Source organism: Capsicum annuum, chromosome 5 (genome assembly GCF_002878395.1).
Source record: "Capsicum annuum cultivar UCD-10X-F1 chromosome 5, UCD10Xv1.1, whole genome shotgun sequence".
NCBI lineage: Eukaryota > Viridiplantae > Streptophyta > Magnoliopsida > Solanales > Solanaceae > Capsicum > Capsicum annuum.
In genome coordinates this window covers 100,267,351-100,339,439 of record NC_061115.1, presented here as the reverse complement: position 1 = coordinate 100,339,439, position 72,089 = coordinate 100,267,351, and the positions used below count along the sequence as shown (strand labels likewise).

Sequence of the window (72,089 nt, the reverse complement as noted above, 5' to 3'; positions counted from 1 at the left end):
AAACACTAGTCATACCCCGCTCAACCTGAGCAGTGACCGTCTGAGCAATAACATGGATAGACTGACAAAACTCTGCATTTGTTATGTTACCCTGAGGGACCTAAGGAGCAGTAGGGGGAATAGAAAGAACTTTAGCACAAACAGGAATAGGACCGTAAGATCGAAGATGTACTCCAGGCATAGGAGGTACCCCTTTAGCATTATCCCCAGATGAGGCAGAAGAATACCATTGTGTTCCAGATCTAGGAGGCATGATCTGGAAGACAAATAACCAAGGATTAGAGAGGATTCCAGGACTGAGAATTTAAAGAAAGTGAAGCATTCCTAAATGTCTTGTATCCTCTCTCTTATGAGTGTGGCACGCTACACACCCCTAAAAGAGAATCTACTCGACATGACTTTGTGGACTTCCCAGTTGACCATGAACCTAAAGCTCTGATACCAACTTATCATGACCCAAACCAGGGCCTAGAAGTAATGGGTATCCCAAGTCCAGCTAGGACTGGAGAACATCCCCTTAACCTAACCCAACCACCTATTATAGCCTCAGATAAGCTGAATTTCAAACATATAATAAGATAGTGTTATTGTTCATATCAAGACTTTGGGATAGGATCACGACCATGACCGAACCAACCCAGTCTAACCGTACCAAACCCAATCATCCATCCCATACCAAAGAGAATATCAAATTATAATATAATAATAATTCCAAACTATAATATGATAGAACAGTAAGAAATTATGTTTGATAATGCTAACCTCCCAGCTTATTCTAATGCTGAGGCCAACACCAATACTGATCCCTCCCATACCAACCCCCAAAAGTACCACAAAGCCTCTATCCAAAAAAATACAATTATTCAATTGGGACATGCCCCCAACCATGGCCAAAACCATTGTCCAAAATAAAAACAAAATGCATAAGAGTATCCATATCATGAAATAGAGCCTTCCGGAAAGATGGAAGTATACCACTTTAATATAAATGCTATCCCCGAGTCAATCACTATGTAGGAGGATTCAAACTGTCGATTCCTGCATAGCGTGGGTATACAGCCACCAGTAGATGGGTTAGTAAGTGACCACTAGCATGTATCTCAAGATAAGGATAAAGTAATGCCATTTAAACAACTAAGTAAAACAATCTATTATGCATACAACTATATATATAAGTACCGGGAAAGGGAATCTGTGTTTAGAATGCACTTAAAACCTTTTACCTGGGTTGTGTAACCTTGCCATATAAACATAACCATAAGGCGTATGGGTTTAGCTCCCCCTGTAGAAAGAGTCCCACTATGTGTAGCCTCATGACTAGGAAATATCCTATGGGATAACTTATACATCCCTCTAATATAAAATGTGACACTCACACGTAGCCATCAAAGACCCCTCATATCAGTAAATATGAGTTTTCAATTTTGGTTTCCCCAAAACCTCTACCTTTCATGGCTCAATTACACATCCCGTCATTAATGCCCAAATTAAAACCATATCCAAACAAATTCAATTACCATTTATTGACCAAGGCCATTTATTAGTGGTATCATCATACCAACCTTACTTACAAGATTTATCCATAGCCAAACTACTTGGGTTAAGGGGACTCTCAAGTGCCCTTTACGTTTACCATATTAACCTCTTAGGAGACTTCCATGTACTCCAAAAGAAAACCCAATAAGTCTTTAACCTTTGTAAACCATTTATAGTTTCAGGCATAAGCTGATAACAAGCAAGAGTTTCATTTAAAGAAATTAATGCAATGAACATATCTTTAGAAGCATTTTACTAAACACTTTGGGGGCATAATATAACTAAAACCAATTCCAAAGACCATTAAACCATTACCATGTAATCCAATTTCCCAAAACCACCATCAATATATATAAAAGAACTATTAAACCATAGGAAACCATAACCAAACCATTTACACCAAAACCCCCAATTATTAGTGGAAAACCATAACCCATGCAATATTAAAAGCATAAAAACAACCATAAAATTTATGCATTTTTAGAAATAGTAAGTAGGGAAGAGACACATGCCTTAAACCAAGAAGGATGATGGAAGAAAATCACCGAAGCAATCCCCAAGTTGAAACCCTAGCTCTCTTGCCCCAAAAGCTCTTAAGAGAATACTTAAATGTTTAGGAATTGTTTTCTATGTGCTAATGAATAGAATAATAGGGTAAATAACCTTCTAAGTGCATTAGAAGTCATGGGTCATAGTTAGGGTAAGTAGGAAAATATCTAGAATACCCTCACTTAAGTCCCTTCAAATTCCATCACAGGGATACGACTGACCCTCTTACGAGTCGTACCCTTCCTTACGATTAGTTCCCACCAGTCGTACTCAGGCCTTAACCTTGGATCAGACACTATCCAGTATACTACTCATCCAAACAAGTCATAACCTCAGCATATGAATTGTACCCATGATTCGTATCCCTGGCAGAATGAGTTACCAAGAGGATCAAATTTTGCCCACTATACTAGTCCTTGATACGACTCGTATCCAAGAATTATACCCTTAAGTCGTGGCCATTCCAGTAATTAAAACCATCCCACCAACTAACACTGGTCAGCTTATAATAGGACCATACCACTCGTATCCCAGCACACGGCTCGTATCCATAAGTTATATTGGGTCCAGAGAATGGTTTTAAAGCAAAAATTTCTAGGGCCAAAACCCAGGATATAACAAACCAATTAATGAAATATCGCATACCTGGAGATGAGAAATCACAAGAATTCCTTATGGTTGGATGCTTGAGGAAGGTGAACACAAATAAGCCTTAGAGAAAGGAAATTTCCTCTTTTTCTCTTTTGAAGTTAAGTGTCAAATAAAATCCTAAGTAATGAGAGATTAGGGTTTTATTAAAACCACTAATGACCCTTAAAATTCCCAAAATGAGAATTTTAATACTAAGAGAGTGGGAAAAGATTGATTCACCCCTTAAAATTTCATAAGCAAAAATCACGAGGAGAAACGTGCAAGACCTTCCCACGATTGTAAGAATAACTAACGATTGTGGGTTGAGCTCGTGGTTGGAGATGGATGTGAAATCTTGGAACATTATCAGATGAGCCTTGGTATAATCTTGGAATTAATCTATAGTCATACCTTGGTTTATATATTTGTTGGCTACATCAAGGGCATCTGTGGGACTCATGATCGAATCTGGGATAGTAGTTTTAAAGCACGGTCATGGTTCCCTCTCATGTCATGAGGTTACACTTTATACACTTTTAGAAGTTGGGGATATCTCAATCAGATGAGACCATTTCATGATCGTACAATGTAACCACGATCATGGTTAGTCTCGTGGTATCTCACTACATAGCAGTGCTTTATTGAAAAGGGCCATAACTTTCTACTCTGATGTCAAATTAAGGAAAAACTAGATTATTTAGAAAGGTAATTAAAATACCTATCACTTTATGGGTGGGTCTGGGACTCAAAAATGCATCTAAATCTAGAAGTTATGGTCGTTTAAAGCTGATCACTTCTTTAGGAATTGATATGTAAGGAAGGTTTTGGCTTGGTTAAGTGCTAGGGGGTCTTTGTGGCCTTGGTAAATGGCCAAATCCACTCTTATTCTATTAAAACATAGTGATTTACCCTATATGGACTTGAAGCATGGTCTAGTCTAGGCTTGGATTTTTTGAGGTGTTATATCAAGCTTGGGAAAGTGCAAAGGAACCTTTTGACACTAAAATAGGGGCGTGAAACACCTGAAATCAAACCCAAATTAAAAGAAATCATTGGAGAAGATGACCCTTCATCTTCTACCCCTCCCACGGCTGAAATCTACTATGAACTATGTTAATCTTATGTCCAGAACATTGTAGGAGCATTAAAAATGTAAGAAAAATTAACATGACAACTATTGTACAAAAAAACACCACCAATAATCAAGTTCATCAAGTTTCACCCAAACTTACTCGAGTATTCCCTATTCTAACGTTATTTTAAAAATTTACAATAAAAAATACGTGGAGTAAGTAGCAAAGATGAAGAAATTATCTTGAATTCATTTTTGGGAAGAAGTTTTGTAAAGAGAGTAGAGTGAGATGGAGGGAAACGAAGTTTCGCCCATAAAAGTATCATGAGTCGCTCTTACAGTAAAATTTCTCTAAAATAAATTTTGTCCCAACTTCATGCGTTGAGGTAATCATAATTGAAAATTATCCTTATAAATTAATTATGTATATCGACTTAGGGAAAAAAATAATTGATGGGCCTAAATCAAACAGTATTATAATGGTCACCTAATAATGGTGCATGGGCATATATTGATGCTAGCATATGTTAAGTAATTCTCCTGATGACTTATCACACTTAAAGTCTATCAGACATTCATGTACTTATCTAGCCCTCACCCTTAGGATCCTTTCAGGATAAATGATGGATAAATTAATATCTAATGTAACGACTTAAACCATCATTATAAGAGAAAATGCACCAAAAATAATTTATAATAAATAATAGGCTCAAAATGGATTAGGAAAGTAATTGAATTGGGGAGAAAATTGAGGACTAAGCCAATTGGTCCAAGAGGCCCCCAAAGGGCTGGGCAGAACTACTGGCGGTCATTGTAGCAGTCGAATAACCTCTATAGTGGTAACAAGTAATGTGTCAGTCGAGGGATTTTTAAAACTCTTTTTCTCTTTATATTCCTAAGTTGCCCCTTCCTCCAAAAATACTCTGAAAAACCAAACCTCTCCAACCATGAGATTTCAAAGGTCAAAATTCATGAGAGTAGTTTTGAGACATATCCAGAGGAAACCAGACATTGAAATATATCTAGCACATAGAACAACTCACTCCACTCAATAGTAATATTGAGAGTATCATGCATTAGGCCTTCGGGCATAGAGTTGGATGGTTGGACATCTTTGAAAATTCTATTAGATTAAATACGATGGTATGACTGTATATTACTATGATATGTTAATTGTGATGGTGGATGAATGAAAAGGTAGAATAAATGTACATAGTTTAATACCTTCCCGAGCTTGAATACAGTGAAGAGTTGAATTTGATAACATGAAATAACAAAAATAGGGAGTTAAATAAACTCGGTTAATTCTAACATCTTAATAATTGAATTTCCACTAAAGAGGAGTAACTAAAATATAAAATTTGATATTTGGGGGGGCTAAAAAGTAGCATAACAAGACCCCGAGATTGGTGAGTGTGCATAAAGAGTAATGTGAAACAGGGATAAAACCCCGATATGAGAAATTAACTAAGAATAGAGGATAACGAGAAAGAAAGAGTATGTTAACATGAACTGAAACTACTACATCCCAAAAAGACGTACATCACATGATGGTTGAGGGGTATGTATATATATATACATATATATATACATATATATATACATGTGGGTTATGGATTTATACTTGTTTGTGATTTGAACATCAATAATTGCCTTCTAGCGTGACTTGTGATTAATGACTGCATTGTATTTTATTTTCACACTATTGATATATTATGATTATGGGTCGGGTACCATGCCGTTACAAATATGATTATTATGATATGGGTCGGGTACCACACCAGTACGAGTGTGATATGGGTTGGGTACCATGCTAGTGTAGATATGATGGCGATCTTAAGAAGGATGAGATATAAAGTTACACGTATTGATTCGTATGTTGAATGCTGTTATATTATAAATATATATATATATATATATATATATATATACTCTCATACATGTTTTATATATGGTAAATAATGAAATAAAGTTCATACTATAATTTCAATATAGTTTTCATAGATAGTCGGTCAAGATTGATGTATTTAGTTTCTATACCTTTTTCATACTATAGTTGTTGTTAAAATTTAACTAGTGATGTATTGAGTAAGTTATCTTATAATCTTGTTTCTGCAAAGTGGTTTTTCTTCAATTTTATATATTTCCATTCAGTTACTCATGAATTGTGTCAATATCAAGGGTTAGCTCAGGGTTACCTTAGTTTTAAGCATTGTATTACATTAGTATGTAGACTTGATATCACATCATAGAGTTCAAGTGTCTTGGGATATTTATAAAGTTGTGTCTAGTGGAGTCTTTAATACAAGCCAAATGGCCTCCGAGTTGCTAGAGAGGATGCTTACCGGTTAAATGATACTTGAAGACTTATTGATAGCTATTGAAAGGTTTCCCTTGGATGATTATGATGACAAAAAGACTCAAGGGACGTTAGAGAGGCCAATAGATGACCAAACGGGGTTAGAAAGCCCCCGGAAGAGGAGATGTTCCCCATCTACTTTGGAGGTGCACCCAACCTGCTCTAGATCCACTAGAGAGGATCAAAATATCCCATTATACCCTTGGGATATGCCCCATGTGTTCCCCATATGCTCAAGCAGGTGCCTAATGGGCTTCTATGTGTTTGTCTTTCCTAAATAGGTCACTTTTGGGCCCATATGATGTAATAACCTAGACTAGACTATAAATAGGATTTCTTTTCACTTTAGTAAGTAGTTTATGTTGAATTATGAATTTGAACACTTGTAAGAGTGTGAGGCAAGCGTGGATTCGCTTGTGTTGATCTTTTGTTTAGAAACGTGGGTTGCTTGGGAATCGATTCCTTTAAGGTCTACGTAAGATTTAGGTGCTTTTTTGGCTTAATTTATTGATGGTTTAGGGTTTGATACACCTTTTATTTGCTTTCAATTCCTTGCATTGTGTCTATCTTATTGCTTCTCTATATATCTTTAGCTTTGGTATGTGCATCGTAGCTTAGTTTTTAATTTCATATTTTTTTGTGTATCATTTGGTATCAAATCCGAGCTTAGAATCATACCCACAATTCTAGTCTTGGATTTTGCTATCTCAAAAATCAACAAAAAAAAAGTCAAAAATTGAAAATCCCCAAAAAAGTACTATTCACATTTTAGTCCTAGGTTTAAATTTTAGTTTTTGATTTTGTGTTTTTCTTGTGTTTATAGTGTTAGATTTGTGTTCTCTAACACTATATGAGTCTAGGTCTAGGGTTCAAATTTGAGCTTAACCGGAGTCCATTTGAGTAAGATCTATTGTTGAGAGCTTTAACTTAAAGAAAGTGAAGAGAAATAAAAATCTGAAAAAATTGGTTGTAAATTTGGACAAAATGACGTGTGGAATGTATTTATAAGGTTGAAAAGAGCCTCGGGTCAAAATTTCATCGCATTTCGATAATTGGTTCAAGAGTTAGAGCATTTTGAAGTTTTGGTGTTCTAGAGTGTTCTTGAGAAAGATTCAAATCTTCATCTTGAATTCTTATCAAAAGGTGGTGTTTGATTCAAAAATAAAGAAGAAAAGTGGGCTATTCATATTTTCTTTGAGTCATTTCAAACAAGGATCTATTCTGACCTCAAACCACAATTGACACCAAGCAATCTCATAGGAGTACAAATGAGCTATTAACACTTGTGATGCCAATTGAGAGATGAACTAAAGGTGGAAAATTTGAGAGATTGTGAGGTTGATTTCTTAACCTTCAACATGTTTTTTGCTTTTGTTTTGATTTAGTATTTCTTTTATATAGGTACCATGGCATCAGGAGAAGGTAGCCCAAGAGCTTCGGGACAGATAAACATGGAAACTTTAATGGTGGTCATAATGAGTGTGAAACAAGATGTGAATCAAAGAATGGAAAGCATGGAAAGTTCACTCTCATGGAAATTTCAATGTATTGTGATCATTGGTTCAAGAGTTAGAGCATTTTGAAGTTTTGGTGCTCTAGAGTATTCTTGAGAAAGATTCAAATCTTCATCTTGAATTCTTATCAAAAGGTGGATAAAATAATAGATCGCCTACACTCCCCTAACTCCATCCTATCCAATCCACAAAATTCCCAAGCTTCATTGAGTGGACATACTCCAAATAAACTTCAAGGTAGTCAAACTAACTCTTGCACTCTAGTAAATGAGGCTAGTAGCCAACTAAGTGTGAGAGATAGTTTATCTTTAAGTGAGCCTAAGGTGTCCTTACTTCATGATGATAATTTACAACTTGAAAGCATGGAAACACTAGTTGATCCTTATGATGACAAAATTGACTCTTCTAGTAAGAGTGATTTGTGTCCACCTAGTGTTGAAGCCATTGAGATAAGTGATAGTACATTGTATTGTGGAAGTCATAAGGACCAACTTTTGTGTGAACCTAGCCCATTACTTGGGAATGTTTGTAATGTGTTTAAAGGACCTCAAGTGAATGGTGATGTTGAGATTATTGGTCGATTGAATGGGAATGGTCCTCTAATTTTCTTTATTGATGAACATGCTAGTATAGAGGGTACAAATAATTTTATTAGTGATAATCTTAGGGGAAAAGTGTTTCCTAAACCTACGTCCATGGATACTCTACCCATTTGATCCCCGTGATCATTTAAAATATGGAGGTTCTTCTCCACACCACTTGGTTCTTGGGCAAGAAGACAATACAACCATGGTTGAGGGTGTTGGAACTCATCCCTATGAAAAAAAAAATTTCTTGGAGATTTTTAATCTACTTGAAAGGCCAAAGCTGTGTAAGGAAAGGGTCTCCAACAAAGATGAGTGTTATAGTGGGGTTATGAGCTTATTGAGACTTGAAATCCATGTGAGCCTTCATGAGTGATTCAATGATTACCATGGTTCCTCTAGGATACCTCTTTGTCTAAATCTCTGGAATGACCAAGTAGTTCTTACTTTGTGGGGTTATACACCCTTTGTTGATCATTTTGATGCTTGGTTATATCTTAAGCATGTGCAACCTTGGCATGATGGTATGATTGAATGTGCTAATTCTAACCCTCATGCTATGAGGATATTGTGTTTTTTTGTCCTTCCTTTGGTGTTGCAAGGTTTGGATTTGAGGTCGAATCATTTTCAAGAAGAGGAGGATGATACAAGCCAAATGGCCTCTGGGTTGCTAGAAAGGATGCTTACAAGTCAAATGACACTTGAAGACTTCTTGAGGTCTATCAAAAGGTGTCCATTGGATGATTATGATGACCAAATAGACTCAAGGGACGTTAGAGAGGCCAATGGAAGACCAAACGAGGCTAGAAAGCCCCTGAAAGAGGAGATGCGCCCCATCTGCTTTGGAGGTGCGCCCAACCCACTCTAGATCCGCTAGAGCTGGTCAAAACAGCCCATTATACTCTTGGGATGTGCCCCATGTGCGCCCCATATACTCAAGCAATTGCCTAATGGGCTTCTATGTGTTTGTCTTTCCTAAATGGGTTATTTTTGGGGCCATATAATGTAATAATCTAGCCTAGACTATAAATAGGATTTCTTTTCATTTTAGTAAGTAGTTCATGTTGAATTATGAACTTGAACACTTATGAGAGTGTGAGGCAAGCGTGGATTTTCTTGTGTTGATCTTTTGTTTAGAAACGTGGGTTGTTTAGGAATCGATTCCTTTGAGACCTACATAAGATTTAGGGGCTTTGTTCGATTTAATTGATTGAGGGTTTAGGGTTTCATACACCCTTTATTTGCTTTCAATTCCTTGCATTGTGTCTATCTTATTGCTTCTTTATCTATCTTTAGCTTTTGTATGTGTATCGTAGTTTAGTTTTTGATTTCGTATTTTATTCATGTATCAGTCTTGCAAAACGGTATACAGAAGTCTATATATTTTTTTGAGAGGTTACATAATCTTTGGAAAATATTTTCATTCTTTCATACTTTAGATCATGCAATAGAGTTATCCTTTATGAAATATATGTAGATCCGAGCATTGCTCCATTTTCACATAGTATGCCTCATTTTTAAGATAGTGGAAATAATCAAACTTAAATTTTACTAATGAAATTTTCTCAAATAGACCCTATAGAGAGTTATATAACTGCACAAAAGCTTGAGAGGAGTCCATCAGTGTGTTTAAGTTTAGTGATTCAAAAGAATCTGCTCTTGTTTATGTGAATCGTTCATCGAGTCCAAAATAAGACGTGCTCCCAGATAGGGTAGTGCACATATCGACTCAATTCAAATATTTGAATCGATTCGAGGCAATTTGGATAACTCGATTAGGATTTAACAATTTGAATCGATTTATCAATTTACTCTTAGAACAATTTAATTTTTTGAATTAAAGATGGTTGGGTGTGTTTATAATTCAAATTGATTCAAAAAATTAACATTTATACACATAAGTATAATACTAATTTAGTATTTACTAATTAATCAAAAATCTAAAACATAAAACAGCCTAGGCCTATAGTTGGAGTATTTAAATTTAAAAACCTAAAAGCTACATCTCTCGTTAATATTTATATATTTATGAAGTACATACCTAATATCTCACCTCATGCCTCTTTTTCACACGTAGTACTTTTGATTTTTGAACTACTATGGTTAGATTTTAACCCCGCTTTACACTTTTCATGCAATGTTACTTAGGTAATTTAAGGCCTAATTTTAAGATTTTGTATTTCTTATTATATTTGCTCTAAAATTTCAAAAAAATAGTTACTTGTTAAAATTTTAAAAGCAAACAAATCAATGAATTAAAATTAAAAATGAACTGAATTGGACCTAGAGTAAATCGAGTTAGGATAAGGATTCGAACAGATTAAAATTTCAAATTTCAATTCAATGATACCTAAAATTGATTCAAATCAATTCATGCATAGGCCTACTCCCAGATTCCTTCTTAAAACCTTATTACAGATAACCCTTAAGAAGGAAGAATTATGCATTTAGAGTAAATTCTTTCAAAGTGGTTGCTGCTAAAGTGATTGTGATTTGGTATATTATAAGTCATAGTAGAAAAATAATTCTAGAGATAAAATTATGAGTCTGGAAGTGTGGTAGCGGTAGAGTGGGAATAGTGTTTGGCTGGAGGTATTAAATAGGGTCATATATACATTAAGTCAATAGTGAGTTTGTATAGACTTTATGATATTATATTGACAAAGAATTACTAGTTAAGATAACTTAGAGTATGCAAATGCTTTAGAAGGATCAAGCCTAGGTAGTAACCATAAAGATACAGTGGTAAAAAGATTGTCGATTTAGACAGTACCTTATGAGTTGAAGAGAGGGCCTATGATTCTTCTTCTTCTTTTTCTCCTTCTCCTCCTCCCCCTCCTTCTTCTCTTTCTCCGCATCTTTCTTTCCCTCCCCATTTCCCTTCTACTACTACTACTACTACTATTATTATTATTATTATTATTATTATTATTATTATTATTATTATTATTATATCCTTTTTATTTTCTTCTTCTTCTCATTTTGCTTCTGATGTTTCTCCTTCTTCTCCACCTTTTCTTTTTCTTCTTCTTCTTCTTTTTTTGTTATCTGTCTTCTCTTCTTCTATGTTTGTTTCTCCTTCTACTATGTTACTATGTTTCTTGGAAGTATTTGGTGGTGTAACAAGTTTTTTTTACCTTATTAATTTCCTCTTTCACCTAGTTTTTCGTTAAATTGATTGAACGTTTCTCAGTGTTGTTGTATTAGTCTTAAAGTTTAACTTCTTGTGCGGGCTTCCCTTTTCAGAACCTCTATGATTTCACTAAAGTTGTCTTCTTTGATGGTAAATTTTTATTATTGTTACTTACTATTTTTATTACACCTATATGATCTTTTATCCTCGAGAATTGAAACTTCCAACATATGCAGTGTCTGGTTGCTATCAGTAACTTTTTTTCCTAAATTTATTTTCCTTACTATAATTGTATGAAGTGATTTCTTCTTCAATAAAAGCATAAAATTTATTATTGGTCTAAGCTGAGTTCTCTATGTAATTATTGTTGTTGATGGACTTTCTATTGATAAATTTGGCAGGATTGTTCTCTATGTGAATATCCTGTTATCTTTAGTGGAATTCAATTGTTTAGGGTCTTTTATTACCTATAATTTATCATTAGAATATGTTCTTGGAGGATATCTCTTCTTTGGTTGATTGGCCATGTATGTATCTTTGCTCTTAGTGTTCTTAACCGCCTTCCTCAATTTTGGATGTACTAATATACATTCCTCTTCATTATATCCTTATACTTTGCATTCTTACCATACTTTGACAATACATCATATTGGATATTCACTTTCTCATATTTCAACCTTTTCATTCTCAATCTCTATAGTGACGGCTTTTGGGAAATCTAACAGTAAGTCTATGTGAACCTTTACCTTGACACAACTAGATCTAATTTTATTAATAGTAGCCATATCTAGGTGGAGGAAATTTCTTACTATTGACACCAGGGTAAAAAGAAATTCCTTAACAAAATAAGTAGGCAGTAAGTTAGGGAAAGGGATCCAAGTTATTGGTTGTGTAGTCTCTTTACTAGCCTTTAATTAACATCATAAAACCAAAAGTCTTATCTGGTAAGATAAGCCATTAGTGGCTTTAATAAAATAAGCATTCCTAGATATCATATTAATGAAATTTTTCAGCAATACGAATCATATTGGCATATGTCTATTTCTAAAGAAATCCATTCTATGACAGTCACCTTCAGTCCCACATTATTTTGGAATTTGTTTTCTTAGATTTTCGAGTTCAAGCAATCTATAAGAGAGTTTACTAATTAGTGCATATTGTAAATTCAATATGGTATTCATGCGTGACTTTAATCAATTTATTTAACCTTTAGAACTCCATCAACAAAACTTTCTTAATGGAAATTGGATATATCTAATTTAAAACTTATTGGGGAGTTAAATAATATAAAAGTAAAAAAAATTGGCATATTTCATGACAGAAGGTGGTAAAATCATCGATGTCAATATAGGATTAGGATTAATTTATTGGATGGTTGTATATAGAGCTTTAGAGTGAGATAGGCCACAAAAGTGTGAGTTTAATACTATATAGGGAGGTTAACCAGTTGCAGAGCACGGGTGGCTAGCGGTCGGAGTAGTCATGAATTAGGTTTTAAGCTGTGAGAAAATAATGAGAGTAGGAGAGACATTATGTCCCTTTTGCTCTTAAAATCATTTTCTTCTGGGAAAAGACATCATTTTCACCCTAAACTACACCTGAAAAGTCGAATACACACTTAAACTATTGAAGTGACCTATTACACACCTATACTACGTAGAATTGAATTTATTTACTCCCAGCAACACCCATGCCTAAGTTTAATGAGTGTAGTGGAGTACACTCGTGCTCTTATGATGCCATGCATATAATAAAAATTATTTTATTATAATATATTATCAATAATTATATCTTTCTAAATTTTATTTTAACCCGACCAAAACTCAAAATATGTCACCCTAACCTTACCCAACCTAATCCAAAATATGTCACCCTAACCTTACCCAACCTAATCCAAAATATTTCACCCTAACCCAACCCAACCCAATAGAATATCAATCGAAACACCACAAAATACAAAATCCAATTTGCCAAGTTGAACTCGAAGAAGCAAAATTAAACTCATCAAGTCTACTCGATGAAAGAGATGAAGAACTAATTTTCTTAGTTTTTCATTATTCACAATCAAAATTCATATCTCTTTGTTCCTAATTTAAAGCTAGGGTAATGTCAAATTCAAATGTTACAAGTTTAGTTCAGTCGATTTCAAAGTTAGGGGTTACAAGCTAAGTTACTAATTTAAGCTTGGATTTTCATTTAAAAGGTTAGCTCATCCCTGTTTCTATTGCTAAATTTCAAATTTTTATTTTTTTCTTACTATTTGAGCTAGGATATTTAGTTTTCTTTAATTTATCTTCAAAATTAATTTGTTAAAGTTTATGTATATGCTTCAATATGTAATAAAATAAGTTGTGACACTTATAATTATTGAATAATTTGAATTTTTCTTGTGATTTGAGTAAATTTCTATTTCCTGTCTGTATTTTTTAAGAAAATATTGTATTAAAGTTTGTATATATGGTTCAATATGGAATAGAATAAGTTGTGACACGTATAATTATTGCATAATACTGTATTTTTATTCGTGTGGTGTATGATATTGTTTCGATCTATGTCAAGGATCTTATTTTACTATGTTTTCTTGATCAATGCTTTCAGGTATTTAAAATGAGTTTTAAAATTATCACTTTGAGAGTTTATCATGGTAGGGTTCTTAATAAGGGTAAAAGAAATGAAAAAGTGAATGAAAAAAAACATATATTGGGGATAAATTACTGAATTTTTAGATGTTGATGTAGATTGGTTGTCTTATTTTGAATTTAAAAATTATGTGAAGTATTTAGGATATGATCCTGGACAATGCTTACTATATGTGAGACTGTCTAAGAATTCTATTTTAATAGAAATTCGATCCGACCAAGACCTAATGATATTTCACAGTATTTGTGTAATGAAGACCTTTTGAAAGCTTTTATGTATCACATAGTTGTTGACCCTCTATTGGCCCTACCTTTATTGTAATATGTAAGTCATATGGAGAGAAATGTGAAGGGAAAAATTGGTGTATCTTTTGATAAATACAATTGTCAAGACATTGAGACTGTTGATAGGACATCTAAAAATAGTGAAGATATCTCTCCTATTATCCAACCTTCTGCAAATTCAACTACCTCTCCTTTTGTCCAATTTACTGCTCATATTCCTTTTATTATTTATCTTTCTTCTTCTCTTATCCCTCCTCTTAATGCTCATGTATCTTCCCATACTACTCGTGTCTCTTCTCTTATTATTGTTCCTACTATGCCTCCTATTGCTGCTCCTACTAATCCTCCTCTTGTTCATGTCTCTTCTCCTACTATTGCTCTTACTAGACTTTCTACTATTCATGTCCCTCCTACTACTAATGAATCTTCATAAATTAAGAGTAAGATTAATATGGCTGAATCTGTAGTAAATTCAGATATAGAATTAATTGTGAAAGGTGTAGAGATTAAGAGTGATAAAGATGAATATATGAATGAAGATTTAAGAGGCCTTAAGAAAAAAGGAAAATAAAAGAAAGAAAGAAAGAGGAGAGAGAGAGATCAGTAATTTCTAAATATGTTAAGGTAGAAACTGAAAGAAAGGGTTGTCAAATACTAGCTATGATGAATCTATAGATGGTGCTAGAAATAGTTTGAAAGGTAAGTTAGCTGGTGATAAACCCCTTTACCTATCAGATCAAGCTATCCGCTTTAAAACTAATTCAAAAGATGTAACTGATTAAGAAGGAGAGGTTGAACAGGTTGAACAAAGAGATAAGGCTAGAAGACGAAAAAAAGTTAATAGAGTTATATATGATTCAAATTGTCAGAAAGTTGTATGAGAATTAGGACTTGTTTTTTAGAGTATTAATAAATTTAGAGTTTTTATTACTAAATATGTTGTTTTTGAACATGTTACACTTAAAAAATGTATAAGCCTACAAGAATAAAGGTTAAGTGTATAACTGGTTGTCCATGACTTATTTATGCTAGCTTTGATTCTAGGATGATGAAATTTGTTGTGACGATCTACAATTCAGTTCACAAGTATGATACTACCAACAAAAATAAAATTTGTCATATCAAGTTTTTAGCCAGCCACTACAATGAGAGGATAAAGGAACAATTAACATTATAATTAAGTTTCAAGTACTTATCAAGAAGGAATTGAATCTACATATTGGAAGAACAATGCGTATGAGAGTCAAGAATAAGGTGATTGCAGAATCGATGAGTAATTATAATCTTGAATTTAAAAGAATTTTAGATTATAGAAATGAGTTGTTAAGATCAAATTCAGGTAGTACATGTGTAGTGAAGTTTCATGATGAAATATTTGAATGTGGTTGAAAAATATTTCAAGGTTTTTATATATGTTTTGATCCAATTAAGAAGTGCTACTTGGTTATAGGAAGTGCATAGTATGAATGGTTGTTTTTTAAAAAGAGTGTTAAAAGGACAGTTACTGATTTTTGTGTGTGTAAAGATAAAACAATCAAATGTTGTCACTCACATAGGTAGTGCTTGAGATTGAAAAAAAGTTCACTTAGAATTGATTTATCAGGATCGTAAAAAAAAACTTTACCTGAGAGATGAGGCAGATTTGACAATGATAATAGACATGCAAAGATAAGACTTTAATTATTTTTTATTCACTTTATACAACCGTATATTTTTCAAATTATATGATATGTTAATTGTTTCTTTGTTTCTTTTAAGTATTGAAAATTGTTGTAACTGAATATTTATCAAATGTTAAACATAAAATGTATGTTAGGTATGTCCTTGCAAACTGATCAAAAATTCTAAATGTAAAGGTATTGAGAAGAAAAAATATCTTTGAAGGTGTGCAAGGTTTAACTTTGAGGCCGAGTTGGAGGACAACATTAGCTACGAAGATGTTGGGTGGTGAGAAGACAATTGATAAGTTGATGTATTACAATTTAAAAATATAAAGCAAGGTTTACTTCATCTTTGCCACAAGGTGTGATATTGTTGACAATAACATGATAGAATATTCCAATACCTGAATATTAAGAGTAAGGTACAAGACAATAATTACAATATTAGAAGATATAAGGGTGCAATAATGAAAAGAGTAGGACAGATGAAAATTTTTTGTGAAACTTAAATCCGTGATATTTCTTCAATGACTATGAGAGTACTAAATGATAGTACAACAACGTTTATGAAGTGCAACATTGAATGAAAATCTGTTACAGCATATGAGGTGTTTGATAATATTGCTGATCTCTCAGATAATATTATAGTTGTAAAGCATGAATGTTAAGGGATATACTCTATTCTCCGTGATAATTATTTTTCACCATAAAAAATTAAAATCAATTAAGTATATCTCTCACTGGTATAATAGAAAAACTTACATGAATACATAAAATTACTTCATTCAATTAATTTTGAATATGAAAATATGGCCAGAATAATAAAACATCTGTGTTATGCCATTCTCTTGTTAGGAAGATGTCAGGTAGGCTTGAAATAAAAATAAAATTAAAAAATTATTCAAGAGAGGGATTGAGATGTCATGTAACACTTGTCATAATAAGGATCACAATAGCAAAAATGTCCAAAAGGTGCACCTATTGCTGACACTAATGCAAATCCTGATCCAAATTCATCAACTGATGCAAGTCCAAGTTCATCATCTGCTGCAACACCTGCTATTGAAAGAGAAGGTGTGAAACAAAGATGCAATATTGCTATAACTGAAAAGGAAGGGGTAGATCAAAAAGTTTTACAAAAAAAGATATTTTGTTTAATGTATATGTTGTAAACTAGTTATGCATACCTTCTACCTAATATCTTTCTTTCTTTTCTTTTATGGTGTTAGCATGAATAGATCAAGAATGATTTAAATGAGATTACTTCACACACAAAGTGAATGTACAATTTCTTATATAAGTTTAATATTTAAATTTTATTCACTACAATTTCTATAAATATTAACACTTATTTAAGCAGTCCAAAATGCCTACTAAGATATTTAGAAGTGTTAAGTCTTTGACAGTTATGCCTAAGAATCTTGAATATACATAAAAAATTAGTGTGAAATGGAGATGAAAAAAAGATATGACCTCTAGGCAATTACAAGAAATAAGAGGAAAAAAATAAATAAAGACAAGGTCCAAGAGGACACACTCGAGTCAAGAAAGCTCTAATGCTCAATCACAACATATAAGTTGTTGATATATCATATTAGTTTGGTATAAATTTGACAGTTATGACTGTATTTAAAATAATATTTTGATAGTTCACTAATATTGATAGCTATGTCTATTTTTAAAATAACTTATTGATTATGATTTTGATAAATGCGAATGCTTTTTAAACTATTTATTGGTTATGATTTGGTAACTTTGACTGCATTTCATGACAATATTTTGATAGTTATAACTGCAATACTTTTTACAATTGTTATTTTTTGTAAATGTATTTAGCAACAAATGTAAATGCATTTACTTTTGGTTAATGATTATGCAGCTGTAGCTATCTATTTTATTTAGTATTTGGTGTTGAAATATTTGATTGTGTTTATGCAATTGTGACTGCATTTATTAGGGTTTGGTGCAAATAATTGATTGGTTGTACTTTAATTTTGTGATATTGTATACAAAATGTGTCGTTTATGCACCACAAAAATTCTTAAAATTCAAGCCAAGAAAATCTTACCATTTCATTACACAAAACTGTTAAGATTAATTACAAAGCTAACAATTTTAGTCCCTTATAACATAATAAAATTAACTACATTAACAGTTTATAGCAGCCTTCTTGGATCTCCTATTAAGTACATAAATTGAAATAGAACACTAACACCTGAAATACATACACAAATAAAAGTATTTCAAAGTTATTTCTCCCTTTTCTTGAACTTAGGCCAACTTAATATCTCAGTTCTTTTCATTTGTCTTCATCTTTTTCAAATCGTCTTTAGAACTATTCATTTGAAATTTTATTTTGTTCATGTCTATTTGCTCTCCACAAATTTATTTATCTTAGTAGTTTTGTCATCAATTATTTTTTGTTCATAAATTGCACATTTTATAGAAGATTCAACTCTTTCATCAAGCTCCCCAATTCTTTTCAATAGTTTAGAAATAACAAATTTGGAACTTGAATCAATATAATCATCCTTCCAAAGCTAGAAATAGCATAATTTAGCATTCTAAACTGACAATAATTAAATTCGTATAGACTAGTCAAGATCACTATTTGAATAAAAAATTACTTACCCCATAGTAACAACTCCAGTATCCTTTACCCGAATTTCTCGAGGTCCATGAAGTCATCAAAGGCAAAAAGATGTCCATGTTTGCATCGAACCTCTTCCAATTCATGATTTTCTTCTTGCTTACAAAGTCTACTCAAGCTTATCTTAGCCATTAAAGTAACTTAATTAACAAAAATAATACGACTGCTTAATCGTGAAAAAATTAATCTCAATTTGAAGAAAAACTTGAGGAAAGAAAAAAAATACTTTCTCACAATATGTAAAAAATCAAGCGAGTAAAAGAATTTACTTATTAATTCTTCAAAAAAAAAACGAGTTTGAATTTCAATTTTCGATGACGAATTTATAATTTGAGAATTAGGGTTCTTCAATTGGGAACCCCAGATAGACTTAAATGGAGATTTTTAGAGATTATATCTGTTGGATCGATTATTTAATAATTTTAAAATATTTTCTACCTTTTTAAAAAAATTTAAAAGGTTGAACACACCTTTTTTGAGTCTAAGCAAAGCATCTGAGCATGAGTATCGCTAGGAGTAAATAAATTCACTTTTATATAGTATAGGTATATGATAGATCACTCGAGTAGTTTAAATTAATCTTCAACTTTTCGGGTATAGTTTAGGATGAAAATGATGTCTTTTCCCTTTTCTTACTTGAAAAAAATGAAAAGATTCATTTTGTATCACCAATCGAAATTGCCCTTAAAGTGCATTAAATTTTTCAAAGTGCCCCTGTCATTTTAATTAATACTTGCATATATTCTTTTGCAGAAAAGGGCTTCTCATCTATTAGAAATGGTATAAAATGTTTTTTATTCACCTTTTGACTCTGTAATGCTCTTAACATTCACCTTTACCTTTGTGTTCTAAAATGTCCTTTATTTCGCAACTTCAATATTAAATAAAAAGAATTATTAATGATGTGTCAACTTTTTATTGATTCTTATTTAATTAATTTTAAAAAAAATTAAAACTCCACATCCATCCCATTCATTAACCTATTACCCGATCCACCCCAATTATCTTGAGGGTTCTATTCTCTCAGTATTTTCGATGTTTCTGTTGCTGTTTGTTCATAGCCGCACTAGCTATGCCAATAACAATGACTAAACTAAAGATACTGTCTAATCGAAATTAAAAATCTATTCCCTCAATTTCATAGCTACTTCATTCATACCTGCAGTAATTATCTCTGCAGTAATATTAGAATTTGCGATTGACTTAAGTTTGTAGCAATTTGATTTCATTATTTTCAGCTCTTGTTTTGTGGAGTTCAGTTTATTATTTTAACATAATATGTGGTTAAAAAATAAGGCGAGTTAAGCAAAGAATGAGATGGGTGTGGATTTTTAATCTTTAAATTAATTAATTATGGATTAATGAGAAATTGATATATCATTAACGATTTATTTTTATTATTATCTAATATTAAGGTTGTTAAATAAAGAATATTTTGAAGATGGAAGATGGATGTAAAAAATATTATAGAGTTAAAAGGTGAATATAACAAACATTATAGGTAGGAGTGGGCATTGTATGGTATATAACGAATTATCATACCGAAATATACTACTTAGTATTATTATAAAAATATTTAGACATTGAAACTTTCGTTACTCTATCTTGATTGTAATATTTTTTTATGTAACTGACTAACAAAGGGAGTTATTTGTATTTTTTTTTTTTTTGAATATTTCTTCATATGTAATGTGTATTTATGAAATAATTGAGATGTGTTTTTGAAATCTTAAAATAATAATATTTTATTATATGAGTATATATTATCGAAGTTGAAAAAATTATAATTACCGATTACTATATCGCAATATATTAAAATAAAATATCAAAATACTGAGTCATATCAAATTAAAATAATCAACAACAATAAACCCAGTATATTTCCATATAATAAGATCTGTGGAGGATAGAATGTATGCAGTTTATACCACTATTATATCGCATATTATAATAGTAATATAATACTTTTAAAAATTAAATACCAAAATTATGTATGGAAATTTCAAATACTACCATGCCCTAATTAGGACCAAATGGTGAATATAATATAAGTACATGTTTACATCATTTCCCACAGACGAACGGCATTACTTTTCCGTATTCTTTTGGTTACCCAAAAAGTCGTTGAAAAAAGTGGAGTAGAGGCAGAAGAAAAAGCAGTTTTCGAGAATTTTTCGAGAGAGTGCACAAAATTCGGGCATGGAAGGAGGTGCACAGTATAATCCCCGCACTGTCGAGGAAGTTTTTGGAGACTTAAAAGGCCGTCGTGCCGGGTTGATCAAAGCCCTTACCACTGGTATACTCTCTCTCTTTCTCTCACGCGCCGACGCATTCCCTTATCTACCAATTGCATGTATATCCTAGTAAAATATTTTTTCCCAAAATTATGAGATAAAAAATTCTTCTTTTTCTGGGTTTGGAGAGTTCGATTTGTTCTTTCGGTTTTGTGTTTTTTATTTTTAATTATTTGAGTTTTATAGTGTTGTATTATTGTACGCTGTGATACTTCAGAGGTTTAATTTGGCCATTCTCTTGCAGATGTTGAGGAATTTTATCAGCAGTGTGACCCTGGTGAGTTAGGGATCTTTACGGTCTAGCGCGTTTTAAATAGAATATGCATTATTTATTTGGTACTGTTTTTGATCAGAAAAAGGTCCAATTTTAATTGATGCGTCAGGTGTCTTTGTGGTAATGGGTGCCCTCTTAGTTATGGAGTAATAATATAAATATAGTCTTTGAGAAGATATTGAACTTTATAAACTTGCAATGGATTCGTCCGCTCACACTTGCTTCGTGTTTCTGATTCCTATTATCAAGAAATTAATTTGCTAATTTTCTGCTTCTAAATCTCACTGCATTATTGTTGTTTAACCTCCTTTTTTCGTTTTGCTGGCTTGTTTATGTAGTTGCTCTTATGTTTTCATGAGTTCTAAATTGAAGTTGTTCATTTATTGGATGGACTCTATTTGTAGACACATTGTACTGACTAGCTATTTGAAGGGGAGCTTTGGAGCAACGGTAAAGTTGTCGCCGTGTGAGTTATAGGTCACCATTTTGAGCAGTAGAAGCAACCATGCTTGCATTAGGGTAGGCTATCTATGTCATATCCTTTGGGGTGCAGTGGGATGCTTTGTGCACTGGACTGCTCTTTTATTTTCTATTTCCTTTTTCGTCTTGCAGTGATTTCACTGAATTAAACCTTTTTATTTGATGCCCCCTAGGGAAAAGATGGATGCCCAATTGGGTCTTTGATCTTTCCTGCTCCTTCTGTTACAATTTGGAAAAAAAAAAACATTTTTCTTTGATTGGAAGGGTGTTATCTGCATCAGCAAATCTGAAAGAGGACGTGTGTGTGTGTTTGTTTGGGGGGGGGGGGGGGGGACCAATGAAAAGTTACAGTCCTCTTTTACAAGTAAGTGGCTATGTAGGTCACAGTTCATTGGATCCAGACTGGTCATGTTATCTATGTTTCCAAAAACTTTTTTTTGAAGGATGGGAATACATTTTTCAGGCCGTTCACTGCAGAAGGGACCATCTGTTCACATTTTACTTCAGCTCACCTTACTGTATTTGAGACTCTGAAAAGGGTATTCAAGAGCCTGCACAACACCCCACCCCTCATTTGTTTTCTTAGAATGGTGGCCTCCTCTCACCTTAGGTTGAGTGTAATGTGAATCAGTTGACGATTACTAGTATGATGAAGGAAGGAAGTAATAAAACTAGACACAAATATTTACAGTGAAAGGTATACTTGAACATGCAAGTTTAACAAAATAATTTTTCTTTTAAAACTTGCCTGTTCAGTGGACTTGATACTTGCTTGAGCTGGCCTAAAGATGTGTCAGTCATTTCCTTGCTACCGTCACTCAGTTATTGTCACAAACTTGACTCCAGTTTCCAATGGTTAGGCATTTTAAAGTTGAAATATTTTGGAAGGCTAGTGTTCCAACTTTCTAATAATGGGCTAGGTTATGGCTTGAAATGTGGATAGGTTCATGAATTTGGGGCTCAAAATCTATTAAATATATTTGACTTGACTGTGAAGTTTTGTGTTCTATTGATCATCTTAATGGGGTAAACTGCTTCAAATCGTTGTTCTATATTCCCCATGACAGTTTGTGATTTTGGAAGATCTTATAATTCTTCGTCATCCTGATCTATGAATTCCATGAAAAGAATGCAACATTGTTCCTCGGTATAGATCCTGAAATGTCTTTTAGTGGAGTAAGACGTCTGATCCTGGAATGTCTACCTTAGACCATTAAAACAGATGTTCAAGTACTTTTATGGTTTCTTTGACATATTATTTATTGCTTAAAAAAGGGCAGCCCGGTGTGCTCTATAGCTCCCGCTATGCGCAGGGCCAGGGAAGGGCCCGACCACAAGGGTCTATTGTACGCAGCCTTACCTTGCATTTCTGCCAGAGGCTGTTTCCAAGGCTTGAACCCGTGACCTCCTGGTCATATGGCATCAACTTTACCAGTTACTCCTAGGCTCCCCTTCATTTATTGCTTAACTTTCTGAAAAATAGATTAGGTCATCTAAAACTTTTTGATGATGTCTCAACCTCGAAAGTTTCTTCCCTCTCCTCATTAAAACCTTGCAGAAAAGGAAAATCTTTGCCTTTATGGATTTCCAAGCGAGCAATGGGAAGTCAATTTGCCAGCTGAGGAGGTGCCTCCTGAGCTTCCAGAGCCAGCACTAGGTATAAACTTTGCCAGAGATGGGATGCAGCAAAAGGACTGGTTGGCCCTAGTTGCGGTTCACAGTGATGCATGGTTACTCTCTGTTGCTTTTTATTTTGGTGCCAGATTTGGCTTTGACAAAGCTGATAGGTATGTACACTTGGTTTTTGTTGACATATTTTACAAAAAACAGTTGCATTGCCTTCTGCCTTCCTTTCCGTGTATCCAATTTTCCTTTGATGAATTGTTTTTTTCAGTTCATCATTTATATTTATTTATTGTGGTGTAGCTTACTAGGAGCTGTTTATTCTGTTAAGTAACTAAGCAGTGTTACTCTGCAAAACCCTTGTATGTGAATGGTCACAGGAGATGCATGTGCATGTTTGTTCATGAACAGAAAAGCAGTTACCTGCTTAGTTTACTTTAGTGAAAAGCTTCTTGTTTTACCTATTTTTTGTTGTCTCTGTGATTCAGGAAACGCCTGTTCAATATGATAAATGACCTGCCAACCATTTATGAAATTGTCACTGGAGCTGCCAAGAAGCAAGTAAAAGATAGATCATCAGTCTCTAATCATAGCAGCAACAAATCCAAGTTAAACACTAAAGTGGTACGAGTCACTCTGAAACCCCCGACCCAAATAAAAATTGCCGATTCTTTTATAATCATTTCTTTGCAGTATTCGTTACAAAGATAGCAAGTGGTAGTTCCTGACCAAATCCTTGGACTCTTGGACCATAGGCCACCAATATTAACCTTGAAATTTAAGGTTGTAGTCTAAAAATTAGATATCCAAAAAAGAAAAAAGAAAAAGGGGGTTGTGGCCTGAAAGTATTGGTCAAGGGATCAGTTATGATAGTTGGGATATGACCCATGGATATCACACCCATCTTTTACTTACTAATTTGTTTATATGTTTGTAAATTCTTTACTTCAGCCAGAGGTGTAGTTAGGGACTTGTATACCTAACTCGTATTGTTTTTGAAGACTGATGACTCATATGGCTAGTAACTAGTCCATAGAGAACAATTATAGTGACTAGCACAATTTGTTATATAAGATAAATGACATGGATGACTCAAGCATTTGTGCATTTTCCTCCTATAGTTAATATTGGAGAAATGCGGATGAATTGAGTGGAGCTGATATAGAGGATATAGTTTATCTAATTTGCTTGGACTCTTCACTTTCGGTGCCGCCCCTGTGTCGACACAACATGGTTGTGGGTGTGGGATCTTTACGCGATCTGGTCAACCGATTTTGGATACTTTGACCAAAATCGACGGAGAAAGTCTAGACAGGGCAGCCCGGTGAACTAAAGCTCCCCTATGCGCAGGGTTTGGGGAAGGGCCCCACCACAAGGATGTATTGTATGCAGCCTTACCTTACATTTCTGCTAGAGGTTGTTTCCAAGGCTTGCACCTGTGACCTCCTGATCATATGGCAACAACTTTACTAGATACTCCAAGGCTCCCCTTCGGAGAAAGTCTAGACAGATTTAATGATATCTATAATCAAAACAAAAGTTAAGGTGAAATTGAGGAAAAATGGGATACCTTGTATATAAAAAATTCCGTCACTCCTTTTCCGTTTATCTCCTTCCAGGATTCTCCTCTCGATCAATATTTTCTCCTCAAGTATTTCACATAATGTCACATAATTTAGGTTTTATAACTTTGCTTTAAGATACTTGAATTATTTTTAGCCGAATTCCAGCATCCATATCCATACTTGGATCCGTATCCCGAATCTTAAAAGTGAGATCATGAGGATCAGACCTCTAGATCCGCTCTGTATCGAACAAGTCCGAGCAACTTAGCAATTTATGGATCAACCCATTTAGTTTGAGTTTAAGGGTTAGTTGACTATGGAAGATCCACATGGTAAAATATGGTCCACTTGTACCCATGCTATTGACTAGATTTTTGGAATATGTATACGTATTTTGGTTAGAAATGGCAACATGTCATAAGGTGCACCGACGCACTTTGCAAATAACATTGGTTGTCTTTTCTTCTCTATGATATTGCTTTCTATTTTATCTTTTTCCTCATTGCATATTATTCTCTTTTGTTTCTTTTTCTTTTTTCCAATGTGTTATTCCTTTTTTCTCTTTTTATTCTTTCTTTTCTCACAAGGTAATTTATTATCTTTTGTACGTCATTAATCATACGTCATTATTCATTAATCTATAGACGACTTTTACACAAATGAGGCCTCAAGTTCCAAGCTAGTTACTTAATCTCGAAATTAGATCTGTATACTTCCTAGCCTTCTTGGAGTTACTAAACATACTAACTCTTTCCTGGATTTCTAGCTGAATTTGCTGTAAAACTGTGTCTTTGTCTATAGTAGGACCCCCATACAGTTTCCAACTTCTAGCAGTCCAGATATGATAAAACAAAGCATGATAAACCAAGATGCTTGCTCATCATCTTCCAGCGCTTCCTCCTAAGCTGTTGCAGAGCCCTTTCAATGTCAACCTGTAGCAGCAGATCCACCTCTAACCAAAGTCATTCCACAATGCAATGGACTAGACACATTCCACAAATAGGTGCAGTTTCCACATAACCATGCTCAGATAAACAGCAGGTAGGATCATCCAGGGAATTCCCATTTTCAGTATCCTATCTTTTGTCAGTAGTTTCCTTTGAACACACAGCCACTAAATAAACCTGTGATTTGGAATTCATGGCATTCCATATAGATTGTGACAGGTTCCATACACGTCTCCTTCCAATCAAAGAAGATAACTCAATGATACTGAATATTCTCCCGAATAAGTTAAGAGTATATTTCCTGTTTGTATACCAGTCACCGATCACCCCTTTCAGTTATGAAGCTTCCTCCAATACCAATTTCTATCAGCTGGTGAAGAATGTGCACAGAAATTTGAGTCCTTCACATACACCCCATGAATCCACTTTACCCATAACACATTAGACTTCTTATTCAAACTCCAAATCAATTTGCCAACAGATGCCATATTCCAGGCTGTACAGTTTTTGATGTTGAGTCCTCGAGTCCTCAAACTTCTTAGGTAAACACAGGTTTTCTCAGGCCACCAACTCAATTTTCTTCCTCTTATCATTGCTTCCCTATAGGTATTCTCTTCATTTCCTATCCACATATTTCAGCACACCTTAAGGGAGTACAAATACCGAGCCACAAAAGTTGTGGAATGAGAACATAACTGATATAATAATCTGGATCCTATCTGCATATGATAAGTATCGTGCTGATGCTTAAGTAATCTTCTCAGTGATCTTGATCAACAACTGATGGCAATCCAGTTTGTTCCACCTTTTAGGAGATAAAGTTAAGCCAAGATATCTGATTGAAAAGGTCACCAAGGCAAAACCTGTTCTCTTTAAGGGGTCATTTGGTAGAGTGTATAAGTATAATGTTGAATATGGTGTATTCGTAATACTTGCATTAGTGATGTTGGTATTAGTTATGCTGACATTATTTCTTATACACTGTTTGGTTTGGTATATTAAAAATAATGTCTTGTATAATTTTTTTTAAAAAAAGTTGTCAAAAATACCCTCTACATTTCCTCCAACAATTCCTCAAACAAATCCAAAACTTAAAAATCCAAACCCTTCTTTCCCAAATTTATAACCTCCAAAACAAAAAAAAATCCAATTTCATATCCATACCCCAATTACAAAACATGATCCTAGTTTCCTATTCACGCTTGGGGGATTTGAGACTCTATGTTTGAGACAAATATGAAGAGATTGTTGGCATTAGATATTTGAGATGTACAAACACTAAATACTTGGTACAACACCTCTATTAGCCCACACTACTTAACACAATTTGCAAAATCAATGACTTCTGCCCATTAAATTGGATTCCCTTCTATTCAGTCATCATCTTTCACAACAAAACTAAAATCACCTATTCACTGCTATTATCGCTGTAAGATTTAGGGCTTATAAACTGTCGAATTCGATAAGATGTTTGCGACTGTGATAAGGTACATAGGGAGGAAACCAAAGCCAAAGATGAACTCAATTGAGCTTACAATATTGAGGGTAAAGTGCTGATGGAAGAAAGACTTTGGGAAATGTTCTAGTAAGGCTTTGAAGGGCAAACTTGTCATTTATTAAGTTAATACATGTGTTAAAACACTTGGTATTATTAATACATAGGAAATGATGGGTATTAATGACATACACCTTAATACACAATAGTGTGTATAACTAATGCAAACACTAAAATATTATACCAAACAAGGTATTAATAAGAGAAAAGACACTATTTCCCCCCTGAAATTGTCCGGTCAACTTACTTTAGCACTTAAACTAAACTTCTGTTTATTTACCCCCCCCTTAACATCTTTAAAATGTATTATTTTCACCCCTCAAGCTGACATGAAATTTTTTTTAGAAAAAAAGAAAAAAAAATTGCATTTTTTAAATTAAAAATTGATATGGTCCCACTTTTTAATATATACTAGTTTAGGTGTACGCGCCTCGCGGGTGTACCTCACTTTATTGAATTCAAACATTACACTAAATAGGATATTTGTTTAAATAATATAGATGAATACTACAATTAAATTCAACATCTTTTGGAGAATTAATTAGATGAGCATCAATCATATTTTCCCAATAAGTAAATCAGTTTCTCCTTCAGTTTAACGTGTATCTCAAGAAGTATTTCCTCAATAGAATCCTATTTTAAAAATAATTAAATTATAAATTAAAGAAAATAGTGAAAAGATAATTTTATCTAAAGAAAGTCTTTTAATAAAGGACAAAAAGTTCAAATCACTTTTCTAAGGGTCTTCAAACTTTTAATATATTATATATATATATATATATATATATATATATATATATCCCTTCTTCTTCAATGACCCCAGCCCCCACCCTCGCCCTTCATTGCCATCTTTTTCATTACACCACCACCACAGCTCCTCCTTTAACCACTAATTTCACTACCACCAGCCTCCTTCCCCTCACCCCCACCCCCATCACACCCCCACACTAATTTCTCCTCCCTAAACCCGCCACCCGCCACCCCACTCCCCCTTCAACTACCAGTTTTATCACCACCGCCCCCCTAACCCCCAATTTCTTCTTTTTCTTCAATTACCAAATCCTTCACCCCCACCTCCAATTTCTCCTCCTTCAATCCCTTTGACTTAAGATCATTAAAAAAAGAATGAAATTTGATTTCAAAAATTAAAAGTTATCTTTGTGTATTTGAAAATTTGAAATAAAATTGAAATTGAAGAAAAGTTTATTAGTAGTGGTGTTAGTGGTGGTGGTGGTGTTAATGGTGGCGGTGATCTTAATTTTGTGCGTATAATCTTTTGTGGGTTTGTTTTAATCGTTTTTCGATGAGTTTTGCCGGAATGTGAAAGAGATTTTGTAGTTGTTATTGCCAGAATATGAAAGAGAAATAACATTTTGCCGGAATAACTTTTCTTCAATTTCAATTAATTTCAACCCTTTCGATTTGCCGGAATATGAAAGAGATTTTGTAGTTATTGCCAGAATATGAAAGAGAAATAACATTTTGCCGGAATATGAATTTTGCCGGAATAACTTTTCTTCAATTTCAATTAATTTCAACCCTTTTGATGGTGCCAAAGTCTTGCCAATTTTGTGTGTATTTTTTTTTTTGTAGGGGTGCTAGATGGATGGTTTGTTTGATACGGGGAAGGGGGGTCGGTGTTTGCAGGGGGACTGGGGTTTGATGAAGAAGAAGAAAGAAAACGGGGCACGTAGGGTGGGGGTGAGGGAGGAGGGTGGATGGGTCTGATGAAGAAAGAAAAATGGGTGGGGTTAATTTTTGATATTTATTTACATATATATATTATGTGGATTTTTTTTTAAATTGTAACTTCTTACGTGGCAATGACATGACACTGATGTGGCAATGACATGGTGCGAGTGTAGTGCACTCTCCGCTGTGAGAGTGGTAATTCAGCTTGGAGGGGTGAAATTAATACATTTTAGAGATGTTAAGGGGGTAAATAAATAGAAGTTTAGTTTAAGTGCTAAAGTAAGTTGAACAGACAAGTTCGGGCGGGGGGGGGGGGGGTGATGTCTTTTCTCTATTAATAACACACAAGAATAATGCATGCTACTTTGTTTTAATACACTCTCCCAAACGACCCCTAACAATTTCATTTTGGTATCCTCCTCTACCCATGCAAAGTTGATATTAGATTTCTCTAGATTAGCAATTAAACAAAAGTTTTGGTAAAATGTTCAAGGGACTCCATGATTCTGTTCACAAAAGATTGATGACCTTTACAGAAGATCACAAATCATCTGCAAATATAAGATTAGTCAACTGGCTTCCTTTACACATAAGATGAAATTTGTAATCATGTAACTCAGCCACTTTGCCCTAGGTTCTAGAAAAATATTCCATAACAAAAACAAAATAATAGAGTTGAGGTGGATTACCTTGCCTCAAGCCTTTTTTGCCTTCAAAATAACCATGACCCTCCCCATTAACTTTCACAGAAAATTTAGTTGATGTAACAATGCCATTGTAAGTTTTACAAATCTTCCGGGAAAACCAAACGCCAGTGAGCATTTCCTCCTCAAAATCCCACCTTACTATAGCATATGCTTTCTGTTAGAATATGAGTAAGAATAAGAATAAAATATTGGTACTATATCATATGCTTTTTGTTAGAATATAAGTAGGAATAGGAATAAAATATTGAATCCTACTTGGAAAAGGATTGTAGTGTAGTGTTCTAATTGGAAAAGGATTGAAATTTAGTGTCTATAAATATGGTCTTAGTGAAGTCATGTAAAAAACAACAATTCAATAATATTTTTCTCTTGTATTTCTCACATGGTATCAGAGTCTCTACGATCTTGGTAGAGAATCAAAGAGCTTCCGTTGTCGGCCAGTGGCTATAACCCATATATGCCGCCCGTTTGGCCAATTATCATGTTACCAAAAGATTGGGCCACCGTGCTTCTTTTCGGTGACTATTTTCTCATATCTAATTTGCATAGCACCGTGCATCTTTCCGGTGATTACTTTTTTGTATCTATTTTCCATAGCACCGTGTGTCTTTCTGGTGACTACTTTCTCATATTTGATTTGCGTAGCATCGTGCATCTTTCAGGACTACTTTCTTATTTATGAGTTACATAGCACCGTGTGCCTTTTCGGTGACTCCTTAGATCTAATTTGTCTTTCTGTTGACTCAGATTTGATTTGTGTAGGGTCGTGCCATAATTCCGACCCTATCCATATAATTTCTCTTTTCCAGTAGGGTCGTGCTATCATTTTGACTAATTTTTTTCTTGGATTATGATCACTTTTTTGTCGTCAAATCTAATAATCTAGCGCGTGAGCATGTTTTAGCTAGTTTTTCAATGACTTTCTTGTTTAAGATCTACTCATCTCTTGATTTCGAGATGACCCAAATATTTTATACCAGTTTTCGGCAATTTTCCAATGACAAATCGACTTTCCGGCGATGTTTGCTACTTTTCTAACCACTTTTTCAGTTTGTTCCTTTTCAACTGAGGTCTCCTAGACATCCAGAACAGTTTATCAGTTTTCTTGCAGATATCTTCACCAAGTTCCTCACTGATCCTCGTATTAATTACTTCCATAACAAGTTTGGTACATATACCTTCTATGCATCGGCTTGAGGATAAGCCTGTCAGGGGTTCGGTACCGGGATCGCCGAACCGGTGTAATTGGAATCGAATTTGAAAACAGGTCCCCATTGTCGGTGTCTTGTATCGAAACCGGTACTACCGGTACCGGGTATACCAAAATTTTACCTTGTTCCGACCTGGTCCGTTGGGATCGGAATCCGACTCTTACCATTTTTTTTAAAACTTAAAAATACATTTTATCTTAAAATTTTTTGTTATATAAAAACAATTTCTTTATTTCAAACTTTATAAAAATTTATAAGATTTTGACTTATAATTTTTTTTTCAAAAACTTGTAAAAAAAGTATTAAACTTGACTTATAGAAATTTTATAACATTGATTTATAAGAATTTATTAAACTTTTCCGAACTTTAAGTTACACTATTGAAGTTTATTTTTTTCAAAATTGTAAAGTTACAAATATGAACTTTATAATTTTAGCTAAGTTATTTATAACATTAATTGCATTAAATAAAAGACAAATTTTAAAATAAAATTAAGGTACATAGCCTATATATCTATTCAGATTTCATACGTTGTACATGTATTACAAATATTAAAAGAGAATCTAATCTATGCAACCACCTTCTAGGAAGGGTTCTGTTTGAATTAGATCTCTAGTATCTTATTAATATCTATAATGTCCAAAATATTCTAGTTGTAACTTAGCTATTTCTTCGGCGGACATATTTTTCAGAATTGGTTTTTTTCCTTGTTACTCCATTGCGTCCATTCCTTTATCACTGTTTTCCTCAAATATTTCATCTATTTCATCTTCGATTTGGGGAGCCCAAAATTTCTTCGATCGGCATTGGTATTATCTCTAAATAATACGAAATCTCCAAACTATCCTTTGCTAATGAATATTGATATCTCCAATTATAAATCTTCCCGAGCTAAAAGCTTGCTCCGAAACAACTGAAGACGCTTGACTTGCTAGCATATCTCGAACCACCCATGAAAGCTTTGGAAATTGTTTGATACGGGTCTTTCACCATGCTAAAAGTTAAAGTTGTCCATTTACATCTCTAATATTAACCCGATGTTAAGAAAGATATGAATCAGAATCATTAATGCTAAAGCATTGAAGACCAAGTTTTTCACCCAATTCGTCATCTAAATCATCATATCTTGGCCTAGAAGTAGGAGGTTCGGCCGACTGAACATTTTGTTCTGTAACTTGATACAAGTTATACAAGCTTCTAGCTTTAGATACTATGTTAGCACACGTTTGAACTGATGGCTTTTCATGAGGTCCAATTTCTAAGTTTTTGTAATTTTTTTGAATCATCATCATTACACCAATTTCTTCGAAAAGCGAGTTGAACAAAGCAGCTGTCAAATAAATTTGTGGAATCAAAAAATATTTTTTAAATTTATCAATTATAACTTCAATTGACTCTTTGAACAAAATAATTTCTTATATTCGTTAAGTACTTTAGAAACAACAATAATATTTACTAAAACCAAAGAAATAGTTGGAGTATATTGAGCAGTACTGTGTTAGTAGCTTGATAAAAAGTTTTCAAAAATTTACAAAGTTCTTGTATTTCAATCCAATCATCATCACAGTCTTAAATCAACATCCAAATTATGAGCATTATAAACCAATTGTATAGGTTCACGATACACATAAGCAACTTCAAACATTTGATATAAAAAATTCCATCTAGTAAGAATGTCTCTTGGAATATTTCTATATGGAATGTCACACTCTCCACAACGACGTTTAAAATCTATTATAGCATTTTTTTATTTTTAAAAATAAAACTACAAGCAACTCAAACTTTAAAACAACCATTTCCAAACAACTCAATACTGTCTTTTACTACCAAATTTAAAATATGTGCAACACATTTTACATGAAAATAATCATCATCTATTGGACAAAGTTTAACTTTTAACAACTCAATTTCAAATTGTTAGAAGCATTATCTAATGTGCATGCCATAATTTTATCAATAAGTTTAAAATATTTCAAGTTTTTCCCTATTGTACAAGCTATATATAGGAACCAATTTTAGTCTCGTCAACATATTTATAAGCAATTATTCTTTTTTGCATAATGGTGATCAATCCAATGAGTCGTGAGGATAAATTAATCATTATCGTGAATACCACGATCCATATTAGAAGTAATAGATATTTTACCTAAATAAGCAACGAAGAAAATGACAATGTTCAGCTTGGTATTCAAAAATAAACTAGATATCGAAGGGCCGTGCTAGCACGGACCCAATATATACTATCTTTTGTTTCAATTTATGTGACACAAATAAAATTTAGATAATTAATTATGTTTTAATATATTTTTAGATATTTTAAGTTGTTAGCTATTGTAATTTATAATATTTGAAGCTGTAGCTAATGTAATTTATAATACTCTCCTTGTCCAAACTTATGTGGCATTGATAGTCAGTTATGTTTTTAAAATAATTTAAGTTTTTAATTATTGTGATTTATAATATTTTTTCTTCAATTCCAATTTAAGTGACACTGATATAATTTCGAGAGTCAATCAGATATCACAATTGAAGTAGTGAAGCAGACATGTCTTAAATGACTCATAATAACTTATTAGAAGTGATATAGCAAAATTATTATAAAAAATAGTTGTGAAAAAAATTTAAGTCCTCATATAAGATGTCAAGTTAATTTAAAATATCAATAGTTAATTTATCATTTTTTGTTTATTTTACCTTTTTAGTAAATATTATTAATTGACTTTTTAATACTTAGATGACTTATAATAATTAATTAGGGATAAAATAGTAAAATTACGGTTGAAGCAGCTGAAACAGACATGCCATAAATGTCTATTTTACCTTTCTTATTAAATATTATTACCTTTTTAATACGTAAATGTCATATAATAATTAATTAGTGGTGATATTGTAAAATCATAGAGCAAGCAGACACGTTGACGAAGAGGTGCCTGCTTCTTCGCTCTTCTAGATAGTACTAAAATATCATTTTTAATTGTATTTCATGAAAAAACTTTAAAAGTGGAATTATATACTCGTTAAATATAATGAATAAAACCGGGGTGTGAAGAAAAACTAAAAGACAAACTCATAACGACAACCATTTTCGCTAATTCTTCTCTATGTAGATCTTCACTACATGTCGATGATGAGCTTGGGCGAGCTAGGTTATACATGTTTAAATGAGTCTAAACTATATTACCTCTTCCAAATTTTTCCGCCAATGGTATATCATGTCCTTTTGCTTTAGCCTCCTTTTCTAGACGAATAAATTCTTTATTACGTTTCCTCAAATGCTTACTTAGCAACCTTGTCCCTCCATTGTATCCTCCGTTCAAATGTTTCATAACTTTATGTTTCATAACTTTCTGGCATTTATTGCAAGTAGCGATATTTTTTACCCTATCATGCTCCATAAATTTCCAAACTAAAGACCTTTTAGTACGTTTGGTACCTTTGACCCTAGTAAATTCCGATAAAGGGGAACTTTTTCACCTTCTTCCTGTAATTCCGTAACCGGACTAGTAGGGGTAGGAGTTTCACCTAACTCTTGTTCTTCTGTATTATCTTCTTCCGGTAAGTCTTCTGCAAAATTATCATAATGCCTACTTAGGGTCTCATGGTCTAATTGCATACCGGCACCGACATCGAAACCAATGGGCTGTGATAAAGAATTTTCTTGAACATTACTAAATCTAGCAGTAATGAACTAGTAGTAGCACTATTTTCTTACTTCTACGAAAAACCTTACCAAAGATTTTTTTTGTACCACTACTATTTTTATTGGCATCCATAATTAAATTTAATATAGCTAAAATATTAAAACAAACAATATAAATATTATAACCAAAAAATTAATAAAGAACAAATATAGATACTAAAAAACAAAAATATAGAGATTAAAGTTGGAACGAATATATCGAACGTCTGCGTAAAAGTTGACGTATAACAAATGTCGGAATTTTATGATGATAATTGAAGCTTGTAATATCTTCAAAAAATCTCTTACTCCAATTAGCTAATGCAACAATTATAAATAGTAAGAGAATAATAAAGAGATTTTTAGAGTTTAATATATTAGAGAGAGTGAGAATTTTTGTGAGGGAAAAAAACAGGTATAAGGGGGTTTTTAAAGTGAAAATTTGTTAAGGGGTAGTAAGGTACTTTTTGTGTGTGGGGTGAGGGGTGGGGTGGGAGTCAAAATCGCCGTTGGTTGGCCCCCAACGGCTATATTAATGTTAACCTCAAAAAAAAAAATCAGATTTAAATACGATTGTTTTCCGGCCGGACCAGAATTGGGTCTACCGAAAAAAATCTAGGGTCCACACCACTACCAGGTTTCGAACCGTTTGGCTACCGGGTTTACCGCTTCCAACCTGTACCGCCCCGGACCGTAACGGGTACCGTGGCCGGAACCGGACCGTTTCAGTGAAGGTCCGCTCCGTTGACAGGGCTACTTGAGGGGGGGAGCGTTGGAATATGAGTAGGAATAGGAATATAGCATATAGAATCCTACTTGGAAAAAGATTGTAATTTAGTGTCCTAGTTGGACAAGGATTGAAATTTAGTGTCTATAAATAGGATCTCAGTGTAATTAGGTAGAAACAACAATTCAATAATATTTTTCTCCTGCATTTCTCACACTTTCCTAAGGGGTCTATTTTCATCAAACATCTAGCAAATATTTTCCTATTATAATGTCTCAACTCTTAACAAATCATGACAAATGAGAATGTTATGAACTAAACAAAGGCTGCTTGTGTCTTAGAGATCAAAGAAGGCAAGGCACTTTTCAATCTCTGACAGATGAGTTTGGATATGCACTTGTAAACAACATTGCAACATGAAATGGACCTATATTGACTAGCATGTGCATGGTTAGTAATTTTAGGAATAAGATAAATCATGGTGGCATTGATTAATTGGTTTAAGGATTTTACTGTTCCTGAAAAAATCCAGAACAACTCCAGTAACCTCCTCTCTAATGATTCCCATGTGGCTTTGTAGAAGCCTCTATGCTTCTACCATAACTATCAAGACCTGTGCTGCTATTACTGTTAATACCATACATTGCATTCACTCTATTACCCCCTGCCTCACCTAACAATGATTGATAAAATTCCACAGAGAGTTGTGCCACCTCTAATGGACTCATCCTATAGCTGAGTAATAGTCTGAATCAATCTCCTCTACTTGATTATAGATAAAAAATACTTTGAGTTGTGATCTCCTTTCCTAAGCCATGTCACTTTGTTCCTCTGGATCAATAATGATTTTGCATGTTCGGAGGATTCCTTAAATTTGATATTTGCCTCATTTTCAAGCTGCTATATAACTCTATCTTCTGGGCTCAAATGAAGCTGAGATTGGATTGAGTATAATTTATCCGTGTCATCATTAACTTCTTGAAAAATGTTGCTGAAGTTAAGCCCCCCTCAAGTATAAAATTAGCTAAGTATGCAGGCATGATGTCTGTCCAATCACCATTGGTGAAGCCCAGTCAATCTTCAAGCAAACACTATTGGTACCATGTTTGTCATTCTATGTAAGTTGACAGCGAGTCTTATCACTTCAGATAAGCCACATGACTCAACACAGTCATGGAAATCCTGTACCTCTGCAGAAGTCACAGGATTGCTCCCCACCTTATCCATTTCTAGTACCACATTGAAATCACCAAGAACAACACAGGCGGATAGGGCATACTTGGCTAAGGTAGTCCCATAGTTGCTTCCTGTCTTCTTTCAGATTGAAAACATAAGCAATAAAAAACTGCTGTTAAATGATGTATTTAAACTTACAAGTGAGTGCTTAAACAGACCCCTGATGGCCTCCACTTCAAAAAAATCTGGTCTCCAAACAATCAATATCCTTCCATTGTAATGAAAGTTATGATTTGTGATGTAGTTCCAGCACCCAAACATACTATCAGAAACTTGTTGAATTCCATTACGTTTTATCTTTGTTTCAAGCAGACCAATTAATCTTGCCTCTATCTTATTGCAAAGGAACTTCGCTTCCTTTTGCTTATTCGTGCTACTGTGGCCTCTAACATTCCAACTTAAACATTAATCATTCCCAATATATTTTCCACCATTTCCAACCTGACCTCCTTTATCAGTACCTTTATGCATGTCATTGACCTTACCGAGGGGAAGGAAAGTGTTTGCAACAAGCATAGCATCTTTATCTACCTCCATTCGGGGGATTTCACTCTTTGTTGGCTACACCAAACCGTCACTTAACTTATCTTGTGAGTTGATTCCTTGGAGGGTCCTTGTCCTTTAGCTTTTGTACCCTGTGCCGACGCCTGACCACTTGTTCCTGGCCTTGAAGCATTCTGAGTACCTTATTCATTGATAAACAACTCCCTTATTAGCATAGGCATTACCAGTAACTTGTTTTCCAGCCTTTGTAGGTTGAGTTTCTTGGTTAATAGAGTCATTGCTCTGCTTCTTTGTTTTCTGCTTCTTGCACACTGTTGCTTCAGAATAACCATATTTATGGAAAAAGGAGCAAAGTATTGGTTTCCAATCATATACCACCTTTTGTTCAATAACCATGCCCTTTTCATTCTTGAACGTGACTATTTTCAGGCAATTCTGTACCAATGCACACTTCAATGAGCATCCTCGCAAAGTTAAGCCTTATCTTCTTTTCAGTATTCTGGTCAGCCATTGAAGGCTTGCCAATTAGACTTCCAATTTTGCTCAAACCTTTGGCACTCCAATCTTTTAAATCCAGACCAGCAGCCGGATCCAAATAGGAACTGAACATATATCATCTGTTGATCAAAAAAATCATCTCGTGAGAAGTCCATGTCTTCATATCAAGACTTCACAATAAACAGTTTATTATCAAAGTGGTAAATTTAACCTTGTATAACCTCATTTTTTCCCATTTCTGAATCAAACCGCACTAACACAATAGCATTCTTCATCATGGCTTTCTTTTTTATCCCAATTTCCCCCATAACCTCTGAATTAAACTATTTAGAACTGCAAATGGATGATGTGCTCCAAGCACACAACAAACTATCGAATATCTCCAGTATTCAGTTTCAGATGAAATATCTTCAAGGTCAATTGCACGTATCTTCATTTTCGCTTTCTCCATAGGACTCACATAGTCTAATTTAAATCACGCATTAGAGATTTTTGCGATATCAAAAGTTTCCCAGATAGAAATTCTAGGTACAACAGACATACCTATGCTCAACCTCATCCACTCATGATTGTTTCCTTCCATGACTATCTATTGGACCGCCTCAATCCAGTCCGCTAACTTCTCTTTCACCGTCTTAACCACATACGGCTGAGAAATCTGCTCATTTTCATTGGGGTGAGATTACCACTCCCATCTATAATAGATGTCGATGTTTCCGAAATCGTAACTGTTTTCCCATTCGCTGCTACAGACTGCTTCAGCTTTCCTGCTGGTACCTTCGTCCCTGTCTCCAATGGTAGAGCTGTTGGTTTTGCTCTCTTACCCATGGTTGACGTATGCTAGTGCTAACATGTACCGCGAAAGAAGAAGCCAACGAAACTCGTTGCTGGGGCTTTATCGACTTTTACATAATTTGATAATATAACAAGTGTGCATATTTTACATATAAAAGTTACTTTTTCCGGAAAAAGAACAACAAATATATTTTTGCCTTTTCTCTTTGTCCGATTCCATTCCATTTGCTGTCAAATATTAATTAGTTTGTTATCTCTGAACTTGCATGTCCAATATCCGATTCCTGAATTCGTACCTCTCCTATCGTCAGTAGAGGTGCACTCATTTTCTTGAAATCTTAGACCCACCTTTGTTAGTTGAGAGGTATTTAAAAAAAGAACTAAATTTGTAAATTTTGTATTTAATCAATTGATCTTAATGGGACAAAAGCGAGGAAAAATCTATTGGAATAAAAGATAACAACAACAAACCCAGTGTATTCCCATCTAGTGGGGTTTGTTGCATGTTTTATTATGACTTTGTTTACTATCCTTTGTCTTGAGCCGGGGGTCTATCTGAAACAGAAACAACCTCCTGGTCACATAAATTAATCACCAAGTTGGAAAAAGAATCAGGTGAATATCAAGAAGGCATACCACTTAAATTATAGAAAGCCAAATTTTGTGGTGATTATATATATTATAAGTCACCCTTGTTTATTGACCAAATCCGGTGTGTATTTAACACGCACAAGTCACACCCAAATCTTGTTTGAACGACATGAGTGGGACAGGTGGTTTTGGAGGATCTGTGTAACATAGGGTTATGCTGTGTGGTCAGTGAATTATGTAGTTCGGTAAATCTACACAAGCCTTTCAAGCTGATAAGACATTGACTTTTCTTTCTATTGAAGTATGGAGACTTATTTGATCAGCTATGTCTAGTACCAAATGGGCTTAGGTAGTGTTATTAAAGGCCCTCACTTTGTCTCTTAAAGTGATGTGAAACAAGGGGTTATGCACCATGCACTTCATAGGAAGTGTGTGCTTCAAGCAAATGCTGAAATGATCCCAACAAGAAGCAGTCGGTGCTTTGAATCTTAATACTGAAGAGTTGGAGTAATAATGACATTATTGTATATTTGGGTACTAGCGTTAGTTATTCCAATTGTAGTTTGATCATTATAGTACTAAAATTACAAATATTTGGTATTTCTTTATGTCATGAATTGTGCTTTCATTTCAAAGAAGCGGCACTTCACATCTCGCTTTTCAATTCAAGCCCTATGGACCAGTGTTCTGAAATGCGAGCGCATCATCGCATTATGCGGTGGTGTGATGGGAGGCTTTCTCGCTGCGAGTAACTGATGCGAGGCTATTTAACAAATGCGGGCGCATAATCCTATGATGCCAGATGCGCTGTGATGCGAGATGCGAGCTAATGCGCTCTCATCATGTTGATTTTATTTGTAGGGCCATTTTTAAATTAAAAATAAAAGAGTCGGATCAATTTTAAAGTTGAAAAAGAGTCGGATCACTGTTGCCTTCACTTTTGCGAATTTTTAGGGTTTAGCTCTGAAGACAGTCGCGACCTCTTTTCTTCTTCACTGAGATTTTATGGTAATTTTTCTTCCTTCTTTCTTCTCTGTTTTGCTGTTTTTCACTGCTGTGCTGCGACTTCACTGTTTTTTTCTTTTTTGTTTTTTCACTTCTGTTGTTCACTGCTGCGATTAGTTACAGTTTTGCTCTATTTTCTTTCTCTGTTTTTTTCACTTTTGCTCCTCACTTCTTTTTTGCCCTCTGATTTGGTGATCAAACCTGTGATTTTGGTGTTTCATTTAAACTTTTGCTTATATATATCGTCTTTATTGTTGTTTATATAGTTGTTGTGGTTTTTTCAGGTATGACTTACTGTTTGGATGTTATTTGGTCTTTTTTCTTTAAAAAAATTGCGATTCACTTCAATGATGCGGCCGCATCGCTTCTCGCATCGCGTAATGCGTGATGCGGAACCTTGTCGCTTTTTTCTGCATCACGCTTCCCTGAACACTGCTATGGACTTTGTTGCTTCTTGCTTTTTCCTCTTTTTAAAAACACTAGGCCCAGCCACCACGGTTGCCCAAAAAAAAAAAAAAAACACTAGGTTTAGATTTATATGTTGCTATGTGAGATTGTGAGTTGTGAGTGAGTTGGGCTTTTGGTTTTGGTGATGTAGTAGGCAGTAGGTAAATGATGAAGTTATTTTGCATTTTCATAAGCTAATGGAGTGACTTTCTGTTGGTTTGAATGTTGTGTTTTCACAATTATACTTGGTAGTATTCTTTTCTTGATAAAAATAACTAAATTTCATTTAGCTGAATCTGCATAACTGATTTTGGTTTTCATTAATTTTCGGGTCAAAGTGCCTTGCAAATTGAAGTTCTACCTATTTTGCTTTTGCTTTTTATTCTGTAAGTTTTACTCTTTCCTCAGCTCTAGTCCTCATGTTGTGTTCCCATCACTTTAGTTATCACTTCTTCACCGCATGCACCAGGTTTTGTTCGTCTTATTTGAAACTAGACAGTCTCCTGCTATACATTCACCAGATTATCTTAGACAATCGTTTAAAGGCAGTGCATGGCTTGACTGTGATTCTTTATGCATGCATTGCTATATGTATTGAAATAGTTTCGTATTGAAATCCAGGGTAAATACACAAAGGTTGAAGTAAAAGATGAGGAAGATGGATTAGATGAAGAGGAGGAAGAGCATGGCGATACCCTATGTGGGGCATGTGGTGAGAACTATGCTTCAGATGAATTCTGGATTTGTTGCGACTTATGTGAGAGGTGGTTCCACGGGAAGTGCGTGAAGATCACACCTGCCAAAGCTGAGCATATAAAGCAGTACAAATGCCCATCATGCAGCAACAAGAGGCCACGCCCGTGACGTCCTGTTGTATTTGCTGAGTTCCACAGTTGTATTTGTCTCATATTGAACTCAGCACACTGCCATATTACGTACATCAGCATGTGGCATATTCACTCAAAATTTCTGGTCCTTGCTCTTTGTTTTCTGGATTATCTACTAGGTAAAATTGCTAGGTGCTCCTCCATTTGACTCTAAATTTGGACAACATAGAGGTCTTCTTTTAGGAAAACATTTTCCTGTGATTAATGCTAACTTGTGTAAAATTTAGCTGGAGGAGTCAGGTATAATTTAGTTGTTGAACTATTTGGACCCTGATGTTTAACTGAGAGTTGTGTTAGTCTTGGATTGAATGATTCTTTATGAGCGTATGCTGTGTTTTTGTGGTTGCACCTTATGATCTAGTTGACGAGGCAGAGTAGGCAAAATAAAGATAAAGGAATAATGAATTACAGGAGGACAATGAGTTTGAGCGTGAGAACAGAAAGGTACTAGTGTTGATTCCTTAGCAGCTTCTTAATAGAAAACATGCATCTCTGTTATCTCAAAGGAGTAACTGGGCTTCTTTGAAGTAAAAAGACTTCAAATTTCAATATTCTTGGAGAAAGAATCATAATAAATGTAAATAAGGCATCTTTTATCCAATTGCGAAGAGTTTGAACCAAGGTTTTCGGATGAACGGGGTAGGGTATTAATATATCTACTACATAATTTGGATGTCAAAATTTGTCCCCTAAAAAAGGATATGTTGTATGAACCTGTCGTGAGGTATAAGATTTTAAAATCTTAACCTCTTTCGTGGGTTCAACTACTTGTTTAGATGCCTAGGACTTTTGTGTATGTACCAAGCCAGCAACTTCCCTCAAAATTGTCCATTTAAGGATTGTGTACAAAATAATCTACTTTCTACCTGTGCTCCCCCACTTCGATTTCCCCATCATCGCAACCAGAAGAACCTCTTTGAGCAGCTTTTTATGAGTTCTTAGTTCTGTTTCTATTTTGCCTTTACTCAAAAACACTTGTATTGATTGATAATAATTTATTAGAAGATAGAAGTACCATTTGATCATAATACTACAGAACATCTGCTCCTAGCTTATAGTGGTTGGAGCATGGAGATGAACGCTCAACGCGGAATGGTTTTTCCTTTAAATCTTAATCTTAGGTTAAGGGTGTTTTGTACGAAGGAAAATATGCAAAGTTTTTTTTTTTGGAAATGAAGTATCTTATTTATTTTCTAATGTAAATAAGAAACAAGAAAAATTATTTCAAAAGCATTTTTACATAGAAAAATAGAAAAATACATCGACAGTGGATGGGATGGAGAGTGGGGGTAAGTGTTGGGGTTGGGGGTAAGGAGGAGACAATAGACTTGGAATGCCCTTTATGGGGTACTTTCTCTACTACGATTGGGGAAGTCATTTTTCTGAATTTTAAAGAATTTATTTCCTTAATCAGAAAAGAAATTTGATTCTTTAAAGGGAACCTTTTAAAATATTCAACCAGCCAAACATAAGAATATTGGATAACATCAACATCTTCTGGAAAATTTCTTTCTCGGTACCAAACACACTGAATTCATATCAGCAAGAAAATTAGGGCGACTGGAATTGTCATCCAGGGGGAAGGAAGGAGATGCCACTTGACATGAGAATAAAGGAACAAGAATCAATGTCCAAAAAAAGGGTATGGATTGCTAAGTTTCAATAGAATTGTGATTCAACGGAACATCACAACATCGGGAACAAATCTTCCATCATTGCCACAAACACAAGGAATCACATGACTATTCAGCACATTTCTTCTATTAGTGAAAAGGAAAACACTGTTCGCCATGACAACGGCTAAAAATGCACACTAAAAACTAGGAACAGAAGAACATTCCTTAACATGTCATCGACAACTGCACAAACATATTACTGGTTCAGCACTATCACTAAGACACACACAGACAATTAGGCAGAGGACATCAGTCCTTTGTCTTCTGAGCCACTCGCTAGTTCTTTGATGTTCAATATACACTTGCAGCTGCATTTCTCTGGTTTTTTAACCACGAGTTGGGTGGTCACTTCCAAAATTCGTCTTCCCACTGAATAACACAGTTTGCACAACTACTTCAATCTAATTGTTTCATTCGGTAATATCACATTTGGATTCCGGATATGTGGATTGAGTGCTGCTATATCCTTCCATTTAGTTCCTGTGCCGTGAACCCTAGAAGATATGCTCCATAGTGTATCACCAGGCTGCACAGTGGTGGTTGCTGATGAAGCAACAGCTGTCTTTGAAGATTTGTTAGCAGCCTTTGACTTCATTAATGGATGTTTATTTTTCTTTCCCATTCCATTAGCAACCAACCAACGAGAGCCAGACTGTTCTTGAGCTGTGGAACCCCATAATTTCTTTTTACCTTGCTCGATCTTTAGACCTGCAACATGCACTTCGGTTATTTTGTACTGTGCGATCTGCTCAACCTCGGAGATTTTCTCTTCTTTGATGTCCACTTTCGAGTCCTTTTGGGGAGGTTCAGATCCATAGTCATCATCTTCATTGTTGTTTCTAACCTCAGAAACTGTGCTGTATATCTTAGGTTTAGGTGGTACAAACAATCTCTCTACCTGAACAAAAGCAAGCATAGGCGTACCAACTGGCTCATAATTCCGCAAAGGATCACGAAGCTGCACCATTAGTGCCACCGTGAAGTTGTTTCCGAGAAAACCACACTTCCTTCCTTTTCCACGTCTCTTCTCTCCCTTCGACCTGTCCTGAAACAAGTCTGTGCTGATAGCATGATGAGCCGCCAGCAGTTTGGAGGTTCGCTCGCTAATCTCATCTTCATCGTCAATTTCTCCCGAGTCCAACCTCATCCATTCATCAAGTGTCAGAGATAAGCCCATAAGCCCATCGACATCATCACCGTTCTCTTTAATGTCCAGAAGCTTCAATCCACCTGCCCCTTCCAGACCTACCGCTGCACCAAAATTGACCTTCTGTCCCTCAAAGGCAGAAAATTCACCAATAGATTGAGCGCTAATGCTTGAAGGTGAATCCTCATCTGACATGCCTGTCTGTATTCTCAAACCCTCAATTGAAAGGGCTTCAATTTTATCCATTGCCAAAGGAGCAAGATCTTCCAAGGATACACATTCGGCGTCCATGTGAGTAGTAGAACTTGTTTCCAACTTACTGGCCATTGGTCCATGCGATTTTCCCTTTTTACTGCTTGCCATATTTTGCCCAAATTCAAACTCATTTTGCAACAAATTTTGCCTGCAGAACAATTTCATACAAGAAATAAGTAGGTGCAATTATATGTACATTTGCAGTAAGGAAACAGCAACCCAACTATAGAAAGCAAAATGTAAACAGAAAACAAACCTTTCAGGTCCTTCTAAGCTTGGTGCATTTTCCCAGGCTATTTGTTCCACTGTCTTCCCAGTTATATCTTCCAAAGGCATTAATTTATTTGCCTGCATCGAGAGCTTTTCTATTCCAATGGAGGCCAAGTGCTGCAATATGTCCTTTATACCAGACCCCATTTCTGCAGGCACCACCAACGGACTGGATACTTGCATAATTAAACTCCCTCCACTCTTAGCATTCTCGAAAATTGCAGGATTCATTGACCTTAAAAATCCTCCATTTTTAGTCTGTAGCAAGTTTCCTAGGCCTTCTCCAAGAGGAGGCAATGGGTAAGGGTCTTCAGGAGGCATGTCAATTGGGCTGCCATAACCACTTGAGCTTTTAGGATGAGGATATCCAAATGACTTCTCATTCAAGCCCCATTCACACATCAAAGCCTCCGTCTCCAAGTCCTCCAATATGGAAGCTCTTGTTTTGTTACTTGTTGCCTCAATTTCTATCTTGGGCATCTCCTCATATGATTGTGCAGCTCTCCACTGAGATACACTTGGAGAATCAGCAGCAAATTCTTCAATGTCCATATCAAGGTTAAACAAAGAGCACCCACTAGCCAGAGTGTCGTCCTCAAATTGCCTCAATAATCGTTCTCGTGGGGAGTCAGGCTCACTTTCAGAACTTGGGCCAAATGGACTATGCTCAATCCCTAGCATATCCAGGAAATCACTAGCTATGGATTCAGTAACATAATCCACGCTGAGGGATTTTCCCTTCCTAAGATCTTTATAGTTCGCTTTAGCGTCCAAGTAACTATCATGATTTATTACTTCACAGCCATGTTTCTGAGAATCTAATCCCTTGTTTGCCAAGTCAGAGACACTGTTTAATGCAGACTCCAGTTCTCTCATAATTAATTCTTTTGCTGATTCATCTGTCTCAAAATTGTTAGCACTAACTGCAAGGTCTTCATTCTCACTGTCAAGACCCTTGGCCGACTGTACAGGCTGGGCCTCCTCTTCAATGGGCATCTTCAAGGTACTATCAGGTACAAGTCTCTCTGTCACCGTACCATCAACAGTTTTCATTTTCATAGAATCGTTTTCTTTTCCATCCAGTTTCTCCAAGGGAAGTTCTATGCCTTGCTCTATGACAGAAAAATCACCAATTTCGCACTCGTTTTCAACATTTCCCTTCACAGGATCTGATAACAAGGCTAATCCTGGTTTGCGGTTAACAACAGTATTAGAGAACACATCAATCTCTGGTTTAAAATCAAATGAATCTTCCAATTTCTCTTCCTCAAGCTTCTGATACAGCACTTCTACAGATTTGTATAGGTCAGAACTCGGCGCTGGTACAATCTCATGAAGATCTTTTACATCTTCTGCAGACTGCTGTGAAGTAGAAGACCGAGCAGGAAGGCTTCCAGCTCGCCTTATTATGCTCATCTCATCACTTTTCTCAGATTGTGCAAGAAGCTTTGCAGCACTTGCACTGTTCTGTCTCAAGTTCCGCCCCTCAAGAACGTCCCTATTGTTAGGAAGCATGGCAGATGTGTTTCCATTTCCCACTATATTATACCCAAAACTAACATTCATGCTTGCACCTTTAGCCTTACCTGACAACCTGAAACTAGTTGTCCACTTACCTGAGCTTTTCTCATCCTCTAATTCTTCCAGCGTAAGAGGAAGAAACCTGGTAAGGTCAACCCGATGCTTCCCCAATTCAAGTTCAGGAGTACCATAAACTGAAGCATACAACAAACAATGTTTTGCCTCAAACTTTGCTGAATGATGAGGACCATTCCTACTCCCATATATAGAACATGTATAACTCAACTGTTCCTCAAACTCTGCTACACCTTCACAAACCACAACCGGACATGTCATCAACTCACCATCTCGCCTCCTCCAATGCACAACAAGGCTAAGGTCATTCAAAAATGCTGGTATCCCTACAATGCAATGGACTTGAAGTGAAAAATAGCAATTAAACCTTCGGTTTTTAACCTGAGTCAAGGACTTTAAACTCTTCCAACTCCAAATGGACTTCTTATTACTATCCTTCTCCAATAAATCTCTACCACTGTCTTTATTCTTCAATTTGCGCTCTGGTAAATGTGCGTTTCCAACAGACTTAGAACGACTACTAGCCGTAGACATCAGAATCCGAGGTTGGGTTTTATCCAAATATAGGGCTTTACTTATAGTTTCAATATCATTCAACAACTTCTTCCCATTTCCAGGCTTCTCACCAATTTTCTTCCTAGAATCCATTCTTGATAACATTCTTCTCCACAAAAACTACAAAAATGAACACAATTTAAAGATTATCCACAATCCAAAACAAAATCCTGAGAATACAATTAATAATTTTTCAATAAAATATAATAAATTAAGAAAACTTAAAACATGTAGTTCCATGCTTAAGCAAGATTAGCCTTTTAAGGGGTTTGGCGTAAAAAATAAACAGTCTTTAGGCAGAGGATTCTAAAAACCCAGATCAGCTTACTTCAATTGGCTCTTAATCAAAATTCTGAAGTGCAGATTCATCTTCCATGTTTAAATTAAAGTTGATAATATAATTAAAAAATATAAAAACTAAAAAGCTAAGAAAAAACTTTGTAAAAATAATAGGGGAAGAAGAAAAGAAAACTTTCACCAAAAAAAGAAAAAAAGAAAACTGAATTTCTTACGAGAGTAGTAACGGAGGGTCTTCAACGCTCTGATTGTCTAAAGGACTCTTTCTCTCTCTCTCTCTTTTCTCTTTCCTAAAGTTTCCTCCTGAGTTTCAAATTATAAAGAGTACAGACATCTTTTCGTGAACTTGTCCGATTAATTTATTTTAACACTTAAATTTAATTTTTATTTATTTATCTTTTTAATATTTTTAAATATATTAAAATACCACCTTTAATAGACTATCCCAAGTCAAGGCTCGATGTTGTGAAACACGCATCCTTTGATTCGTCTATATTATAACCCAACCCGTTCTCAATTATAATTGGACCCACCCTTAACAAATATACCTTCAAATTTTACCAAATAATCAATTTCACTTTTCTCTCTCTAAAACCTATCTAAACCACAATATTTTTCATCCGATTTCACTTCAAATTTGTGGTTGTTTATGATTTCTATCTTGCTCCTTGACGCAATTTAATTACCCCAAGTGATTATTACTCCCTCCGTTTAAAAAAGAATGACCTACTTTCCTTTTTAATCTGTTTAAAAAAGAATGACCCCTTTCCCCTTTTAGCAACTTTTTAATTCTAACTTTCCACATGACATGTTTAGGACCACAAGATTGAAGGGCATTTTGGTACATTTGACATATATTTAATTTAACACTATAAGATTCAAAAGTCTTCTTTATTTTTTTAAACTCCATGACAAGTTAAATTAGATCATTCTTTTTGAAACGGAGGGAGTAGTTGTTTTGATTGTTTTACTTTTATATTAAGGTTTTTCCCTTAAACAAATTCTAAGCTCGTATTTTTTGATTTTTTTTCAGATTTAGCATGGATTTTGTGTATGTGACGTTGAGGTTTCACCATGGAGGCAAATTACAACAAAAACCCCGTATTAAGTATTATGGAGTTATTGTTATCGACTGTTTCGACATTGATGTAGATAAACTTTCTTACTTTGAATTTGTTGGTTACCTGAAGGAAATTGGGTATAATATTTCCTCGTGTATCGTTTATATCAAACCTTCAAAAAAAATTTTAATAGTGACATGTGATGGGGACATATTGAGTATTATACCTCATCTTAAAAATAGAGATATTGTTGAGTTATCTGTGACATATTTGGTTGATGAGGCTGATGTGGTCCCAGCTATTGAATATGACTCCCATGCGGGAGGAGAATCTTGTCCCACTACTTTTGATAAAGAGTTAGGTCAAAACTTAGGAGACTGTGATAATTTAGGATTTGAAGAGGGCTTTGTAGAAGCTGCAGCACCTCATGAACCTACTATTAGTAAAAACTTAAATGGTGGTTGTACTGTAGCTAAGGGTGAAAACCTAGGTGATAGTGATGATATTTCTTCTATTGGTAAGAATTTAGGTGGTTGCGGTGGTGTTTTTGCTACTGGTGGGGACTTGGGTGATGGTGGTGTTGCTGCTAGGGGTGAGAAATTAAGTGGTGGTAGTGATTTTCTGGCTACTGGTGGGGACTTGGGTGATATTGGTGTTGCTGCTAGGGCTGAGAACTTAGGTGGTGTTGGTGTTTCTACATTTGGTGGGGACTTGGGTGATAGTGGTGTTGCTGCTAGGGGTGAGAAATTAGGTGATTGTGGTTTTTCTGCTACTGGTGGGGACTTGGGTGACGATGGTGTTGTTGCTAGGGGTGAAGACTTAGGTGGTGATGGTGGTAGTGCTAGGATGATGATTGAGTGGTGTTAATGGTGTTTCTACTATCAGTGAGGAATTGGATACTGTTGCTGTTAGTATTGAGCAGAATTTAGGTGACACTGCGTTTGTTACTGCAACAGATGTCCCAGTCATTCCATCAGATTGAAAAGGTGAAACTGATGTTAGTAAAAAATCAGATTACTGTGATTTCTTTGATGAAGGTGAAGATGATGAGTATGGTAGTGATGTTCATGAGGAGGTAAGGAGTCTAAGGGAACAAAAGAGGGTTGCCAAAAAGAAGTGATCTGATGAAACAAAAAAGATAAAAAAAACCTAGAATAAAAGGTGTTAGTTTAGGTAAAAAGGGAGTTGATGTGGGATATGATGAGGTTATATCCAAGAAAAAAAAATAGTCTAGAGGGCAAGATAGCTGGAGATGAGCCATATATTTATTCAGATGAAGAGGTAAGTTTTGAAATAGATTCTGATGAGGATATTTAAGGAGATGCTGAGGTTGAACAACCTGTTAGAAGAGAAGGAAAAACAAGAAGAGCAAAAAGAAATTATAAGAGAATTTTGTTTGATCCTACTTGTATATTAATAGTTTGGGAGCTTGGACTTTGTTTTGCAAATGTTGAAGAGTTTAGAAAAGCTCTTACTAGATATGTTGTTCAAGAACATGTAAAGCTAGATAAGTTTGTGAATGAATCAAAAAGGGTAAGAGTAAAGTGTGTAGATGGTTGTCCATGGTTGTTGTTTGCAAGCACTGATTCTAGGACTATAGATTTTCAAGTTAAGAAGTACATTCTAGTGCACAAGTGTAATTCCACAACAAAGAACAAATTGGTGAATTCTAAGTACTTGGATGAGAGGTACAGAGACAAAATTACTTCAGAACCTGGAATTAGAGTTGGTCAGTTTCAGCAATTAGTGAAAAATGATTTGGAGGTGTATATAGGGAGGACTGTAGCAAGAAAAGCTAGAAACATTATATTGCAACAAATTATGGGTGATCATGTAGAGGAGTTCAACAGAATTTTGAATTATAGGGATGAGCTCTTAAAGACCAATCCAGGTAGTACATATATAGTGAGGCTTAGTGAAGAAACTTTTGAAGGTAGAAGAAAATAGTTTCAATCATTTTACATATGTTTTGATGCTTTGAAAAAAGCATTCAAAGCTATTGTCAGAAGATGTATTGGGTTTGATGGTTGTTTTTTGAAAGGCGTTTGTAAGGGTCAACTACTTGTGGCTGTTTGTAAGGATGGGAATAACCAGATGCTGCCACTAGTTTGGGCAGTGGTTGAAGTTGAAAACAAATTCACTTGGAGATGGTTTGTTAGGCTTGTGAAGAATGATCTTGAGCTGGGAGATGGGTTTGAAGTGACTACTATTATTGATATGCAGAAGGTAACCTCATCTATTTTTTCTTATTCATTTTTTGTTTTTTGAAAAAAATATTTTATACTTTTGTCAACTAATATATTTTATTTTGTTCAAGGGTCTTGATAGTACAATTTCAGATTTACTGTCAAATGCAAAACAAAGAATATGTGCTAGACATGTTTTAGCTAACTGGTCTAAAGATTGGAGAGGTATTGAAAGAAGAAACTATTTTTTGAAGTGTGCCAAGTCCACATATGAGCAAGAATTGAGAAGAAATTCGGATCATATGGAGATGTTAGGTGATAAAATTTGTGAAGATCTTCTGTGGTATAACATCGAAAGGTGGTCTAAGGTTTACTTCAAATATCACAGTTGTTGTGATAGTGTTCACAACAACATGACTGAAAGCTACAACTCATGGATATTAGGGGCAAGACACTAGACTATAATATCAATGCTTGAGGAAATAAGGGTTAAGGTGATACAAGACTATGTGTGTATCAAGAGATTCCAACCAATACAAGAACAACAAGATAAACAACAAGTTGCTAGTGAATCAAAATAGGCCTCACATGGCTTTACTAGAATTTGAGTTTGTGTTTTGAATAAGAAAATGAGATGAATAACAAGGAAACAATGCTAGTGAATCAAAAGAGCCCCACACGGCTTCACTAGACTTTTAGATTCAACAACACAATTTTAACAAGATTACAAAAGAGATAGAAACTTGACATACAATATTCAAAGATCTAAGAACCTTAACAATGAGAAAGGACCCTAGGACTAGTGATATCAACACCAAGTTCTTACTTGGACCAAGAGGAACTCAAAGTACCCCCATAATCCTAGTTTCTAGCCAAGATACAACACAAGGATCACTCTCCTTGTGAATTTCGATTTTGGGGCTTCTCAAGTGAAGAGAGAAGTTCACAAAAATTACAATGTAGTTGTTGTTTTCAATATTATGAATGAACTAAGGCCAAAATAACCCTAATGTTGTCTATTTATATTACGGCACAAATGAAAGATAAAATGACCCCTCTTGAGCTCTCCACAAACCCAAGAAATACAACCTCATGGACACCAAAAGAACACTTTTCTAGATTAGCATATAACTTTTTCTTTCGGAGGACATCAAACACACATTGTAAATGCTTTACATGTTCATCCAAGGACTTACTATACACCAACACATCATCAAAATAAACTTTTTGATAAATGGCTTCATCACATGATTTCTTAGCCTCATGAAAGTTCTTGGAGCATTTGTTAGGCCAAATGGCATAACCATTCATTCATAGAAACCGAATTTGGTCTTGAAGGCCGTTTTTCATTCATCACCCGATTGTATACGGATTTGGTGATAGATACTCCTCAAATCAATTTTAGAAAACAAACACGAACCACTCAATTTATCAAGAATATCAGGGTGACGATATTTTACCACTATCTTATTGATGGCTTGGCAATCAATGCACATACGCCAAGTCATATCTTTCTTGAAAACTAGTAGCACCGGGACCACACAAGGGCTTATACTCTCTTTGATGTATCCTTTGTTGAGAAGTTCCTTAACTTGGCGTTGCAATTCCTTGGTATCCATCGGGTTGCTTCTATAAGCCAGTTTGTTGGGCAATTATGAGCCCGACACAAAATTAATTTGGTGCTCAATGCCCCGAAGTGGAGGCAATCCTTTTGGAAATTCCTTTGGGAAGATATCCTCGTAATCCTGTAAAATATGAGAAATAGGGGAGAAATAGAAATGTTAGCAGGGTTAGTATTAAAACAATGAGCCAAGAGGAGCATCAGAGTGTCCTCGTCGTGATCCACAAATAGTTCCTTCCTTCTAGCCATCATCACCATGCTCCCGTGCCCTTTAGAATTTAGGGACCCCTCGACTTCCCCTACTCTCTCTCTCTCTTTCGGATTCTCCTCCTTCCCTCCACTCTCAGCCTTCTTTCATCTTTTTCTCAATTCCCATATCTTTTGGGGTAATTCATTCACTTGGGAAAGCAATAATGGATGAAAAGCAACCTTTTGGCCATCTTTCTTAAGTATATACCGATTGGACTTTCCATCATGTTTGGTCGACCTATCGTATTTCCAAGGTCTTCCTAATAATAAGTGACAAGCTTGCATTGGTATCACATCACAAAGCACCTCGTCATGGTAGTTGGCTACCTTAAAATATATCACGCATTGCTTTGTAACTTTTAACTCGCCGCATTCATTCAATCATTGCAACTTATAAGGACTAGTGTGAGGTGTAGTCGGTAATTTCAAGAAGTTCATCATTGAAATACTAACCACATTCGCATAACTTCCACTATCTACCACCATAGCGCATACACTTCCCTTCACAAGATATTTAGTATGGAATAGACTCTCCCGTTGGCTAGGATCATCTATGCCTTACTAATCATGACATTCCTCACTACAAAGTTTGGAACCACGCACTCTCCTTTTTGCAGATAAGCATCCTCACAATCATCATTATTATCATATGGCTCTCCCTCGCTCGTCTCTCCATCTTGAGGCTCAGCCTCACTCTCATCACCCTCAATACCCACTTCTTCACCAAGGAAATACAATCTACCTTCCCTTAGGATTACGTTGTGTTAGTTAGGGCATTCATTGGCTTTATGCCCCCAACCTTGACACTTGAAGCATTGAAACCCTTTAGGATTAGGATACTTGTGAGCTTCTTACCTCGGAGGGATTTTGTGGGCTATTTTAGACTCGGGCATCCTAGTAGTGGCGGGTTAGTCCTTGTTTTTGGGCCAACCCAAAGAGGATTGAACCATATCTTTTGCCCTCGGCCAACCCAAGGTTGATTGTCCCTTTGCTTTGAATGATGACCTCTCTTTAAGTTCCCTTTCAATCTCAAGAGCTGCTTGTAAAATACCTTCGAAGGTATCAAACTTGTGAAGTGTCAAATGAGTGGAGATCCCTTTGTTCAACCCACACTTGAACTGCATGATGTCATGACTAATTTTTTCTCCACGATGATTAAGCTTCAACATGAGTTACTGAACCTCATCATAATCTGCAAGTTGTACAATCTAGATAGCAACTCATGTTGATAATTCTCGGGAAGGTACCGTTGTCTTATTAGGTACCTCAACCAAAACCAAGGTGGTAGTTGTCCATCAATCAACTCATTACCAAACCGTTTGACGTATTCCCACTATGTGTTAGCATAGCCTTCAAAGTGAGCTATGGCGTAACAAATATTCTTCTCCTCCGAGATATCATTCACTTGAAACACTTTATCTCACGCTGACTCCTAAGCAAGATACACCTTGGGGTCACTTTCACCCTTAAAGATAGCTAGGCTCAATTTGATGGTATTGATGCCTACGTCTCTCTCTTGGTATCGGTTTCTCCTTTTTCCATACCCTTGGTATCTTCTTGGATCCAGAGGTCCCCCTCCCATCTCCTGCTCCCTCATGTAAGCATCATCAAGGGCTCCATACCCTTCATAATACTCTCTACCATAGTTCTCAAAGTGGACGGGATAGTTTTGGATATTTGAAACTTGATTTGGAGGGATTGTATTTTATGGGGGTGGTGGTCTTTGGTTTAGTGGAGCTCGAAAGAGAGGTCTTGGATTTAGTGGAGTTATTGAATGTCCAAGTCCCTCTTGCGGAACTTGAGGAGTTTGGGAATGGGTTGGTCTATTGGAGTCTCGGGTTAGGGGGTTATGGGTGGTTTAGCTTGCGATATTTAATAGAGCTAGTGAAGGATTTGGCAATTGTGGCCATGTTTTGGGAGTAACAGTGGTAGAGGAATTTCTATCATGTCCACTTGATGAAACATGTTGAGGAGTAGAAGGGCGAGAGTTCCTTTGACTCTCCACTTGTTCTAACCTCCCACTAATAGTCGTCACTTCTCCTCTTATGGCTCCCACTTCCGTACACAACCTTTTAAGAGTTTGGGTCATAGACTCAAGCAACAAACAAGTTAGTTTAAAACCTCTCTTCACCCACACTCTCTCAAATCACTCACACTCGAGCTCCACAAGTATTGTAGATTGGATAGTAACCCATGAATCCTTAAGGTTTGAGTATTCTCTTGTCCGGAGTGGATTCTTGTTTGAAACTTAAAGAATTCCCGTCGGACTAGATTTAAGAAGTTATAATGTATTCAAACGAAAAAAGTACACAAACAAATGATGACACAAATACAAGGCTTCAAAGGATTAATTTACAACCTAGTAGGAATGTACTAGCTTCCTAATTAGTTCTCGAGTCAATTAGAAGAAACTAAGAATCAATAATTAGAAACTAGAATATCCAAATTGAGCTTAATTAATAACATGAACAGTGCTTAAGGTGATGTGGCAGCATGGATTGGTCATGGGTCCATATGTTTTGTTCATCAACTTAAAGCCTTAATCTTCACAACTTTTATAATGGATGACTTTGCTTTTGGAAGGAAAGTAAAGTCTTGTAACTTTTTCAACTTTTTCCAACTCAAAAGGTGAGGCTTGACTTTACTAGTTCCACAGGACAAGGCTCCTAGTTTTAAGGAAAAGTGGTTGTTAAATCCAGGAAGTGATGTTGGCAAGTCTTCTCACAAACAACTTTACAACTTTGTATTGCAACCTTTTTGGATCTATTTTAGTCTTTATAGTGGCCAATACATGAGATGAGGAGAACATCAAGATGAACACCACAACAATACTTCAAGAACACAACCACAATTCGCCAACAACAGCCCACTTTAAACGTCAAGCAACAATAATACACAACTCGGCCTACTTCAAGTTTATCATACTACCACTTAAAGTCCACAATAGCAATGTCTATATGTTAAGCTCAACTCAACTTTAGACACCTTTTATGTTGATGAGAAAGAAATCAACACAAGAAACAAACTAGACAAACAAATTATTATAAATCTAACAACTATTTTTTGGCCAAAATATTCAAGAACACACTTTTGGTAAGAGCTTCCAAAGATTGGTTTTGTAAGAAAAAAACCAAGCATCGAGCTTTGATACCAAATGATATAAGACTATGTGTGTATCAAGAAATTCCAACCAGCACAAGAAAAACAAGTTGCTAGTGAATCGAAATAGGCCTCACACGGCTTCACTATACTTTGAGTTTGTGTTTTGAATAAGAAAATAAGATGAATAACAAAGCAACAATGCTAGTGAATCGAAAGAGCCCCACACGGCTTCACTAGACTTTAGATTCAACAACATAATATTAACAAGATTACAAAAGATATAGAAACTTGACATATAATATTCGAAGATCTAAGAACCCTAAAAATGAGAAAAGAAACTAAGACTAGTGAATATCAACACCAATTTCTTACTTGGACCAAGAGGAACTCAAAGAACCCCCAAGATCCTAGTTTCTAGCCAAGAGACAATACAAGGATCACTCTCCTTGTGAATTTTAGTTTTGGGGCTTCTCAAGTGAAGAGAGAAGTTCACAAAAATTACAATGTAGTTGTTGTCTTCAACATTATGAATGAACTAAGGCCAAAATAACCCTAATGTTGTCGATTTATATTACACCACAAATGAAAGATAAAATAACCATTTAACCCTTGCCATGGGGTGGCCTTGGAGGGTAGGTTTATTATACTTCAAGGATCCTCTTCACACTTACAAATATTTAAACTATTTGGTAGATCAAGTACTAACTCCCACACGGCCATTTGCATGAACAAGGCTTAGTCGTTGTAACTCACGTGCTTGGCTTCATGTGAAAGGTCTCGAGCTAGGAATTCCCATATCACAAGGTGATGAAAATAATAGGACAATTAAGGCAATTTTATGAAACATGGATAACTGATTTTTCTCCAATGACACTAAAAGTGTTGCAAGATAACATATCAAAATCAATGAAGTGTAATATTAAGTGGAATGGTGAATTTGGTTTTGAGCTTAAGAATGTGAATTTGAGGGATAATACTTGTACATGTTGGTCTTGGATGTTAAAAGGTATGCCTTGTTGTCATGCCGTTGCTGCACTACACTTTAGAAGACTAGAACCCATTAACTATATTGCACATTGGTATACTAAGGAAACTTACCTCAAGACCTATAGTTACTTCATTCAGCCTGTCACTGATATGCAAATATGGCCCAAGTCATCTAACATTCCTATTATACCACCTATAATAAGAAAGCTTTCAGGTAGACCTACAAAATCTAGAAGAAAAAAACAGAATAAAAATAAGACTGGAAAGTTGTCAAAGAGAGGTGTTGAGATGACCTGCAACACATTTCAAGACAAGGGTCATAATAAGAGGATTATCCATTGACTTCTTTTGCCTCACCAAGCACAAGTAGAGAAAAAGAAAGACCAAAAGATTCTACATAGGTAATATTCACTTGTAATTTACTGGTATTTTAATTCTTTTTCATTTTTTATCTCATTTTATTTTTTCTTTTCTATTGTAGGTTGCAGCAGCAGCAACAACAGTAGCTGTTGCTATTAGTACCATTGGCAGAGGGAGAGGATCAGCTACGGTAACTACAGCAATAGCTACTACTGGTACTACTAGTAGAGGGAGATGATCAACAACAACAACTACAGGAATAATTGCTACTGGTACTACTGGTAGAGAGAGAGGATCAGCTGCAGTAACTATAGGAACAACTACTACTGGTACTAATGGTAGAGGGAGAGGATCAACTGCAGCAACTGCTGCTACTATGGGTGTTGTGGAGCTAGTAAAGGTAGAGGATTTTATGTTGCAGTTGTTGGTAGAGCTGGTAGAGGCAGATGAGTTAATGCTGCAGTTGTTGGCAGAGCTGGTAGAGGTAGAGGAGTTAGTGCTGCTGCTGTTGGTTGTGCTAGTACAACAAGAGAAACTGGTAGAGGTAGAGGAGTTAATACTACTGCTGTTGGTTGTGCTGATACAGCAAGAGGAGCTGCTGGTGTTGCTACTTCTAGTCATAGTGTCACTGGTGCTAACAAAGGTAGAGGAACACCTTATAAAAGACCTGAGATGGTTGGAATGGAGGTGCTTCAAACAAAGAGTAGTTTTAGAATCCTCAATGTAAGTTAAAATCTCTTGATTATATTTGTCTAGTTTAAAGTCTACCTTTTCCAAGTCTTAAGTTAAATTTGTTCTCTTTTATTTTTGTCAGCTTGGAATGCCTATGAACTCCTCCATAGTGATTGGACATCTTGGACATCACAAACCAACATCAGGTGTAAAATAGAAAGGAAAGAAAGCTGTGACCCAGCAAGGACTTGAAGACGTAAGAGCACAAAAAAGAATGAGGACAAGGTCAAATGCTGCTGAACTGAATCATCTAAGCCAAATGAGTTCAACAACTTTCCGATAGAAACCTGATTATATTTTTCTCTTTGTGTATTGATAGTGTGTAATGGAATAGTAGTGATTTTAACTTAGCTAGTATTGTAGTGACTTCAACTATGCAGTTGCAATTGCACTAATTTGACATATTTTGAAAATAATGATGCAGCAGTGACTGCATTTTTGGTTAATATTCCTATTGAATTATCAACAGTTGTGACTACATTTTTGGTTAATATTCTTGTTGAAATATCATCAGTAGTGACTGCATTTGTGGCTAATGTTTTTGTTGAAATATCAGCAGCTATGACTGCATTTTTGGCTAATGTTTCTATTGAAATATCAGCAGCTGTGACTGTATTTTTTGGTTAATGTTTTTATTGAAATATCAACATTTGTGACTGCATTTCTATTGTGTTTGTGCATGCAGTATTTTGACATTTTGCAGCTTTAAATTGTAATTTGTTGTTGCACTTATTTTTTGGCTACAAAATGTTTCAAATGCAATCAATTTAACAACAAATACTCAAACAGAAAAGAAGTTGATGCTGCACCATTACCAAAGATACTCAAACAAACATGATTCAAATTAAATGCAACCTTTCTCTTCTTATATATATAAGAGAATCCAAATATAAAAGAAGTTGCACTACTCAACACAATAATTTACAATACATCACCTAACAACAACAACCCAGTGCTAAGGTAACCTCATTGAACTTTTTTTTTTCATATAGAGCATCCCAACCAAATAGCTTAAGGCTATTACTAATATACAACAAAAAACACAATAAAGAAGTGAGTATTGTCTCTAGTTCTTCCTTTAACTATTCGTCTCCACTTCTTCTCTTCCTCCTTGTTCTTCCGAATCTCTTCTTCCAACTTCTCCAATTTCATATTAATCCCATTATCATCGTGTCTGAATTCTTTAGGCTTGTCAACTTCTTCTGAACCTTCCTCAATTGATTTGTTCAATCCACTCAATTTTTCAACTTCATTGAAATGACAAGATTCAACTAAATTCTCAAGCTCACCTAGTTTCTCTATTATTTTAGGAATCACATATTTGGACCTCAGATCAATGTCTTCTATATTCCTCTAACACCAAAAGTCGCAAGATCTTGGACACTTTAATGGTGACAAATAAAGAATGAATTAATCTCATTTCTCTTAATCAATTCTGTTGAAATAACAAGAGAAAATTCATAATTTGATATTTACCCCATAATAAGGACATGCCCAATATCTTCTATCGGGATTTTTTGAAGTCCAAGATGTCTTCAAATGCAACAAAATTTCGTGATTACAATGAAATTCTTGCTTCAAAGCAGAATCATTTTCTTCCATACATAGTTTACTCAAGTTAACTGATTACATTATTGTGTGCTACAAGAATTTCACTTCACCAAATAAGCTAAAATTCAGAAACAAAATTAAAGTAGAAAAAAGGAGAGTAATTCATAATAAAACGATAAACAAACTCATGACTGAGATAATGACTTAATACAGAAAGGAGATGAAGCTAAAATCAATTCAAATTCGTTCGCATTTTTTGGCAGATTCTTAGTAAAATCAATTCGACTTTATATTTTTTAGTCTCAAATTTATGCAACTTAATACAAATAAAGAGAAAACAATTTCAATTTTTGCATCAATTTCATGAATTGAAAAAATTTTGGATTGAAGATGAAGAAGAAAGAGGATAAATTAGGTTTTTTAAAGAATGAAATCGAATATAACCGTTAGGGGCTCCAAATGGGTATATTAAAAGAAATTAAATAGACAAAAAATATGATTTAACGCGCCCAACGATGCTTGTTTACACACGAACTGTTAAAGGGGTATTTCAATACACATTAACGATGTTAAGGAGATAAATAAATAAAAATTAAATTTAAGTGATAAAGTAAGCTGAACGGACAAGTTTAGGAGAAAAGATGTCTTTACTCAATTATAAAATTATAGGATACTAAGTGGGAGGGTGTTTATCACACTCACTCCTCTACTTTATTATATTTACATTACCATTACTTTATTTTATCTATTTCCTTTTTAGGCCCATATGTTATACACACTATTGCTCAAATTCCATGCCTGCAATTTACTTCCCTATTTTAGGAGAAAATTTATTTTGTGAACAAACATACTTATGTGAGATTGTTTTATTTTTTGATAAATGGACACTTATTTATTTTAAGCATAAAATTTAAAAGGCAATGTTAATTTAATATTCTTCCCTAATTAAAGCGCTTAGATTAATTTTTTTGTAAATATAATTAAAATCTGTGATTAGATAATAAACAAAATTGACATTATAAAAAAATTTATTGCAAAGTTCTTAAAACCTTTGCTATCACTATTTTTTTCAATCGAAGATCAAAACAAATTAGTTTTTAAAAATTTTAATTATTTTATTAGATATGCAATTGTAAAATAGTAAGAATCGTTTTAGAAAGTTAAATCTATCTATGTATTTATAAATTAGTATTGTTTCACGATCATGTAAATATTCTTATTTATATTTTTATTCAATTAAAATCATATAAATTTTTAATATTGATCAAAATAAAAAAGACTATAGTAATTAAACTTTAATTTAATAATAGAAGTTTACACATACAATACAATGCCTGGGTGGTTATTTGTTTTAAAAAAAGCACAAAATGAGTAATATTTAAGACCAAATTTTGAGAAATTAACAATGATTATTTGGAAAAGTTAGTTCTTCTTATCTTCTATTATACCTCAAAGAATGATTACATATTAAAAAGTAAAATAAAAAAATAATATATTCCATTCGTTTCGTATTAATTGATCTTCTTTCTAAAAATGTGTGCTTTAATTTAGTTGTCCAAGTTCTAAATCAAGAGAATTTTACACTTCCTCCGTTTCATAGTAGTTGGCCCTCTTGCTAAAAATATTTGTTTCCTTTTTAATTGTCTAAGTTCTAAAATCAAGAGAAGTTTATTGTATTTTGCCACTACCCCCATCATTAAATGACTATGTAAAGTGTAAATATTTAAATTTATATTTTCAATGCATAATTAATAGGGTTACTTTAGTTAAATAAACCTCTATTAAATATTTTCTTAAGGGGAGTGCAAAATCAATAAGGGCCAACAAGGCTGCATTTTTTTAATTAAGATTCAGACGTCTGAATCTTAATGCACATCTGAATAATTAAGATGTTATCTCTAGATCTGAAAACTGAATGATTAAGACCGTTTGTTTTTCAACATCGGAATGTGCAAAATTTTTTTATTTATATATATAATAAGAAAATACAATTCAAATATCAAATTGATTAGATATTATAAAAATATGTAATTTAATACAATAATTATTATTTAATTGAAAAAAGAAGCATTTATATTTGATAGTGATAGTGAGATGGTTTGTAATAGTGGTTGCGGTGGCAATAATTGATGTTAGTAATTAGTAATGTTGGAGGGGATAATTGTGATGATTGGTATTGTAGTGACTTTTATGATGGTAGTGATTGATAGTGGTGGTGGTTGTGATGTAAAGTTGGTTGATGTTAGTAGTTGAAGGTGTTGATTGTGATGGCTAAAAAATGAATGCATGATGGTTGGAGATGTGTTGGTAATAGTTAGAGACATTGTTAGCTGTGATGGGGCATATGGTTGTTAGTAGAGATAGATTGTAGCGATGGTAATGGTGGAAGTGGTGGTAGAAATGGCGGCACTAGTGACAATGATGGTGATAACGGTCGAAGAATGTGTAGAGGTTGATGATGTATTAATGGTAGTTAGCGGTGGTGCTAGTTGTGATAGATGAGTTAGTTTATAGTAGGGATTGACCAATTGTGGTGATGATGGTGGTGTCATTGGCAGTGGTGGTGACGGTTAGAATAGTGGAGGTGCTAGTATGATAGCGGTTAACAATAGTGGTTAGTAGGGATATTTATTACCAATGGTAGTTGTGATGGTAGAGGTGGTTGGTAATTGGTGGTTGACACGACCCGAACCAGGACCTTGTCGTAATGGACATCCCAAGTCCAACCAGGACCGGGGACCACCCTTTTACGTAACTTAACCTCCAAATATGCATACCTTGAGTCGAATAAATTTCAAACGTATAATAAGATATAATTTATTACAATTTCAGACTCTAGGATAGGTTTATAACCATGACCAACCCAAACAGATCCAACCATTCAATACCAACCAACAACCATAACCAAACGATATAATAACCAAGTTCCTTTCTATAATATAACATAAAAGGATGGAACAACCAATGATATAGTCCAGCGATGTCAGCTCCAATGACACAATACTGAGACCTCTCATTCCAACCCATAGTAGTTTCAAAAAGACTCTACCAATAAAAATAGTATCTGGTTGGAATAGGCCTCCAACCATATCCAAAATCAATATCTATGAAATAACCAAAGTATGTAAGGTGATGTTGGGTGTATTTATGCATTCTAGCCTTGTTATTTTAGCTTTTTTAGCCTTATTTTGAGAATGATTCATGCGATTAATATGTTGATAATTAGATAAATGTTCATCTAAATGTCCATGTATGTGTTTACGGTTTTTAATGGTGTTTCTACACAAGTTTTGATTCAAATTGATCATTAGAAGTCAACAGAGAAAACTAGTGTGACTAGCTTTAGCTAGGTGTTTTTCTAGTCTATCGTGTTGGGTTCTAACATGTTTAATGAGTTCCTAAGATTGCTATTATGTATTTATATGTGAAACAACTTGGTTATAATGTTCAAAGGTCAATTTTATCAAGCCAAGGGTCAAAATAATAAGTTAGAGATCAAAGTGAATGAAGCCTATGCTTAGCTTGTGTTTTTAGTTCACCGTGTTGGATGTGTTGTTTTGAGCTCTAAATTATTGTGTTTAATATTTTAGGATGCTTGGTAAATGGACTATGATGATATATGAAGGATTTAATAGCTTCAAATTAAGTGTAAACAACAAAGGCTTGGAATGAATCACGGAAGCACTAAACACAACATGACGCAAATTTGGACACCTGAAATGTATTGGTAAGTGAGGGCAAATGAAAAGGGCTCTTGGTGCGTACGGCACACCATTGGATTTACAAGTCACCCAAAATAGTGAACCAATATGAATTAGACATGACACGATGCTCTTTCAATGCGATAACCAACGTGGCGCATCACTGTTTCCATAGATGGCTAAACATTGAATCCTTGTTCAACAAGGCATAGGCTATTTTTTCTACGATAAATAGGATCTTATACACATTTTTATTTATTATTGGATGTCTTTAGAGATCGAGGGTATGCTATAACTTTATCTTTTTAGTTTTTTTCTTATTTTAATTTAGTTCATTCATGTCTTTAGTTGTTAATTACAATCTTGTGATTACGATTATGACTATGTGTGGCGAAATCCCTTTTCTGAGGTTAAGGCGAAGATCATGACTATTTTTATTTTGAATTAAGTTTGTTAAGTTTATCATCATTATTGGTTGTTTGTTTATTCTTGTTTTAACTATTTTAAGAATTAGCTACCCTTAGAATATATCAATTGTCAATCTTGTGAACTCGAGAGAGGGAATAGGGCGATAAAACATGGGAATAAATAAAGTATGGTTTGTATTCTTTTTTGAAATAAGGAATTCAAATTAGTGTCTAGGACAGAGATGTACTTAGATTCCTTACTTGATTCACACGTAGGATGATAGTTTAAAGAACTTAATTGAACTATTACTTTTCCGCTCAACTATGTAGTTGTAAAGTTCAAATTAGGTAAAAGGTTAGAGGTCGAGAGACCATAATAGTACGATTAACCCTATGAATCAACAACCAATACAAGCGATTTAATGAATGAAGTTCAATAACATCGTATGATTGTTCTTAAGCCTTAACCCTGGATCTCTACTCATTGATTGTCCGAGTCATTACTTTTCTGCTTTGGTTTAGTTTCTTTTTAGTTTTCAATTCTAAGACTTTATTGTTTATTTTTTCTTAATTGTTAAACAAGAATTGGGTAGTTGTCAACTCAAATCTCTGTGGGATCGATACTGGCTTCGTGAAGGCCACTTTACTACTTGGTGGACCATGTACCCTTGCGTATACGCTGTCAAGTTTTTGGTGCAGTTGCTGGGGACTTGTAAATAGACAACTATCTTATTTTAGTTTTTCCATATTGAGATTTACATAGTTTAGCTGATTTAGTTTTTTTTAGTTTCTTTTTTTGTTTTTTTTTCTTTATCACACTTCTTGAGATGTCAGCCTTCGATAGATGGATTTCGACGGATGATGATTCTTGTCATTATTGTGGAGGACCTCACCACGAGGCTTTTTGTCTAGATTTTGATCCAAGTATTTGGAGGGGACCTACTTGTTTCCACCCTGTGGATCAGCCCACAAGTTGGTGTATGGTTTGTTACAGTATATATCACTCTACAGATATGTGTGGTTTTAAGCTTGATTCAGTCATGTTTGAGGGTGATGCTAAAAAGACAACTAAGGAGGTTACGGAGATACCACCACCACCAAGTTCACATATGCCAAAATAAGAAAAATATGATGAGGATACTAGATAATTTATGGAGAAAACACAAAAATTGTAGCCAATTAACTGTCGTCTTTCTTTTGAGACTGAAATTGAGAGGTGAACAAAAGTGAGTGTGTAGTAGATTGTGTAGATTTTTAAGTGGGATTAGTTGGGCCTCACTGAAAGAACTTTTCTACATTATGTTTAGATAATGTCTTGTCTGTGGAATCATTTAAAATAGTGAAAGAGTGTGATGATAAGAAACAAGAATTCTATATTTTTAATTTTGCACAAGATAAACAACATAAAAACACACCTCACTTCAAGACAGAGTGATTTATCTTGCATCATCTATTACTCGGTTCCTTAATCGTTGTACCACCACTCTATGAGCGAGGCAAAAATATGGATGCTAAGTCGGGGGTGAAATTCATATCCTCAAGGTGGAGGAAAAAGTTGATTGAGTCGTACTGCAACACTATATCAGGCACTTCTTGGGAGGCAACCTAAGCAAGGTATGTTTTTATTTTCAGTTTTGTTTTAATTTCACATAATTTTTGTTTTTAGTTGAGTCACAGGTTGATGAAAAGTCTGAGTACTGGAAACCTAAGCTAAGGAGCATGGCAAAGACTGAGTATGAGGTCTCATGAAGCCCCTTTATATGTAAAGATGCTACTAGCTAGGCCTAGAGGCCTCAGGGAGTATTTCGATCTCTTACTTTTAAAGTTCACTTTGGGGATAAAGTAGATTTTTAAGTGTGGGGTGGGGAAATTCCCAAATTTTGGCTCAATTTAAAAAAAAATTAAGATAGAAATAAGTGAGATATTTGACTTGGTACTATTTTTAATTGCATGGTGAAATTGTTTTGTTTGGTAAAAACATGTTGATTAAGGGAATTTCTACTTTTAAACTTTTAGGCTCATGTGTGTGACACTTGTACTTGGTGACTTAAATTTGAATTCATGCTATTATTTAGCTGGGAGTCTAAGATGATCTTATGTGAGTTGAGCATGTGCCATGTGTGATGTGAGTTTATTGTATATTTCTTGTTGTATGTGATGTCTGGAACTTGCCTGGTGTGTGTATAAAGCAAATTAAAGAGTGTGGGTTTAGTGGATGATATAGGCATTTCTTTGATACCCTTGTTTTTACCTTCTCTTTTGCCTACCTTTGTACATAATCCTTTGGTAGCTTCATATGTAGCCTAACCCTTTTTCATTGATTGACCTTATTTTATCCAAAAAGTTCCTAAGTTCTTTAATTGTAAAAATAATTGAGTAAGGAGTGTGAAATATTCAAGAAGTAGGAGGAAGGTTAAATTGATTCCACAAGGTAATAGTTCTTGGTGTTTATATTTTATGTGTTGTAGTCCAGAGTGATGTAAATGGTGTTCGAAATATTCCCATGGTTGTGAAAAAGAAAAAAATTAAATCTTGAAGGAATAGACAATACGCCCACCATGTGTTTGTAAAAATGCTTAAAAGAGATGGGAAAAAACAAAAAGATATGGGTAGATGGAAAAGGTGTGAATAGGTTGTTGAAAGTTGTTTTTATGTGAAAAATTGTGATCTATTAAAGCACTTAGGAAAGATAGTCACTAATCTTGGCCAAAATAGTTCCTACCCATCCCTTAGCCTATATTACAACCCAGAAAAGACCTATTTGATCCTAAATTTCACATTCTAATATTATCGGAGTATGACACTAAGGGCATGTATGGTTCATTTTGTGTAATTTTTGAATTCTTTGTGAGAGTGAGCGTAACTTGATTTGTATATCCATTATGATAATTACATTATTGTGAGTGTTTATAGGTAACTCTCTTGAACTGAGGGCACATGTTTGATGAATGTGGGTGATTTGTATGTCTTATATTGAAAAATATGCATGAGTTTGCCATGTATTGAGTAAATTCTTGAGGCTAGGATATTTTGGAGTAGGATTCTTGAGCTTTTAATTGTGTAAAACATGCTTAGTGTTGTAAACTTACATTCCATGTAGTCGTTGTAGTAATATCTTGAGTTTATTGCATGTAGTAAAAGTGTGGAGTCTCTTTAGCTCATGATGCTTATAGTCAATAATTGTTCGAGGACGAACAAGGCTTTAAGTGTGGAGTGGTGATGTTAGGTGTATTTATGTATTCTAGCCTTGTTATTTTGGCCTTTTAAACCTTGTTTTGAGGATTATTCATGTGGTTAATGTGTTGTTAATTTTATAAATGTTCATCCAAGTGTCCATGAATGTGTTTACAATGTTTAATGGTGTTTCCACACAAGTTTTGATTCAAATTGATCATTTAGAAGTCAACCGAGAAAACTAGTGTGACTGGCTTGAGCTAGGTGTTTTACTAGTCTATCGTGTTGGGTTCTAACGTGTTTAATGTGTTCCTAAGGTTGTTATTATGAATTTATATGTTAAAAAAATTGGTTATAATGTTCAAGGGTCAAGTGGATCAAGCCAAGGGTCAAAATAATAAGTTAGAGATCAAAGCGAATGAAGCCTATGCTTAGCTCGTATTTTTAGTTCACCGTGTTGGATGTTGTGTTGTTTTGAGCACTAAATTATTATGTTAAATGCTATATTATGCTTGTTAAATGGACTATGATTATATATTAATGATTTAAAAGCTTCAAATCAAGTGGAAACAACTCAAAAAGGCTTGGAATGGATCACGGAAGCACAAAACACAGCTTGATTCAAATTTGGACACCTAAAATGTATTAGGTGAGTGAGGGCTTGTGCGTCCCACCACTGAATTAATATGGCACCCAAAATAGTGAACCAGCATGAATTATACATGACTCGACACTCCTTCAACGTGATAATGAACGCGGCACGTCACTATTTCCACAGACGGCAAAACATTGAATCCTTGTTCAACAAGGCATGGGCTATTTCTTCTACTATAAATAAGACCTTATACACATTTTTATTTATTCTTGGATGTCTTTGGAGATTTAGGGGCTTCTATAACTTTATCTTTTTAGTTTTTTAATTTAGTTCATTCATGTCTTTAGTTGTTAATTACAATCTTGTGATTACGATTATGACTGTGTGGCTAAACGCTGTTTTTCTGAGGTTAAGGCCAAGATCATGACTACTTTTGTTCTGAATTAAGTTTTTTAAGTTGATTACCATTATTGGTTGGTTTTTTTATTATTTTTAAACCATTTTAAGGATTATCTACCCTTAGAATACATCAATTGTCAACCTTGTGAACTCGGGAGAGGGAATAGGGCAATAAAACATGGGAATAAACAAAGTATGATTTGTATTATTTTTTGAAATAAGGAATTCAAATTAGTGTCTAGGACTGTACTTAGATGCCTTACTTGATTCACACGTAGGATGATAGTTTAAAGAACTTAATTGAACTATTACTTCCCCGCTCAACGATGTAGTTGTAAGGTTTAAATTAGGTAAACGGTTAGAGGTCTGGAGACCATAATCGTGTGATTAACCCTACGAATCAACAACCAAGATAAAAAAATTTAATGAATGAAGTTCAATAACGTAGTATGATTGTTCGTAAGCCTTAACCCTGGATCTCTACCCATTGATTGTATAGATTCATTACTTTTCTGCTTTAGTTTAGTTTCTTTTTAGTTTTCAATTCTAAGACTTTATTGTTTACTTTTTCTCAATTGTTAAACTAAAATTGGGTAGTTGTAACCACAAGTCCCTGCGGGATCGATACTTGGTTTCTTAAAGGCCAATTTACTACTTGGTAGATCACGTACAGTTGCGTGTGCACTTGGGCACTGTCATAAAGACATCCATGCTATGAAATGGAGCCTTCCGAAGTATGGAAGCTCACCACTTAGTATAATAGCTGATCCCGAATCCGATTGCTAAGAAGGAGGAGTAGAATGACGGTTCTTGCATCGCGTGGGGATATAGTCGCCCGAAGATGGGTTAGCGGATGAACGCTAGCAAGTACTCAGGAAAAGAATAAAATAATGCCAACCTTTAAAACCAAGTAAGCCAACCATGTGCATTCACAACAATACATACATATATATATATAACCATGCCGGGAAGAGGGAACCAGGTTTTGCATACATTTAAAATTATCAACCTAGATATGTGTAGTTTAACCATCCTACAACCACCCACGGTCTATATGGATCCAGTGTAACCCCCTGAACGGACCCCGATGCGTGTAGCCACACGAATCAGAGATACCATAGAAGTATGGGATTCCCAAGTACCCATCTCTCTCCATGATATATATATACAGTTGTAACTTAGGGGATTCCTATGTACCCAATATGTTCATTAGGACTAAATACTCATGTCGGCATACATAAGTTCTAGTGTTCGTCCATTCAACTTATACCTTCAAGGTTAGCTATCACGCCCCGCTATTATTGCCCAACTACAACCATTACCACATAACTAAGACTACCATTCCATTTGTTATTAACCAAGGCTATAAGTAGTGTTATCATCATACCGAATATAGCTTGCAAGCAATGTCCTTAGCCAACCTTTTAGAGAATAAGGGATTCCCATGTACCCATAGATTACATTATTAAGTTTACTTAGGGGAATCCAATGTACCCCATAAGTGATCATTATTATGTTTGCTTGGGGGATTCCCTTGTTCCCTATAAGGCTTTCTATTAGACCAACCATGGCCTCCAAGACCTTACCATTTAACCTTTCCTAACCATTTATACCATTTAGGGTTTCATTACCAAGCTATACCATGTAATAGTTTCATTAAAAGTTCAATAATGTAGTAAAAACATTCTCATAGGCATTTTATCGAACACATTGAGGGCATAGTGTTTCCGAAACCAAAATCAAGTACCAATTGACCCTTCCCATGCAATCAAATGTCCAAACCACCATTAAAACATGTAATTCTAAAATTAAAACGTTGAAAAACCATAACCAATTATTTATAACCAAAACACCCAATATATATTTGCAAACCCAAAACCATACAACATTCATACCATGAAAACAATTCATAAAACATGCCTTTAGTTGGAACTAACAATGAAGGTGAAGTATCTTGCCTTAGATTAAGAAGAAAATGAAAAGAAATCACTCCTATGAGCCTCAATTGAGCACCTTGAAGGAAACCCCAACTTTTGCTTAAACCAAGAGCCTTGAGAGATTTTGAGAGAGTTTAGAGTGTTTGATTGATTGCAAATAGGTTAATGAAGCCCCATAAAGGTGTTTTAAGTCGTCGTCCCATGGAGTTATAAGGAAAATGTTTAGATTACCCCAACTTAAACTGTATTAATTACCCGCAAGAGGGTAAGACCACCTTACCTATCCGTACGAGTGGTACCCACTACTCGTACCCCAAGTAGAATCACAACCTCCACACTGACCAACCTACGACTCCAAAGTCCCACTCATACCCAATTATGCTTTTGGTATCCATAAATCGTACCTTAGATAGAATTAAGAGGGGTTGACACTATCCAATATACGAGTTGGATTATACTATTTGTACCCTAACCATACGACCCGTCACCCACCGTACGACTTGTACCCATGCAAGTCGTACCCATTCCAGCAACCAATCCAACCTAACAACCAACACCGTTCAGCATACGACTAAGACCATACCAATTGTACCCCATCAAAAGACTAGTACCCCTAGTCATATGATGTCCAAAAATCATAAATGCAGGAAATTTTTTAAGGCTCCAAAACCCAGGGTGTTTCAGTCTCCCCCACTAGGATCTTTGTCCTCGAATGATAAACAAGGAAGTATGAGCATGAGTTACACTCCAACACCTTCCTTCCAACCTTTAACTATGTTAGAAAACAATGATGCAAGGAAATTAACCTTACTTTAACCATGTTAAAAAGCAAAGATGTGATTAAGAACACATACCTTCCACAAAAATATCTAGAGCCAAAAAAATAATGCGGATACTTAGACTTCATGGCCCCTTACGCTTCCCAAGTAGCTTCTTTCACCTTGTGATTCCTCCATATAACCTTAACCGAAGCTACATCGTTGGTCTATAATCGACAAACCTGCCGATCCAAGATCTCAACCGGGATCTCTTTATAAGACAACAAATCTAAGATACCCAATCCTTCCAAAGGAATAACCGATAAAGGATCACTTATACACTTCTCAACATAGAGTCATGGAATACTGGATGAATGGAGCTCAAACTAGAAGGCAAATCCAATTCATACACAACATTACCAACCCTCCTAAAAACCATATAAGGACCAACATATCGAGGACTGAGCTTTCCCTTTTTCCCAAAATGCATTACTCCTTTCATAGGAGACACCTTTAGAAATACCCTATCCCCAACCTTAAACTCCAAGTCCCTACACCTTACATCCGCATATGACTTTTGGCGACTTTGGGTAGCCTTAAGCCTATCCTGAATCACCTTCACCTTCTCCATAGCCTGATCACCTTCTCCATAGCCTGATAAACTAAACTTTGGCCAAACATATCCACCTCATCGACCTTAAACTACCCAATAGGAGATCTACACCTTCTACCATATAATGCCTCAAAAGGGCTATCCCAATACTAAAATGATAGCTATTGCTGTAAGAAAACTCTACAAGAGGTAGATGCTCAACCCAATTACCACCATAACCAATCACACATGCACGAAGCATATCTTCTAATGTCTGAATAGTCCTCTTTGCTTTCCCATTCATCTGTGGGTGAAAAGTAGCACTCAGATTAACTTTAGTACCTAACCCCTTCTTAAACGACCATAAAAAATGAGATGAAAACTGCGTACCATGATCATAAATGATCAAAAAAGGTACCCCATACAGCTTCACAATCTCATGAAGATACACTCTCACATAATCTTCAGCTGAAGAGTTAGTCCTCACTGGCAAGAAGTGAGCCAACTTTGTCATCCCATCCACGATGACCCAAACCAAAACAAATTAGTTTCGAGACTAAGGACTACTGAGAATGAAATCCATGTTGATCACCTCCCACTTATATTCTAAAAATTCAATCTCCTGATACAAGCCTCCGGGACTCATATGCTTAACTTTTATTTGTTAACACACTAAACACTTGGCCACAAAATTAGCCACATGTTTTTTCATACCATTCCACCAATATATCTTTTTGAGATCATGATACGTTTTCATTGAATTGGGATGAACAAAGTAGCATAATTCATGTACCTCAGCCAATACCCTTTCTCGCAAACGATCGACATCAGGAACACATAACCTCTCTTCGTACCATAAGGTACCATCACCACTAAACTCAAATACTATTACCTTTTTCCCACCTACATTACCCTTGATTTTCATCGAGGTAGGATTTAGCATTTGCTTCTCCTTGATCTCTACACCAAGAGATGATCAAGCTATTTCCTGTATCAACACGCCACTATTCTAAAAGTTCAAAAGACAAACTCCAAGATTAGCCAAACGGTGAATATCCTTCACCAACTCCCGTCTCTCCTTATCCACATGAGCTACAATCCCTATGGACAACCTGCTAAGAGCATCAGCAACAACATTAGCCTTACCTGGATGATAGTAAAGACTCATGTCATAGTCCTTAAGAAGCTCAAGCCATCTTCTCTACCTGAGGTTAAGCTCCTCCTGAGGGAACACATACTGTAGACTCTTATGATCAGAAAAGATGTCCACGTGCACTCCATACAAATAGTGCCACTATTTTTAATACAAACACCATAGATAACAACTCCAGATCATGATTTGGAAAATTCCTCTCATACACTTTCAGCTGTCTAGAAGCATAGGCAATCACCTTACTATGCTACATCAAAACACAACCAAGTCCCACCGGAATGCATCGCAGTAAACTACAACCCCTCAATGCCTTTAGGAAAAGTCAAAACTAGATTCGAAGTTAATATATCCTTCAGCTTCTCAAAACTATCCTCACAAGCATCCGACCAAGAGAACTT

General features: G+C 35.0%; 3 protein-coding genes across 4 annotated transcripts; 2 read left to right on the top strand and 1 right to left on the bottom strand.

Moving 5' to 3' along the window:
• The first annotated feature begins 20,652 nt into the window (after positions 1–20,652).
• On the top strand, positions 20,653–41,655 carry LOC107870730 (PHD finger protein ALFIN-LIKE 4). The gene is made up of 5 exons (XM_016717338.2): positions 20,653–20,908; positions 21,151–21,183; positions 23,219–23,447; positions 23,772–23,907; positions 41,065–41,655. The coding sequence occupies exons 1-5, from the start codon at positions 20,812–20,814 to the stop codon at positions 41,305–41,307; spliced, it is 738 nt and encodes a 245-aa protein (XP_016572824.1). The 5' UTR covers positions 20,653–20,811; the 3' UTR covers positions 41,308–41,655.
• A 1,305-nt stretch (positions 41,656–42,960) lies between these two features.
• Positions 42,961–47,468, bottom strand: LOC107870728 (protein PLASTID MOVEMENT IMPAIRED 1-RELATED 1). Of its 2 annotated transcripts, none has more exons than XM_016717336.2 (3): positions 47,342–47,468; positions 44,665–46,949; positions 42,961–44,556 (listed from the first exon to the last, which is right to left on the bottom strand). In XM_016717336.2, the coding sequence occupies exons 2-3, from the start codon at positions 46,932–46,934 to the stop codon at positions 43,398–43,400; spliced, it is 3,429 nt and encodes a 1,142-aa protein (XP_016572822.1). In that variant the 5' UTR covers positions 46,935–46,949; positions 47,342–47,468; the 3' UTR covers positions 42,961–43,397. The 2 variants fall into 2 exon arrangements, with proteins under 2 accessions (XP_016572822.1, XP_016572823.1); XM_016717337.2 differs by having other exon boundaries at positions 47,158–47,354.
• An 8,131-nt stretch (positions 47,469–55,599) lies between these two features.
• LOC124898838 lies at positions 55,600–57,676 on the top strand. The gene is made up of 2 exons (XM_047412906.1): positions 55,600–57,415; positions 57,507–57,676. The coding sequence occupies exons 1-2, from the start codon at positions 57,069–57,071 to the stop codon at positions 57,520–57,522; spliced, it is 363 nt and encodes a 120-aa protein (XP_047268862.1). The 5' UTR covers positions 55,600–57,068; the 3' UTR covers positions 57,523–57,676.
• The last annotated feature ends 14,413 nt before the right edge of the window (positions 57,677–72,089 follow it).

What these genes read in the sequence shown, in the direction of transcription:
- LOC107870730 (XM_016717338.2), top strand. Translation starts at nt 20,812, where the DNA reads ATGGAAGGAGGTGCACAGTATAATCCCCGCACTGTCGAGGAAGTTTTT. An exon ending in TTATCAGCAGTGTGACCCTG is followed by an intron (nt 21,184 to 23,218) that starts GTGAGTTAGGGA and finishes AAAACCTTGCAG; the next exon opens with AAAAGGAAAATCTTTGCCTT. An exon ending in GGCTTTGACAAAGCTGATAG is followed by an intron (nt 23,448 to 23,771) that starts GTATGTACACTT and finishes TCTGTGATTCAG; the next exon opens with GAAACGCCTGTTCAATATGA.
- LOC107870728 (XM_016717336.2), bottom strand. Translation starts at nt 46,934, where the DNA reads ATGTTATCAAGAATGGATTCTAGGAAGAAAATTGGTGAGAAGCCTGGA. An exon ending in AGCTTAGAAGGACCTGAAAG is followed by an intron (nt 44,557 to 44,664) that starts GTTTGTTTTCTG and finishes ATTGTTCTGCAG; the next exon opens with GCAAAATTTGTTGCAAAATG.
- LOC124898838 (XM_047412906.1), top strand. Translation starts at nt 57,069, where the DNA reads ATGGGTGTTGTGGAGCTAGTAAAGGTAGAGGATTTTATGTTGCAGTTG.